Raw genomic sequence first — 72,089 nt, 5'->3', positions numbered from 1 at the left:
TTTATGCATACAAGAACTGGGGTGTAGGCCAGAAGTGGGGGGGGGTGAGAGGACTCACCAGAGACAGAGTGGGAAGCAGAACAGGCAGATCTACTGAAATACACTGCTGAGGGGAGCAGCAAGTGAGACAGGAGAGGTCTGCTGGGCCATGTGGATTATCTCACTGGCCAGGGATAGAACTCATGCCACAGTGGCTGGTGAGAACTTGATAGCGCAGAGACTTTAACCCCTATGCAACCAGGAAGGCCCCAAAATGATATTCTTGAACTTTGGATCTGATAGTCTTAGGGTCAGATTCTGACTCTGTCATTTCATAAGTGTGATTTTTATTTATTTATTATTTTTTTTGTGTGTGGGACCCTCGCCAGTGGCCGGGGAACGAACCAGCGCTGCAGAGGCTGGCGGGCAGCCTCACAGCCCAGCGCGCTCAACCACTGCGCCACCAGGGGAGGCCCTCATAAGTGTGATCTTGATTAAGTCTTTTTTTTAATCTCACTTTTCTCATAAAATGGGGATCGTGGGGGCTCCCTGGTAGCCTAGGGGTTAAGTCTCAGCGCTATCATCCCATACAGGCAGAGTTCAATCCCAGGCCAAGCAGCTAACCCACACATGGCACAGCGGACCTCTCCTGTCTTCCTGTGCTTCTCTAGCAGTGTATCTCAGTAAATCCACCTGCTCTGCTCCCCACTCTCTCTGGTGAATGCTCTCACCACTCACACCTCTGGTGTACACCCCCGTTCTTACACACACACACACACACACACACACACAATCTTTTAAAAAACAGCCACTTTAAAAAACTTGGTATCATTATAGAAAGATTTACTATGATAATCTATAATGGTGACCATTATTACTTTACAGTTTTGCCTATTTTTATAGTGATCATATTTTCATGAAGCTACCTTTTTCTAGGATATATACCAATTGTTGTCACTTTTCATATTTAAAAATGAAGTTGCTGAGACCACTATTCCTTCTATCTGTTTGAGCTAGGTATCATTTTTGTGTTCTCACAACTTAACAAATGTGAAACAATTTACTCTATAGTGCCACTTGGTAAATCACTTCTTCACTTTCAGGATATTTTTCAGTCTTGTGGATGAGAGGGCTTGACAATAGTCATTAAAGATATGATAGCACTTTCAAAAGAACAAGGACATGTGCCCTATGTCTTTGCTGAGCTCTGGTCTGTGTGGACTTATTTCAACATTTTTCTAGATATCCATTGAGAATTCACTAAAGAAAATCACTGTCTGCTTAGATTAGGCTGATTAGGCAAATACCTAATTTTGAGCTTATAGAGATCACCTCAGTTATACTATCTGGTTAATGGGAAGATTTGATAAGGAGGATGGACTTGAAGTCTACTGATTAGAGTTTGCTGCTTGGTGACCTTAGCTAAGTCCCTTGAATCTCAGATTGTAAGAATTTAGTGACAATGTTATATGTCTATTTAGCTTACCCAAATTAAACCAAATATCACTTTAAAAGTATGAGAGAGAGAGAGACTGTTGAAATGTGATACTGCCTTAAATTTCATTCCATTCAGTGGTAATGAGACACGGGGAAATATGAAGGGTAGCATGAAGTTGCTGTTTCCACAGTCTCAGTTCTTTACAGTGTGAGAATTGTGCTGCAGAAAGTGGAATGGGATTTGGTGTTTTTAAATATACCACCCTTATTTTTTTTCCATGACTCCTAAACACAAGCCAACTATTACATCTAGAGTTGCACCAAAGAAGCATCTACTTGTTCCAACATTGGAGGAAAAGTCGGCTATTAAATTAATGCAAAGATGGTTTGCTTTTTTAAGAACTTTTTTTTTTATACAAGCACTGGGTACAGTCAGAAGCGCAGGAGGGTGAGAGAATTCACCAGAGCCAGAGTGGGGAACAGAACAGGCAGACTGATGAAATACACTGCTGAGGGGAGCAGTGGGCATGGCAGGAGAGGTCTGTGCACCATGTGGAACCCTCATTGGTAGCCGGGAGTGAACCGGTGCTGCAGAGGCTGCGGACAGCTTCGCAGCCCAGCGCTCAACCGCTGCGCCACCAGGGGAGACCCTAAGAACTTTTTTTTTTTTTTTAAAGATTTTTTTATTTGCTTATACAAGAACTGGGGTACAGGTCAGAGGTGCAGGAGGGTGAGAGAATTCACCAGAGACAGAGCAGGGAGCAGAACAACTGAAGACACTGCTGAGGGGAGCAGTGGGCGAGGCAGGAGAAGTCTGCCATGCCATGTGGGTTTTTCCCTGGCTAGCTGGGAATCGAACCCGCGCTGCAGAGGCTGCAGACAGCTTCACAGAGCAGCGCTCAACCCGCTGCTCTATGGGGAGGCCCCCTGCTTCTATCTTATAAGGGCAAAGTTAAAGGATTTCATGAATAATTTTTGTTATATTTGATTCTTTACCTTATGTTACGTAGAATCTAACTTGTATACAAAATGCAATTTTTACTGTAATATCTGACTTACCAGGGTTGTACTGGAAATCATATGAGATAATATATGTTAAAGTGCTTTGCAAAGTTCACCATGCAATAAAATGTAAAATGTTTCTATCCTCTAGACAAGACTTGACCAGGAATCTAAATGGTTTTATTCTGTGTTTTTACCCAGAAGGTGAATCATTGCTGGGTATAGAATAACAGCCATGACAATGGTAGTAAAGTAGGAGCTGAAATGGTTAAGTGACCACTTACCACAGGTCAGGAAATATGGTTAGTGCTTTAAGTGAATTATCCCAATTAGATACTGCTTTCAGAGTTCTTTTTAGATTTCTATCCTTCAAGATGTAGCAGGGGGTATCTCAGTTTCAGATATGGCATGTCCATTTTGAGAAGCCTCCAGATTACTTGTGTGTGTGTATGCAGTATTTTTCTTCTTATGTGGCTATATTTAATAACTAAGAAGTGCTAATGAGAAAATACTTACTTCCTACTCAATACATTTCCATGAAGAGGAATTTTCATTAGAGAACATGTGAGGCTTTCCTGCTTCCTCCTCCTTCCCCTGAGGGAGGAAGGATGACTTCTCTGGTGAGTTTAGAAGAACTGGGCATTTGAATCAATCACATTTGCACATTTTTTGCCTTTCCTGCTCATGGAGAGGATGAAGTTGCTAACCCACATGGCACAGGAGACCTCTCCTGTCTCTACCACTGCTCCCCTCAGCAATGTATTTCAGTGGGTCTGCCTGTTCTGCTCCCCACTTCTGTGTCTGGTGAATCCTCTCACCTCCCCTGCACCTCTGGCTTACACCCCAGTTCTTGTATGCATAAATAAATAAATCTTAAAAAAAATGCACTGTATTTGTGACTGAATTCTGAACGTGGTTATAGTGCTCCCAATGATTGTGTAGGTAAGTCTGACTTAACAATTATTAGTAATCCATTTGGTTGCACCCTGTTTCATTTAGCTTTCTTTGACTCCTATATCTACTTCTCAGCTGTTGATAAATTTAAGTGGGAAAGAGCAGTGTTATAAATTAGTTACTTAAATCCAACAAGGGGCAGTATACATAAATGGTTAAAAGCACAGGAGTGGAAATTCAAATTCTGGCACCATCTTTTACCAGCTGTTATTACCTTGAGTACCTTAAACTCTGCCTTAGTTACTTATCTGTAGAACAAAAACAGTATCTAACTTTATAGAGCTGGTGAGATGATTAAATGAGTTAATACATGTAAAGTGTTTAGAATAGTCCTGGCTATATAATAAGCATTCGCCACTACTTTGCATTCAACTTCTAGCTCCTTCTTAACAATTGTTGATTTACTGATTACCTGTGTGGTGCTTCCTACTAACTCATTTTTTTGTGCTAAATATACTAATTTAGCCTTTTTTGCCCCTTTGCTCAACTTACCACAGTCTGCAGAAGTGGGACTCCACAAGGTCTTCCACTGTGATCACTATTTCAGAGTCTGTCCTATACAATTTAGCAATTAAATGTGTGCTGTCAAATGTGATGGTGGTGCTGGATAGAGTAGAATTTTTTTAAAGACAGATACAACTGAGTGGCTCTTCATAGAGTACAGAAGTGTTGCAGTAATATTTGGTGGAGAAAGTCCAACATTTTATTATGGAAAATTTCATACATAAAAGTTGCAACACCTGTACAACAATAACACCTGCAAATACTGCAACAAACACCTGTACAATTACTATTTCACTATGACTTACTGGTGCATTTCAAAGTAGAGTAATGTAACATTTTTTAAAAGATTTATTTATTTATGCATACAAGAGCTGGGGTATAGGCCAGAGATGTGGGCGGGGTGTGTGTACGAGAGGATTCACCAGAGACAGAGCGGGGAACAGAAGAGGCAAACTGACTGAAATACACTGCTGAGGGGAGCAGCAGGCGAGAAAGGAGAGGTCTGCTGCACCATGTGGGTAGCTCCCTGGCTGGCCAGGGATTGAACTCGTGCTGCAGAGGCTGTGGATTGCTTCATAGAGAGGTGCTTAACCCCTCGCACCACCAGGGAGGCCCCTGTAGTAATATTTTGAAAGGTTAATTTATGATTATTTTCTTGGCATTTCCTGCAAGTCCTTCTATTTCTTCTTGGAGAAGCATGGGACACAGTGAACAGGATCGGAGTCTGACTACCTGGGCTTGAAATCCAGCCTTGCCACCTGCTTTAACCTTGCTGTTAGCTAGTGTTCTCATCTGTAGCAAAGGAATAATACTAACACCTACCTCCTGAAGTTGTTGCACATGTGAAGTGTCCACAACATGGCCTGGCCAGCAAACACTTATGGAGTACTCAATTGTGTTAGGTAATTTATACATATTCACTCATTTAATTCTGACAAAAACCCCCACAACATAGTACAATTATTACAAAATGTAATGCATATTAGATATTATTTGTAATAAGAGATAATCACAGACAAAAAGTTTCTGCTCAGTTTTGAGTTTTAAAACAGACATTTTGAAGTTCATAACAAAAAATACTTTGGTAAGGAAGGTTTTCTTGTAAAAACTGAGCTCTTTGCCTGTCAAAAGTTCAAACTTATGGGGGAAAATTTATCCTATTAACACCTGATTTTGGAACAACAGATGGGTCTTGCCCAACCAAATTATGGCCTTTGCGGGGAGGGATGAGGATGAGGAGCAACCAGGGAGATGCTGATGAGGATTTCTGGAACCTGCCCTACATGGTGAATTCCCAGCATTGAGGAAAATGTCCTTTGAATGGAATTGGAGATTTGAAAGTAAGAATTATGTTTCCTATGAATCTTTCTGGGCTCTTGCAATGCAATCTTTTTTATGTTTTCCACACCCCTTTTTCCAATTCAAATTAGGACTTGTCACTCACTACCTAGAAAAGAGAGACCATAAGAAATAAAAGTAAGTTAAAAATTTGGCTTTTGAGCACCAAAACTTAAATGAACCAGAATGAAAAACTTCTTTGGCTGAATACAGTTGTTTCTGCTTCCAGAGTCCATTTTAAGGATTAGAAGAGAGGCTCAGTGGCAGGTAAACTGGGACAGTTCGGTCACTGTTCTTATCTTCTGTTTCCATTTATACTTGATATTTACAAAATTTATTAAAGTTGTTAGGGCATATTGAGGACTCTAATTCTAATAATAATATTAGCAATATTTATACTTGTTGGCAACATCAGTGTTCCCACTATATATGACATAAGTAGATGACTGAAACACCCAACGTTTTTAGGAGGAATGCTTCATTTCTGCTTGCTGATTTAATCTGGCTACACTTTTCAGTTGCTTCTATTTTTAATTCAAAATGTTTGCTTTTTAATTTAAAATGATTGTTCTAAGCACTTTACATGAATAAGTTGTAAAAAATAATTCATATATACTTCTTTCCAATTGTTTTTGTATAACCATGCTTATCACAGAAAATTGGAAATAATTGTGATATATATAAGCAGTATGAAGTTGTCATTAATATCACATGCTCGGGAGTCACATTATTTGGGATGAATTCTAGCCTTGCCCCATACTAACTGTGTGATATTGGACAGGTTCCATTTCTTCATCTGCAAAATGGGAGTTGAAATTATAAATACACTTTCCTGGCTGGGAGGGTAAAATTAATTAATACATGTGAGGTACTAGCACATACTAGACACTCAAGAATTGTTAGGTGATTTGCAAGTCCTTTTGGTGTACTAATGGAAACTTAAGAGTTTATCTGCAATTCATCTTTTTCACAATTAATAATTCACTAAGAGTTCAGAAGGAAGATGAAAATGTTTTCCGAGATGACACATTGTTTTCCCCCTACTTTTTAAAAGTTTTTTTAAAAAATATTTATCTACTTATGCATAAAAGAACTGGGGTGTAGGCCAGCGGTGCAGGGGGGTGAGAGGATTCACCAGAGTTAGAGTGGGGAGCAGAACAGGCAGATTTACTGAAATGCACTGCTGAGGGGAGCAGTGGGCAAGACAGGAGAGGTCTCTTGCGCCATGTGGGTCAGCAACCTGGCCAGTGGCTACCCATAGCTTCATAGTGCTGAGACTTAAGCCCATGTGCCACCAGAGAGGCCCTGTTTTCTCCCTAACTTTTATTCTTGGATTTTGTTGTGGGTTTTATTGTGTCATGTGTCTCCCCTGCCCCAAAATTCCTATGTTGAAATCCCAAATCCCTCCCTATCATGTAACTATTCTTGGAAATAGGGAATTTAGGAGATAAAGTTAGACTGCAGCAGTAACCTTATAAGAAGGGGAACACAGAGATATCACTGCACCCCCACCCCATGCACTGAGGTCATTAGAAGACACAGAAAGAAGCTGGTCAACTACAAGCCAGGACAAAGGTTCTCACCAGGATCTAGAACTACCAGCCTCCAGGGCTGTGAGAAAATCAATTTCTGTTGTTTAAGTTACCCGGTTTGTAGTATTTTGTTATAGCAATTTTAGCAAATGAGGACCGATAGTTAATAAGTATTGAAAACTGAGGAAAGCTCATAAGACTTGAATTTAATGACCAAATTCTCTAACCCCATCCTGTTCTACACAAAAGTGCCAAATAACCAAGCAGAATGATGAAGTAAGACCTGGCTTCTTAGCCCAGCCCTTGCTTTCATCAACTGAGTGATTCTCATCACAAAATGAGGTGTAATCCAGGCCTCCCTTGTGGCGCAAGGGGTTAAAACACAACCTATGAAGCTATTCACAGCCACTGCAGCACAAGTTTGATGCCCGGCCAGGGAGCTACTGACATGGTGCAGCAGATCTCTCCTGACATTTCAGTCAATCTGCCTGTTCTGTTCCCCACTCTGTCTCTGGTGAATCCTCCTAACCGCCATACCTCTGGCCTATACCCCAGTTCTTGTATGCATAAATAAAATCTTTTAAAAAAATGAGGTGTAATCCTAAGTCTCTGAATCACATATAATGTTATAAGCCAATGCTCCTTCAATAAACATGAAATAAAAGGAAGTATGGGGGGTTGATAATCATGTTTTATATAGCTGGATAGATTCCAAATTTGAATTAACAGCAAGGTTGAGATGAAGATAGAGTAGAAACCAAGAAATTAAAAGACAGAGTATTTGGAGCCAGAGGTAACTACCATGGGAATAAACTGCTCTGTCTTTTCAAAGATGATGGGAAGGGCATTGGATTTTCCATGGGAGGTAGAATGGAAGTTTGAGTCCATTTTACTAGGCCTTAAGAAACAAGAAGACCTTGGCTGCCATCTGAGTTGTGAAGAGGTTTTGAATGGATGCTTTCTCACTCATCTTCTACCTCTTGGATCCTATACCTTAATGACTATGAGGATAAGGAAAGGAGCAAAAAGGGACAATTAGGGTTAATTTATGCCCTATGCCTATTTGGTCTCCAAATTCCCCTTCATTTCTAGAAACTGCAGGAATCAATCCTCCTCTTATCTATCTAACTATATCTATCTATCCATCCATCCATCCATCCATCCAACTATCTATCTATCTATCTATCTATCTATCTAGATTTCTTTACCTGCCCTTGGTATTCAACTGATTGGGCTCTCTTGTCTGCCATCCCCCCACATAGCCTTGGCCCTGTAGGCCACTAGCCCTTTTACTAGAGTAAAAGGGTCACTACATCTCTCCTCTACACTTATGGGGTATGTTTTAGATTAGGGTTATACTTCTCCTGTGGGCTCTTGAATCTTCCAGATTTGCCACTCATTGCCATATGCCTTTGAGAAGATAAATACTCTATGCTGTAGGCCATCTTATTTTTTTTTTTAATCTAAGATAGGGATACATAAAATTTTCACCTTGTATGGTTGTTAAAAGGATTAGATTAGATGATACTTATAAACACCCTTCAAATTTTAAGTACCTGGGGAACAGGAGCCATATATTTTTTTGTTCTAATGCCTAGCATTTATTAAGTGCTCAGTGTTTTTTCAGTGAATAAAAATGGTTTAGCTTTTTGTCTAGAACATAGTACATACTCAAGGAAAGAATGCTCCAGGTACTATATTCTCTGGTAGTCTTCAGTTGTTTTTGCCCACAAACCATCTATTTGGTCATTTTCTGGTAGCAAAATATCAGTTTTCCTTTGTAAAACTGCTTCCTTATCCTCAGTTCTGCGATTCTGTTGGGACTTGACCCCATGTCTCTGCTCTACAAACTGGTATATGGCCCAGGCCTGGCCCAATTTAGTCCATTGAGAATCAGGCCAGGTCTTTTTCTGGATCTAATATGTGAGAGATACTCTCTTTCCATCAGGGTTGCCAAGTTGGTAAAAGGTAAACAAGAAGCTGAAGCCTCTGGTGGCCATCTTGTTCCATGTGGGAAGAATCTGCCCAGGAATAAAGCCAAGAGATGGCAGGAAATGTATTCCTTATCATATCTGTTAGCATTTGGACCCACAGTATTTGTCTTTGAGGTGCTTATATATATTAAATAGAAAGAGGACAGCATAGGTGTGTGTGTGTGTTTGGGGGCGGTTTGTCAGACTGCCATGGAAACACCAAGGCAGGATACCTAATCAGAACTTTGGTAAGCAGAGGTAGACAAGGGAAGATTTCTGGGCAAGCAGGGATGGACAGCGAAGAAGAAATCAAAATGATGAGTATGATTCTGCCAGGTGAATGAGAGTGATGTAGAGAATTGGTAAATATGAGATAGGGTAGAAAAGATGAAGAGTGTGGGAAGGGAAAACAATTGTTCATGGATAAAATAGTAGGGCGCTTTCATGGAATTTAATGAAACCATACAAAGCATTTTCTCAAACGCAATCTCTTTAATTCAACATCTTAAATCTTGCACAATGAAAACAATGTTCCAGTTATAATGTGTTTACCTACAAGTAAATAAAAATGTGATTAATAGTGACTTAAGTGATTCAGACATTAAATTATCTAGTGATAGGTGATCCAAGGCTGGTGCTGTGATTCTATAATGTCAACAAGAATCTGGACTCTTCCCTTCTTTATGTTTCAGCATCCTCTGCTTCTCAGCTTTTGGTCATTATGCATTATTACCTTTGATAGATTAAAATAACACCCCTCTCCTGCAAGATATTCACATTCTAATACCTAGCACCTATGAATATATTACCTTCTATGACAAAGGGGACTTTGTAGTTGTGATTTATTTACGTATCTTGAGATGGGGAGAGCATCCTGGCTTATCTGGGTGAATCCAATATAATCACAAGAGACCTTTTATAAGAGGAGGTAGGGGAGTTGGAGAAGGAAAGGTGTCAATAGAAGCAGAGGTCAGAGCGACAGAGACATTTGAAGGTATTATACTGCTGGTTTTGAAGATGGAGGAAAGGGCCATGAGCCAAGGAATGCAGTTGGCCTTTAAAAGCTGGACAAGTTCTGACCTCCAGAAACTGTAATATGATAAATTTAGTGGGGTTTTTTGTCATTTAACTTGTTATAATTTAGCAAGAGAAAATTTGCATATCACACATGGTTGCAAGATAACTATTAGAGCTCCAGTTTGACTTTTACATTTAATGCAGGAAGGAGAAGATCCAACTCATGCCTCATTCGATAGCTTATAGCACCAAGACTTTAACCCCTGCTCCACCAGGGAGGGCCTATTTTTTAAAAAATTGTTTTTTAAAGATTTATTTATGCATATAAGAACTGGGGTACAGGCCAGAGGTGTAGGGGGTTAAAGGAGTCACCAGAGATGGGGTGGGGAACTGAACAGGCAGACTGACTGAAATACACTGCTGAAGGGAGCAAGACAGGAGAGGTCAGCTATGTGCCATGAGGGTTAGCTCCCTGGTGGGGGATCAAACTCGTGCTGCAGTGGCTGCCCACAGCTTCATAGTGCTGCGACTTAAGCCCTTGCACCACCCTATTTTTTTTAATTTTTAAAAGAAACCTAGTTGGAATGTATCTGTGGAATAAATAACTTACTAAGTCACAAGTTAACATAGTTAAAATTGCTTTATAACATGTTCAAATGGGTCTAGATGATTTTCTTTATGGAATGTTTTTAAGACAGAAGGTATTGTCAAGTATATTCAAACTTATTGATCCCATTTGAAATTTGGAAGTACTCTAACACCCTTGCTTAGTCTTTATTTAGTATACTCTTGGTTATTAATTGGGTGGTTAATGAATTTTAAATCAATTCAGCAAATGTATATTGTGAAATTACCTTTGAAAATATTGTACTGAAAATTGTAAAGAACATAGAAAAGAATAATGCATATACACTCTCTTCTTAGGGAGCATGGCACCAGGAGGAATGAATTAGATGCTATAAAGGAGTTATTAGTAAAGTGGATGGAGTATATAGAAGAAAAATTATAGTAATGCTAATTGGGCAGAGTGGAAAAGGCTGTATCACTATTTATGGCAGAGAAGAAGAGGAACTAAAAGAGATTTTCTATGGAGTGGTTAATAGGATTTCCTCACAGAAAGTTAAAGTTGGGAACTTAAAACTCTTCAATGCTTAGGATGTATGTCTGGGCTATTGGGAACCCTCAGAACAGATAGTCTTCCTTCCACCCCAGCAGGGGATCTTTTTCAGTACATGTAGTTCTGAATTGATCAATCCCTTTAATTACTATCTGCATGGATTCCTGGATTAGATGGTAAGTCTATCAAACAATTAAAATGAAAGGTTTGGTCAAGTGAGCAAAGGTGGGGCCTCCCAGGTGGCGCAGCGGTTGAGCGCTAGGTTGCAAAGCTGCCCGCAGCCTCTGCAGCACCAGTTTGATCCCTGGCCCCCAAAGGGCGAGAGTCCCACATGGTGCACAGACCTCTCCTGCTGCCCGCTGCTCCCCTTGTTATAAGGCAGGGAGAGGGGCAGCCCAAACCCCGCAAACCTGCCTATTCTATATAGGGTTCTGCCATCCACCGCATTAACACAAAACATGAGACTTTAATGGGAAGGAACTTTAACACAATTAGGAAACAATACAGGAAAGGCAAAGAATCTAGTTTCTAAATCAAGCAACCAAAGTTACCCCTCTCCTCGTGGGTAAAACTCCATCCAAATGGGATTGGCCCAGAGCAAGGCCCCAAAGCCTGCCACAAGTCTAAAGCGTCTTCCAGTGGGGATCCACAGGAAAGGGTCAGAAACAACCAGACAAGCCCGGAAGAAAAGAGCAAAATCAGAATCAAGATAAAAGCCACCATTGTCACCTCCCCTCTGGTCTCTCAGCCACATCTATGTCACCCAGTCCACAACCAAAAGGCAAGCTCAGTTTCTTCATATATCTCTTGGCCCATGTGCCTCCTCCAGGTCTCCTTCTCGATCTCCATCCTGCTTCCTTCCTTCCTCAGTCTCCTCTGCAGCCTCTTCTCTTCCTGCTCAGCTCCACCCTCCATTTGGGTGGGTCAGGGAACCTAGAACCTCCCACTTTCCTGGGGACCACCCTGTTACACCCTCAGCAGTGTACCTCGGTCCTTCTGCCTATTCTGCTCCCTGCTCTGGCTCTGGTGAATTCTCTCACCCTCCCACGCTTCTAACTGTGTTATAGGGCAGCCCCGATACAAAACGGGGTGCCTGACTGTGGGTCCTCACCTGTGCGCTTAAAAGGACTTATCAATGCTCTACTGTAGGCACACGCGAAAGGTTAATAAAAGGTTTATTTACAAGGGAAGGGCAAATGAGGAAATGTACAACTCAGGGAGAAAAGTGGGAGACAAAGTTTTAAATGCATCCTACTCGATCCACCAATTGGAATCCCAAATGGCGCTCTGAGAGCTGGCCGCGAGCCAGGAGCTGTGAAGCCAGTAGGCGAGGGACAGAGCGAGAGAGCCCAAGGCCCACGTGTTTGGTTTTTATACCCAACCTGGCTGCTTAACTCCACCCTCAGGTCCCTGCCACCTTCCCTTTGGTGGTGATGGGATATGTCTTTCCCAATGTCCTGATGCCTTTGGTCTGGAGTCGGGGTGGGGTCCACAAAGCCTGTATGGGATTAGCTCAGAACATCTTTTTCCCCCTAACAACTGTACCCGGTGCTTGTACAAATAAATTTAAAAAATCTTTAAAAAAAAAAAAAAAGTGAGCAAAGGTGGGTAGTAGCCCTTTTAACAGAATTGCCCTTTACCAAACTTACTTCTTTTGGAGTTTGCTAACATAGTGCAATAGATTATAAACACTGCACTCTGGTGAGATACAGGAAAATAATGTCTGAACTTACATAAGGCAGCTTTAATTTTTAAATTAAAGATTTACTTCATGTTCATTCATTGACGTTTTCTTTTCTCTTCAAAAATTGCCTAAATAAAGAGGTAATGAGTTAGGCAGAAGTTTCTTAAAACCCAAGAACAAACGCTGGTTTGCCCAAGGGGCTGTGGAATGAATGGTAAAATATACATTCAATTTATTAGAACATAAGCCTATAGGGGCCTCCCTAGTGTCACAAGGGGTTAAGACGCAGCCTATGAAACTGTCCGCAGACTCTGCAGCACGAGTTCTATCCTCAGCAGGCCAGGGAGCTACCCACATGGCACAGCAGACCTCTCGTGTTTTGCCCACCCACCCCTCAGCAGTGTATTTCAGTCAGTCCCCCTGCTCTGTTCCCCACTCTGTCTCTGGTGAATCCTCTCACCCCCCACACCTCTGGCCTGTACCCCAGTTCTTGTATGCATGAATAAATAAATCTTTTTAAAAAGAGAGAGAACATAAGCCTATAAACTACTGTTTTCAGAACCTCGAACCCCTAAGAACAAGTTGAATTCATTTGAGGATTGAATTTTAATCTGCTCTTGTTGCTTTTTAGGGGTAGGGGTTTAGATAAGACTTGAGATCTCATTTCAGGAGTGTCTATATTATTTTCCAACATTTGGTCACCTTATAATACTCAGGTGCTAATGAACACAGTGTATATCATTGGATAAATATTAACACTATTTTTCTTGAGGTACAAAACATATTCTTGGGACTCTTACTGAGTTATGTTTTACTAGTCCTAAAATATTTAGAGTTATATACTTAAAAGATACAGAGCATAGGTATTACAACCACAGAAAGTATTTTAGTCAGTGAATGTTCAATGTAGCAGGTAGAGATGAACTTAACACGTCTTGTAGACTGAACTGGGAACAGACTCTTCAGCCATAAAATGCACTTAACAGTCTATTTAATAGTGGTGAGGACCTTGAAAATGCAATATCCATGCTAATCTCGCCTTTTTCTAAATCACAGATGAAAAATAGGTCAGTTAGGTAGAGCCTTCTCTTTCTATTTAAAGTGACATTTAATCTGTTTAAACAACTACCAAAACTTTATTAATTCAATGTAATATAAGCATACTGAGAAAGCAGAGAACCTTACTAAGAACACAAGGTTTTGATATGGATGATGATCCAAAATTTGACATGGATATCTTAGATCTCAGGACTCAGTAAAAGCTCTACTTGGGGCTTTTGATCAAATCAGTAACACCAAGGAAGGACCAGAAAAAAAGCAACCCAGGATGTAATTAAACCTCACACTGTGAAATGGCTTAAAGGAATTGAGGATTTTACAAAAGGTAAGAGGAGAAAATTGGAAAAGGAGCCTCCAGAGAAAGGTTTTACATTTTCCTGATGCCTCTAGGGAAAATTCATTTGGGAAGAGATATGCATACAGACAGAAAGCTTCCAGCAGGGAAAAACCTTGGAGTCAAATTAGGATTTGATATAACTAGAACAGCTTTGGTAAATTTCTTTAAAATATATATATATATATATTTATTTATTTATACAAGCACTGGGTACAGTCAGAGGCACGGGAGGGTGAGAGAATTCAACAGAGCCAGAATGGAGAGTAGAACAGGCAGAGTGACGAAGTACACTGCTGAGGGGAGCAGAGGGCGGCAGGAGAGGTCTGCACACCATGTGGGACCCTCGCCCATCAGCCGGGGATGAACTGGTGCTGCAGACACTGCCGGCAGCTTCGCAACCCAGCGCTCAACCCCTGCACCACCAGGAGGCCCGGTACATTTCTTTTTAACCACAGTGTTCTGTAGGTGTCTTCAGAGAGGGGCTCATAGGGTATCTGATAAATCCTAATGACGTTTCATTAGGGTATGTTTTGAAGAGTGACTGTTGACACTTCTCCACTCCTCATTTATTTGAATAGGACTAAGCACTTTCTGCCTCCACCCTTGCATTCAGCCCAAATATAAACATAGGATAATGCAATAGTTTCATCTTTCTCAAGAAAAATTAATAAAGAACAAACACTATAGTATTTGAAAAGTAAGCACAATGGCACTCCAAGGGGTTTTGAAATTAAAAAAACATCTCCTATCATATTTTCTTGGGTTGCATATTTGGGTGCTATGATTGAAGGAAGAAGATACTTTACAGAACAGTGAAAAAAAATCTTGGAAGAGAAAGAGCACTTGGAGGTCATTTCTCCTGCTTACCCGACTACTGTGGATTCAATAACAGTTTGGTTCTATTCAGTTCAACCCTTATTCCAGAAAACTAACTCCATCAATTATAGAAAATAACTTTTTATAGATAGAGTTATTTCCAAACCTGTCTTCACTGCATATCCAGGAAGGATTATGTTCCTTCATGTCATCAAAGAACCTAGATTCTTTCCTCCAGTTTATGAGAATCATTCAGGTGATATGTAGTAGCTACTATTACTGGGCACATGTGGTATCTCATTTAGATTTTTAAATCCATGTTCCTAGAGGCAGAACTCTACTATTGACAATATCTGCTATCTCCTCATTAAAATCAAACACGAAACCCTCTATAAAACAAAATGATGCTAAAAAATTACACTCTACACATTTTGTGTCCCACTGCTCTTTTTTAGTTTGACAATCTTTCAAAAATATTGATGAGCAAGAGCAAAACATCAAGTGGGAAGCAAAGGCTTTATTTTGTGCCTTACCTCGTTTCCTGGTAAGGACTTTCATTCTTTCTATGAATAAAAATGTATTTAAAAACCTGACTTTAAATCTTGATGTATTTACTATAAATTTTACAAGTTGGAACTTTGTACCATCTTGATTTATATGATTTTAAAATGGAGCTCTTATCATTTCCCCCAGGAAGACGTTTGGATTTGAATAGTTCTTACTGGCAAGTTGCCTCCTTTACATTTAACCCAAAATCTCATTTTCAAAGACTGGTTTAGACAAGTACCATGATAACTGTAGCCAGTGGATCTGTGTGCCACATAATAGAGTGTGACAATCCACTCAGTTGTGAAAGATGCCAAAGATAAAGTAATAAAGCAACATTTGTGTTACCACATTGGCTTTACAAATCGACTTAAACACTGACCTAACAGTGTTACTCATTATTAGAAATTATAGATGGTCATAATTCTCTAAACTATTTTGGGCTAAGCTATATCATATATCATATATTTAAATTTAAATTCAAAATCCTGGCTGAGAGAGATGTAGATTTGTGACACTCCTTGGAGATTTGGGGACCATGAACCAATGAATACATTATATTGCTACAGTAAAGAACTCTTTTTATCTGTAAAGACCAGCATCATTCCAATGGTTTAAATAATTAAAAAAGTTATAAAATTTCATGATTTCATAGTATTTACACTTCTACAGCAAATTGTATCTGTGAATTTTTATAGATTTATATTTCTAGTGCTTTATATCTAGATATAAAGATATTAAAATATGAATGTATGCACTTAGAATTATCCCTAGATTCTGTTACAACATCATTGTGTGGACCATGTGGACAGAATATGTATGTATGGTTCATATAAAAAATTATGTGTATTATTACATATGTATTCAATACATGTACAACACAACTATGTATTCAATACATAGTTGAAAATATGCATTTATGTGAGAATAATATTCCAAGTGACACCTGAAATTGACAGTAAAAAATAATGATTTATATTCTGCTGGGCTCCATAGAACACTGGTTTATAAACTGAAGACTAAGTTACTGGGCCTCCCAGGTGGCGCAAGGGGTTAAAATGCAACCTATAAAGCTCTCCACAGCCGCTGCAGCATGAGTTCAATCCCTGGCCAGGGAGAAACCCAACATGGCGCAGCAGACCTCTCCTGACTCATTCGCTGCTTCCTTCAGCAGTGTATTTCAGTCAGTCTGCTGTTCTGTTCCCAATTCTGTCTCTGGTGAATCCTCTCACCGCCACACCTCTGGCCTGTACCCCAGATCTTGTATGCATAAATAGATAAATCTTAAAAAAAAAACAACAAAATACAGAGTGGTTTGCTAGTGTTTCCTCCATATATATATATATATATATATATATATATTTTTTTTTTTTTTTTTTGTGGGACCCTTGCCAATGGATCGAATTGGCGCTGCAGAGGCTGCAGGCAGCCTCGCAACCCAGTGCTCAACCACTGTGCCACCAGGGGAGGCCCTGTTTCCTCCATTTTTGACATTTTCTTTTTAAATTTTTCATTCATTCATTCATTCATTTTGCATATTTAAAAAAAAATTCCCACCACCGTCTGAAATACCCCTTTAATGCTTTCTTCCTTCTCTTCCCTCTTAACCTCAGAAATTTCTTTTTATATGTATTTTGCTTTGTTGATTCAGTCACAGTGTAAATATCCTATATTTGTCTTTGTCTTTGTCAATCTCACTTGCTTTACTGGAGACAATTTCCTTGAACTCCTTCCATTTTGTTGTAAGTGGCAACATTTCATCTTTCCTTATAGCTGAGTAGTATTCCTTTGGATAAATATACCACATTTTCATGATCCAATCCTTTAGGTTGTTTCCCTGCCCCAGCTACTATAAATAATACTGCAATAAACAGTGTAGAGCATAAAATATTTTGGGTGGATGGTTTTAAATTCTTTGGATAGATACCTAAGAGTGGGATTACTGTGTCACATGGTATTTTCATTTTTAGATTAGGTTTTTTTTTTCTTTTTAGTTTTTAAAGATAAGTACAGATCACTTTCCATTAGTTTACATCCCACCAATAGTGTAGTAGAGTTCCTCTTTGTCTATATTCTCTGCAGTACTTGTTGTTGGGGGTCTTTTTAATATATGCCTTTCTTTTAGGTGTGAGATGACCTGCATTTTCCCTTTTAAAAGCAATGATGACCATTTTTTCATATATCTATTGGCCTTCTGTATATCTTCTTTGTGTGACTGTCTGTTTAGTCCCACTTCCTATTTATTAATTGGGTTTTATTTTTATTGCTAAATTGTACAGTTGTTTTTTTTTTAAAGATTATTTTATTTATGCATACAAGAGCTGGGGTGTAGGCCAGAGGTGGGGGGTGTGAGGGTGGGGGTGAGGAACAAGGTGGTGAGAGGATTCACCAGAGACAGAGTGAGGGGCAGAACGGGCAGAACTGAAATATGCTGCTGAGGGGAGCAGCGTGCAAGACAGGAGAGGTCTGCTGAGTCATATGGGTCATCTCCCTGGCTAGAGATTGAACACATGCTGCAATGGCTGCCCCTAAAAATTTATTTTTATTTATTTATCCATACAAGAACTGGGGTGTAGGCCAGAGGTGTGAGGGGGGTAAGAGGATTCACCAGAGCCAGAGTGGTGAGCAGAACAGGTGGATCTACTGAAATATACTGGTGAGGGAAGTAGCTGGCAAGACCAGAGAGGTCTGCTGTCATATGTGGGTTAGCTCCCAGGCAGGGGATCCACTGAGATTTAACCCCTTGTACCACCACTTGTTTCATTTCTTTTACACATCTGGCACGCCACCAAAACTGGTACATTCTCCCTGATCTGTTTTTTTGCATTCCACTATTACCATCAGATCCTTGTTTAATTATGCTTGGATTACTATGGGTTCTACTTCTTTCTTTGATTCAGCTTATCCATTATTATCACTTGACATTTTCTTTAGTAAACCCACATGACGCAGCAGACCTCTCCTGCCTCGCCCGCTGCTCCCTTCAGCAGTGTATTTTAGTAGATCTGCCTGTTTTGGTCCCCACTCTGTCTCTGGTGAATCCTCTCACTTCCTGTACCTCTGGCCTGTACTCCAGTTCTTGTATGCATAAATAAATAAATCTTTAAAAAAAATTTCTCTATTACTGTACAAGTGACTCTCAGCTATTTAATGACCCCTTGATAATTGAATTCCAAACACAGCCAGGTATTCAACACTCTCCACAGTTATTTCTTTCTGGTTCTTCACCTAGTGTAGTGGCAGGAATGGGCACAGTGCAGGTTTTCTATGATCCGAGCAGACAGGGTAAGGAGAAGAGTGTCCTGGAGCCCTCAGCCCTCGGTGGCTTTTGCAGGCTTTTACTGGGATTTTACTGGGTACACAGCAGGCAGGGGTGCCCGTGGGGGGGGGGCGGGAGGCTGGCAGGCCTCCCAGCCCCCAGCAAGTCTTCACTCTGGGCTCTCCTGGCGTTCTCTTGTGGCCTTGTTCTCTGCTCTTTGCTCTACTGGCATCCCCATGATGCTGCCCTTATAAGCCCAGTCTCTCAGCACAGGTGTATCCACTTACGCATGTCCACACCCTACTCCAGGAGCCCGCCATCAGGCATGCACTCAGGACCACAAGGATCCATCATCAATCCTAATGGCGGGAGGACAGAAAAGCCTGATACTTTTTCACTTACCCTATACCCAGCATCTAAACTAGAGGAAATGTTCTGCAATTTTCAGCTGCTACATTTTTGACTTGAATAATTTCCTTTGTCTAGATTCCTACTCCCATCCTCTTGGCTCATGAAAGCCTAGGCTTTCCTTCAAAGCTCAACTAACTTTGATAGGGAAAGCATTTCCTGATAGTTCTAAGTCTATCGTGGACTTTCTTTGAATTCCTACAGCACTTAATATGTATAAACCAGTAACCTGACATGTAGCATGTGCTCCCTTTTATTGCTTTCTATCCCTTAATGCATGAAAGTATCTTTCCAGTGAGAATTAAATCTCTTGAGGGCATTGAGATATTTCCAGCACTGGTGGTCTTTGGAACGTAATAGAAAATTTTATTTTATTTTATTTTATTTTTTTTAAATAGAGGCATGCTTTATTTATTTGTTTGCTGGCTTGTTTGTTTTGTTTATACATGCACTGGGTACAGTCAGAAGCGCGGGAGGGTGAGAGAATTCACCAGAGCCAGAGCGGGGAGCAGAGCAGGCAGAAGGACCGAAGTACACTGCTGAGGGGAGCAGCGGGCGGCAGGAGAGTTCTGCACGCCATGTGGGACCCTCCTCTGGTGGCCGGGGAGCAGCCAGGGATCGAACCGGCGCTGCAGAGGCCGCGGGCAGCTTCGCAACCCAGCGCTCAACCGCTGCGCCACCGGGGAGGCCCTAGAAAATTTTAGATGTGGAAGTTGACCTAGTCCCTCTCCCTTAATTCACAGGTGAAACCACCAAGATCCAAAAACTCATTGAAATCTAACTAGTATAAAGCCATAGCCCAATATCTGCTGATGGCAGAGATTTTAAGTTAGAGGGGTTGACTTATACAAAAAGACAGGATTCAGTAATGGGGAATGAAGACATTTTCTGAACAAAAGAGTGGAATGTAATTATTTTTGACAAGTTTCAGAATAGGTGATCTAAGCTGTACGATGAGAAACAGGTGATGGCTACTCATAAGCAGGGCTGTTCTTTTTTTTTTTTTTAAGATTTATTTATTTATGCATACAAGAGCTGGGATATAGGGTATAGGCCAGAGGGGTGCGCGCGCACGAGAGAGAGAGAGAGAGAGAGAGAGAGAGAGAGAGAGAGAGAGAGAGAGAGAGAGAGAATTCACCAGACTGGGGAACAGAACAGGCAGACTGACTGAAACACACTGCTGAGGGGAGCAGCGGGTGAGACAGGAGAGGTCTGCCGCGCCATGTGGGTTGCTCCCGGCCGGCCGGGGATCGAACTCGTGCTGCCGAGGCTGCGGATAGCTTAACCCCTTGCGCCAGCTTAACCCCTTGCGCCACCATGGAGGCCCCAGGACTGTTGAACATGACCCACAGGTTCTTGAAAACGGTGGGAGGCTGACTATTTCTTAGATGAAGTGACTTCCCAGACTTTGTGCATTCTAACCAGCCTGGCGTTGAAGACGTGAAGAGGCTGGCTTCTGGCTCTGTGAGGGCATAGGACGTACTGCCCTGTGGTACTAGCCAAGGGCTCGCCATTCAGTGAAGCAAGCCAGGTCGCGCCCCTGACTGGAATTCGTGGCCTAAGTAGCCGCTCAGGCCTTGGCCACGGTCCTAGGAAAGACGAGCAAGGGGCTTTCCACCTGCCCCAAACCTAACCCGAGACCGGAGGCCTCTCGGGTTCCTTTCGCTTGTGCCCGCCTCTCAAACCAGCTGCCACCTCTCCGCGCCTTTGCCCCGCCCCTCCCCAGGCCCCTCCCCTCACGCTCGACGGGCTCGCTCCCGCGCCGGGCGCGCTAACGTGCGCGAGCACGCGGAGGCGGAAGTCCGCAGGGGTACGCTGTCGCGGGGGCGCGCGCGCAGGCGCATTCGTGGCACTTGTGGCAGGCGCGAATCCCAATCTTCGGCGGGCGGCCGGGTAAGAGGCCGGCTTCCCTGGGGGTGCTGGCGAGCGCGGCCGTTGTCGGGAGGGGCTGGGGGCGCGACACCCGCCGCGAACCTGCGCACAAGCTGGTGCCGGGGCTCGGGTCGCCGCTCCGCTCGGGGATTTTGTGCGCGGCCGCCAGCCCAGCCCGCAGGCTCGCTGGGGGCGGCGAGGAGCGGACGCGGGGATGGCGGTGGGATCCCTCGGCTGCAGCGGCCCCGAGCCCTGGGGCCTGCGATCCTGAGGGTCGGGCCCCATGGAGAAAGCAGGTGCCCTTTTCTCAGCTCAGCCTTGCTCACCTGGGATTGGTGGCGCTCCGAGAGGCTCGTGTCCACTCCGGGGGACGGGCCTTTCCCATTAAAAGGAACAAATTCGGCCTTGGGGAATGGGCGCCTGTCTGGTCGAGATGCCACCCTGTAAGCAAAGCAGGACGGAAAACTGGCAACTTCGTGGCTTGTGGACGGATTAGAAAGTTACGGTACTGGCTTTGCAGATGGAAAAAGCAGTAGACTCCCTTTGTACTGTCAAGAAGACATCTGTTAAAAGTCTTACACAGTATCTTTAACCACAAAGGACTCAAGGAATTAGATACCCCCCTCTTCACACTGATGAAGATCTCCAGTCAGCAAATACTTCAGGAGTACTTGATTTCGGCCAACGTTGTTCTAAGTGTATAGGAACAGAGCAACGATAAGACAGGAGGGGAGCCCTGCTTGCATGGAGTCTGTATTCTAGTTGGCAAATAGTTGTAGTAATTTATTTTTAAACTTTTTAGACTTGGCGTATAACATGTACAGGAAAAGACTACACAAACCATAAACTGTAACTTGTTGGTTTATCATAAACGCATACCTTAGGCCACCATTCAAATCGAGAAACGTTTTCTCAGAAGACCTCCCTATGGACTTTTCCTTATCATCAGTTTCCTCTTTTCTCCCCAAAGGTAACCTCTTTCCTGATTTCTAACATCATAGATTAATTTTACCAATTTATGAGCCTTTCATAAATGGAAGAACACATGTTCTGTGTTCTTTGATCTTCTTTCACATATGATTATGTGTTCTTTGATGTCGAGCTTTTTTTTTTTTTTTAACTGAAAATTGCATTTGTGAGGCCGCTCCATGTTGCGTGAAGAGAATTAGAAAGAAAATCAAAGAAGGTAGTGGTACAAATAGTAAGAGGTGGAAACTTTAGTAGGGTGATCAGGGATGATTTTTTTTTTTAATTTTTATATTCCCCTTACAATTGCAGCCCCCTGATTTTGACCCCCATCCCTCCTTTCCCCGCACCCCCAAAGTGTGTCTCTTTCATAGTTGTTTGTTGATTTTGATTTTTTTCTTTCTTATAGTTATTCCTTTTCCTGGTCCCTTATTTAGGTTTTCTAGATTCCTGCTATGAGTGAGACCATCCGGTATTTTTCTTTTTCTTTCTGGCTTATTTCACTGAGCATGATCCCTTCCACTCCATCCATGTTGCTGCAAATTGCATGTGTTTATCTTTTTTGAATGCTGAGTAATATTCCATGGTGTATATGTACCACATCTTCTTGATCCAGTCATCTATTTTGGGGCATTTGGGTTGTTTCCAAAGCTTAGCTATTGTAAATAGTGCTGCTATAAACATAGGGGTGCGGGTGCTCTTTGGAATTAATGTTTCTGTGTCCTTTGGGTAAATACCTTGGAGTGGAATTGCTGGATCATATGGAAGCTCTATCTTGATCTTCTTGAGGAGAAGAGAGATTACACAAATGCCAGTGAGCTGGGTTAAGAGCATTCCAAGCAGAAGGAATAGAGAGGAACAGAGGTACAGGGGAACCTGATAGATCCTATGAACAGAGCGAACACTTTGTAGGAAAGTGGAAGGAGATAAAATTAGGCAGACAGTGGTCAGATGTTAGAATGTCTTATGGTGAGGGTATTTGGGTTTTACTCTAAAGTATAATAGCTCTTGGAAAAGATATTTTTGGTATGCTTCAGTTGCTAACTGAACCACTTGTGAAGGATGGGAAGGTCTACAAAAATGGCAATTGTTGCGTCGGGCAACACCACACTGACAAAGACATGGGAGTTGTGGAGCAGGCTACTCAAGGCAGGATGCTGCTGAGAGCAAGATCCTGGCCGTTTTTATTGATAGAATAATCATAGAGCATCAGCTATGTGCGTTAGGACAAGGAGAAAAGGATGGGTGAAACTCAGGAATGTTATCTAGGGCTTGGGGTACATGATTCTGCTGACCATGTTATCAGCTTGATGACCAAGTGTTGTAATCAGAACTAGACCTCAGACCCCCGGCCAGGGTCCTAATCTTATCAACACAGCATTCCACTGATCAGCTTCTGGGGTCCCTTGTCATACATCAATCCTTGGCCCCCTGGGCATTCCTGGTCATACTTCATGATGTATGAGTCGTGAGTAAGTTTATCCATCTGTCCTCACCCCCCCCAGCCCCCCTTCCCCCTCCGCGTTCCTGGTCATACCTCTTGATCCACACCCTTCCCAGAGTGATCAAGCTTTTTGCTCTTGATTGATATGAAAGGTACCTTGTAAGTTTGGCTCATGTTACTGTGACTGGACAGTTCTGACCTTTGTGTAGGAATGCAGAACTGCAGGTAACCATAATGGTGGTTGAACAAGCCTCTTAAGTCTAGCAGACCCACAGGCAATACTGCTCAACCATTGGGAAGTAGGGGATACAAAATATTGGCATACCAAATCTTTTGTAGTATCAGGATTTTTGTTAATTCAGACACATAATATGCTTCCAAAATCAGATTTAGAAGACACTTTAGAAATTAGTCATCTATTTCATGCACTCATTTTTGTCAAGATGCTCAACTTCTACTTGAAACTGTTAAGGAGAGTTCATTTTTGGACAACGCTAATTGTTAGAAAAGCTTTCCTAATGTGTAATCAAAATACCTGTAATGCTGGTCCTCAGCTCTGGATTCATCATATGGAACTGGTAGTTATCCTCTGTTATTGTTGTCTTCTATTTAGTACTCATGCAGTTAATTTGTTGGGTTTTTTCACATTTAAGTGCATGACTTGAATTTAGTTGAATTTATTCCTGTCATGATTTCTGGAGTAAAGATTTGGTCTGTTATAGATGCTGTCCAAATCTTTTTTGATATGATTCTTTCATCTATTTGTTATCCCACCACGATGCTCTTTGCTGACTTGATCAGCATGATATAAGTTAAATATTATGTTCTCTATAACTTCGTTGTGATTATTATTACTGGTGGTGTTATTTTGTTACTTCAGATTCCTAGAGAAGTACTTAAATCTGATTATGTGGAAGTAGAATATTAACTTGGTCATAATAGTGATTTAAATTTCTGAGGTAAGTTGTATTTTAGAATCCAGGATTTAACATTTGTATAATCATTTTAAACGTTAGAAAATATATGCTGTTTTCAGAAAATAGAGTGTTATATTGCAATTCTGGGACTTATAGTACAGTATGTTGATAAAAGGAATTTTTTGAGAATTTGAATAGTATATAATAGCCTCTATAACCTTTGTCAAATTCAGAGTCAACACCAGAAAGTGATTTAATTTTAATTTTTTCCTTTAAATTTGCCTGTGTGATAGATGTTCCACTGAATAGTAAAATGATCAAAGTGGATGCAGTAGGAAGAAGGAAAAAGAAAGGGGCTTTATATAATCAATATTTGAATAATATACTTAGCCTTCATAAGTGCTTTGAGTCATTCTGTTTGATTGAGACTCTAGACTTCATTAGTTCTAGAGTTTTTGCTATTTTAAATAAGGTAATTTTTGTCCATTAGGTGAAGTGAGCCAAAATTTCCCTAAAATTTTCAATTGATTTATTAATTATACTTTTCTGAATTCTGTGGTTAAAATGATCCACAATTTTTCAAAGAAAATAGGAAAATTTCTATTTGTTTTTTACTTTTAAATCCCTAACCTATGGGAAAAAGTGAAACATATGAGTTGCTAATTGCTTCTTACTGCTTTAGTATTTGGGCTATTCTTATAGATTTTTTTTTTTAAAGATTTATTTATTTATACATATAAGAACTGGGGTACAGGCCAGAGGCGTGGGGGTTGGGAGGATCCACCAGATACAGAGTGGGGAACAGAACAGGCAGATTGACTGAAATACACTGCTGAGGGGGCAGCAGGCCAGTCAGGAGAGGTCTGCTGCGCCATGTGGGTTGCTCCCTGGTCAGGAATCGAACTACTGCTGCAGAGGCTGTAGATTGCTTCATAGATTGCGTCTTAACCCCTTGCGCCACCAGGGAGGCCCTATTCTTATACATTCTTGGAAGAGTTCATTCTCAAAGAAGGAAGGTTGATATGGTTAGTGCAAGTATATTTTGGGAAAAAATGAAGTAAAAACAAACTACAAAAATTACTTCAGTGGAAGACTTTCTGAAACTCAATACAAATTCCTCATTCTCTCTGTACCAAAGATAAATCACCCCTTTGTTTACTTTTGTGGTCTAATTTTTCTACCTGTAGGAGAATATGCTCTTGCATTATCTACATATGTCTGTTGTCTCTTGTGAGGCCAAATCTTTACTATATCTTTAGTCTATTAAGTCCCATATAAAAGGGAGAGCTACCTTTTGAGGTCTGTTTACCAACTAGAAGACTAGGAATAAAGTAATAAAACTATTCCCTCTCCTCTTTATCTCCCCCCACTCCCTGCTCCCCAAATCTCCATCTTTCTATTTGGTTTAATGTTACTAAACGTTGGTATGTTTTTTGTGTTTTGTTTTTTTTTCCTCCAGACTCTCTCTTCAAAGACATAAACATCAATATATTCAACTGCTCAGAAAAGAAGTATCACTTAAAATCATCTCAAACTTAATTTCAGAGGATTGAGAACAGTTTTCTGGTCAAGAAAAGAAGTGACTGATTGCATGTTGAAAGTATTCTGACCCAGCTCCTGTTTTTTTCCCCCTCCCTAAATTTGAAGAACTATGGAGAAATGGTACTTGATGACAGTTGTGGTCTTAATAGGACTAGCAGTACGGTGGACAGTTTCTCTTAATTCTTATTCAGGTAACAAATTTTTGCTGTTAAAAATGTAGACAAATCCTCCTTTGAATAGGTGTTTTTTTCCTTTTGTGATAGTTTACAGTTTTCTGACTGGGATGGAACAATTTCATACTCTTGGTGTGGTCAAGAAAATGCATTTAAACATCTAGTTGTAATAAAAAGAATATGTTTAAGAGTTAACTGGGCTTGTAAGAAAACTAAAATGTATTCTAACCAGGAAGATTACAAATTGAGAAATGATTATGTAGTAGGCATTGAAGACAGAAGTGAACTAGTACTAGAAGGGGAGCATAGAACCAACGGATGCTTTTTTGATGTTTGGGGTAGAGAAGGGGTGTTACTGGATTGAAAGGAAGAGGCCAGTGGAGAAGAATAAGATTGGGCATGATCTGAGAGAAAGGGAGGGAGAATTAATGGAGTGTGGTCCTGACTGGGGTTAGGATTAATTTTAACTTTAAGGTGTCTTTTGAAGAACAGGAATTTTTGATTTAAAAATGGTGGAATTTATCAATCATTTTTCTTTATGATTTGTGCTTTTTATATCTTAGAGTTGATTTTTGTGTATAGCATGCGAGCTAGGGATCCATTGAAATTTTTTCCCACATGGATAATTGTCTCAGCTCATTTATTGAAACAGACTATCGCTTCTCAGGTTTTCATACATACAGTTGTCTGTTTCTGACTCTCCATTCTGATATATTGGTTCAAACTACTGTGTATTATCACTATAGTTTCATAATAAGTTTTGATATTTTGTGAGGCAATTTCTCCCACCTAATAGTTCTGCTTTAGGAATGTTTTAGTTTTTCTTGACTTTGTTATGTCATTTTGTAGGCAGAATTCTAAAACGGCCCTCCAAAGATATCTGCCTCAATCTCTAGAATCTGTGAAATTGAGATCTCCCTTGGGAGTCATTATGTTATGTAATACAGCATGGGCAATTTTAAGATAGGGAGATTGAGTTGGATTATCCAGGTATGCCCAATGTAATCCCATGAGTCCATAAAAGAAGAGAATTTTGCATAAGGGGATTCCAGAGATTTAGGGCATAAGGACTTGATGCTGTTGCTAGCTTTACATTGAGGGGCCATTTTGGAATGAATGCAAGTGGTCTTTAGTTGCAGAAAGTAACCCCAGCTGACAGGAAGCAAGGAAATAGGAACCTCAGCTCTGCAGATATAAGGAATTGAATTGTGCTGATAGTTTGAAATGGCTTGGTAGTGAATTCTTCCCCCAGACCTCCCAATAGAAGTCCAGACTGGGGCCTCCCTCGTGGCGCAAGAGGTTAAGACACAGCACTAAGAAGCTATCTGCAGCCACTATAGCATGAGTTTGATCCCTGGCCATGGAGGTGACCCACATGGCGCAGCAGACCTCTCCTGACTTGCCTGCTGCTCCCCTTAGCAGTGTATTTCAGTCGATTTGCCTGTTCTGTTCCCCATGCTATCTCTGGTGAATCCTCTCACCCCCTTCACTTCTGACCTGTACCCAGTTCTTGTGTGCATAAATCAATAAATCTTTTTTTTTAAAAAAAGTCCAGACTGACTGATAGCTTATTTTAGCCTTGTGAGACCCTAAGTATAGAACCAAGGTAAGCCCACCCAAACTTCTGACCTACAGAACTATGAGACAATAAAAGAATATTGTTTTAAGCTGCTGAATGTATCATTGTTATGCAGTGATATATATACACAGATATGTCTTTTGTAAAAATCAGATTGTCAAATAAAAAAATCAGATTGTCAAAATCCTATGAAATGCTTGTTGGAATTTTTATTTGGTTTCTAGTCATCTGTACCATTGGTTAATTTGGGGGAAATTGGCAATCACTACCATACCAGGACTTCTAATTAATTAAAATGGCATGGTTCTCCATTTATTTAGAGTCTTCTTTAATGTCTTTCAACAAAATTTAATAATTTTCTGCAAAAATTTTGTTTTAGATATATTCATAGGTATTTTCTCTATATATAAAATTTTCTATCATAGATGGTATCTTTTTAAATATTGCTTTTGTAAATTCTTGTGATTTTATTTTTGGTCATATTTCTAAATCTTAAAATTCTAATAAATTTATGTGAAGGATCTTTTGAATTCTCTGTTACAAAGGAAATAATCTGTGAACTATGACAGTTTTATTTCTCCTTTTCTACTAATACTAGCACTTATTTCTTTTTTATTGCTAGGACCTTGTTACAGTTTTGAATAGAAGTAGTGATTCAGGCATTTTTATCTTATTTTTAATTTTAATGTATGTTTTAAAACATTTAGTATGTTTTTCTTGTTTCTAGCTTTGAACCAACCTTGTCCTAGAATAATCCAATTTGTTTGTAATATGCTATAGACTCAAATAGTTTTACTAGAAAATTCTACCAAGAATGTAAAGAAAAAGCAGTAATTCCCATGTTACATACTAATCCAAATTTTAGGAAAAGAGACTATATTCCCTAATTCATTTTCTATCATATCCTACATTGCAAATCTGATGAAGGCATTTTAAGAAAGTATAATTTGCAAACCAATCTAACTCATGAGCACAGAAGACTAAGGTCATGAAGTAAACACTAGTAAGAGAAATCTAGCGATATGCTTAGAAGAAAAGAACATGTAAATGGCATGTCAGCACCTACCATTGATTGAAGGGAAACAGATAGAGGAGCCTGAGGTGCTTCACACAGGCCAGATGAGACTGTGCTGGGGACTGACTGTCCCTACCCCACCCTTCAGGATAGGTAGTCACTTTGTGAAGCACCAAGAGTGTACAGAGAGCAGGGTCTCCGATCTGGAACCCCAGAGAGGAGGGATATTGGTGCCACAAACATGAACCAGCCATCTCTGCCCCCAGCACATCTGTACCGGCCCCTGGATCACTTCAGGCCTTTCCCCTGCTCTGCTGACTCAGCAGCTGCCAAAAACAATTCTCAGTACCCAATAGGCCAGCAAAAGCCAGAAAACTAAAATGTCATGAAATAAAACTGCAGCATCACCTGCAGCAAAAGTGAAAGTAGAAATTCACAATTCCTCTTTAATAGATCCAAAGTGGTACTCAAGTTTTCAGAGCATGTCACTACATTTTAACCAAGGGAGGTTATTTTGTCTTAATTTTTTTTTCCAAAGCTGTATTGGCTGTTTAGAAAGAGAAAGTTATAGATCCTTTTTTTGCAAAATACAAGTTATTGTTACAGTATGACTGTGTCCTATTTAATACCCATTGCTGTTTGTAATGTTTCTCCTTACTCACTGGGAACATGTGAAAGGGAGATTTTATTCTGCAAAATTTTAGCTGAATTCTCTTCTCTTAGAATGTTTAAAATTTCAGCATGAGGGAATTAGTTTGTATTATTATCAAGAAAACTACCAGTTTTTGAAATTCCAACATAAACCTGAATAGTTCAACAATTTACAAAATGGACATAAGTGGTACTTAATTTCATTTTCTGGGAATGAGACAAAATTGACCCTCTGTAAATATACATTAGTATGTTTTCTTTATATAAGTCTTATTCTCATGTAAATGAGTTTGTAGAATTAATTACCATGGAAGGAATCCTTTTTGCCCTTCCCAAGTGAAGCTCCCTTAGGTACAGTTGGGTTGTCCTTCTGGGTTGCTTTAAGGGCACTTTAGCAGTTTTAAAAACTTAAGTACTAATTTCATAGCCAGTGTCAGCTGAATTTATTGAAGTAGGTCAGACTCTGGATAGAAACTTGTTTCTCAACTCTAAAGAGAGTCATTACCCATTCTTCTATTTGTTAGAGAATGGTAATAAATTTTTCCACATTGACCACTCATCTAGAGGAATTTTAGAAAATCTAGATAGTTGGAGTTTTCAGGTATAAGAAACTATTTAAAATCCTCTCTGACTTTTATTATTCCTGTGGTCCAAAAATAAACAAATAAAAAGAAACACAAAAAATAAGTCATTGTCCCTCAAAAGAAGCTGTAGACAATGGTTGTGTATTTCTTAAAATAGAAACATTCTCTCCTTCTGGCTACCCTCTTCCCACCTCCAAATACATAAAAAAGTTAATTCATTAAGAAATTACTTTCCTTTTATTCTTTCTATGGTAGGTTGTTTTCTCATTTGGTTACTTAAGCCACTAGTGTAGGTATGCACTATAAGGCTAGCAATATATTTTCCAATTCTGGAAAATCACATTCTCTGTCCATAGAACTAAAATTCTCACTTGGGTAGCAATTAGGAAATAGTAGAGTCATGTGGTAAAAAATACACTGAAAATGCAAGTATTGTGAGAAGTCAGTAATTAATGATCAATGTGTTGTTTTTAAAAAAGATTTATTGATTTATGTATACAAGAACGGGGGTACAGGCCAGAGGTGGGGGTGGTGGTGAGAGGATTCACCAGAGACAGAGTAGAGAACAGAACAGGCAGACTGACTGAAATACACTGCTGAGGGGAGTAGCAGGTGAGATAGGAGAGGTCTGCTGTGTCCTGTGGGTAGCTCCCTGGCCACTAGGGCTCGATCTTATGTTGCAGAGGCTGCAGATAGCTTCACAGTGCTGTGCTTAACCTCTTGTACTACCAGGGAGGCCCGATCAATATGTTTTTAATTGATAAGGAATGGTTTCATGGAGAATTTGGCGTCTGGAAGGTTAGATGGGAATTGATAGAAGAGATGTATGAATAGGAAGTAAGCAACATAAACAAAGAAGCTTGGAGTTTCAGACAGTAACTTAAAGATGTTTTGGGGCAACAGTCAATATAGGGACATCATGTTAAATTAGCCTTGGTGTAATCAATTGCTCTCAAACCACAAATTGCATAATATTGCACATCTAGTAAGTGGAAAATCAGGGTCTCCAAAATTCAAATGTTTTTAACTTAAAATTCTTGCTATACCAAGACAAGTCCTTGCTGAGAGTCTACTAGGCAACGCACATCCTGAAAATACAAAATGAAAGAGACAGAAGGGTGTATTTATGTGTATGTGTGTGAGTGTACATGTGTATTGTGGGTAATTCTTTGTGACAATCATTCAGTGTGTATTTTTTTTGGAGATGTTAACCTGTTTTTCCCTTTATTAGCTCAGAGTAGGAGTAACCTCCTTGGATAGAGATCCAAGCATTAAGGATATTGGTATAATACAGCCATTACGTGGAAAAAAGAATGTTCTAATGTAGTGTTCCAAAGCTGGAGAAAATCTTAATTGAATTTCAGTGAGTGATAATATGTCACTCTCCAGTGTGGGATACATCTTCCAAATGAATGAATAAGTATATTTGTCTTTATTTGATTTTTGCTTGCTGGTTTACATACCTGTCCCTCTTTGGGACTTAACAAAATTTTGTAGTTCATTGTTAGTTAAATAGTTACTATTTATGAAATGGAATTAACCTTTTTGCCATTTAAAGTACAGATTTAAGGTTTATGGCCTAATTAACCGAGTTATGAAGCAATGCAGAGGAGAAGCTAAGTGCATAGATTTTGGAGTCAGGCTGCCTGGGTTCAAATATACATTTTGTTACTGATTACCTGACTTCACTAATGTCTTTGTAACATAAACTCTGTTTTTGGTTCCATACTTGACTATAAGTTACTTAATTTATAAAAGCATTTTGTGAAATACAGATAATTGTCATTCTTGTCTTAGGAGACTTAATGGACAGTATAAATACATACAAAATAAAAAAGTGGCTATCTTATTAATGAATTAATTAATACCTAATTAAGATTAATAACTAGTGTTAACCTTTATTGAGTTTTACACTGTGCAGGTACTATATCAGGTATTTTATTTCAGTTGTCTTATTTATTCCAGTAGTCCTCTAGGTAGGAAGTATGATCCTGTATTTACTATACTAAGGCTTAAAGAGGTTAAGTAATTTGCCCAGCTACTCACTATGCTAGAAGTGCTCATATTCTGACCTCAGCTTACTTACTCTTTTTGCGACTTCTGTGTTCTTTTCTTTAACCTACACTGTCTGTATAATTTAGAGAAATTAAATGTCCATGATATACGAAAATAGTTTGTTATTTTGTTCTTTTTACCTTTCATGTTAGGTGCTGGAAAACCCCCTATGTTTGGTGATTATGAAGCTCAGAGACACTGGCAAGAAATTACTTTTAATTTACCAATCAAACAATGGTATGGATAATTTTTAACTTGATTTTATTATTTATTATATCAGCTAATACAGATTATTTGAAGATATTTATTAATAAAAGGAAAATAGGTCATTTCCTTTATTTTGTACATCATCTTCCTCTATACTGATGTTTCATATATTACCTTGCTGATTGTGAGCCCATCTTTGAAATTTCACTCTCTTGAAAGTTATCCATAAATATCCAGTTAGCAGCTGGAATTTGAGGACAGAGCACTGTATGCCTTTATAACTCTGCTGGACACAAACAGTGGAGGTTTATGGGCTAACAGTATTTCTTCCAGAGGTTTTTTAGAGTTCCATTGTTAGGAATGTATGAGATGTGGTAAAGACTGTAAGTGCTAGTCTGACTGCCTGAGTTCAGATCTTGGCTTTACTATTTACCAGCTGTGTCACCTTTGGTCAGTTATTTAACTTTCTCTGCCACAATCTTAGCCCTTATAGAATGGAAATAATAGAATACATAGTTTCCTGGGGTGTTGTGAGAACTGAGTAAAATGGTACATGGAAAGCATTTAGACTAGAGCCTGTCTTGCCCACTGCTCCCCTCAGCAGTGTATTTCAGTAGATCTGCCTGTTCTGCTCCCCTCTCTGTCTCTGGTGAATCCTCTCACCCCCTACACCTCTGGCCTACACTCCAGCTTTTGCATGCATAAATAAGTTAAAAAAAAAATTCTACCTCTTCCGGGAAGAGGTAGATATTGGATATTTCTCTATCCAATATCTTTGGTTTTTTTGGTATTGATTTTTTACTTTCTAGAATTTTTATTTTGCTATTTCTTTAATTTGTTAGACTATCAGAAGCAAATTGTTTTTGTTGTTGTATAAGCATTAGTCAGCAATTAAGGTCTGCTAATAATAGAATAACAATAAGTTTCTGTTTGCCTGGGACAGTCTTGATTTTCATCTATTGTTATGGTTCAATTATTGATAGCTTCCTTTTTCATTGTCTGGACTAAGAGTAACTTGGTTTAGACAATAAGTTATTAGTTGCTCAATTCAATTTTTTTAAAAAGATTTATTTATTCATATAAGAGCTGGGGTACAGGCCAGAGATGGAGGGAGGTGAGAGGATTTACCAGAGACAGAGTGGGGAACAGAACAAGCAGACTGACTGAAAATCACTGCTGAGGGGAACAGCAGGCAAGCCAGGAGAGGTCTACTGCACCATCTGGATTGCTCCCTGGCCAGGGATCGAACTCGTGCTGCAGAGGCTGCGGATTGCTTCATAGTGTGGTGCTTAACCCCTTGCGCCACCAGGGAGGCCCTCAATTCAATTTTTAATTGTGAGTTTAAAAAAATTAAGCAAAGAGGGAAAAGACAAGAAAGTTTAGGTGTGGCATATTTTTTTCATTTTAATTAGATGAGATGTTAGATTATGTCTGTTTCTGAATATTGATTAATGTAATGGTACTTTTTTTTTTTTAGGTATTTTAACAGCAGTGATAATAATTTACAGTATTGGGGATTGGATTATCCACCTCTTACAGCTTATCATAGTCTCTTATGTGCATATGTGTAAGTTTTTCTTCCTTAATGTAAATATTTACGTCCTTAGCATATATAGTAAAACAACAGTGTGATTGGCTTTATGGAATAACGTGATAGATTCGTTGTAGGTAACTACTATTATGTTATTTGGTTTATATACTCTTAGATATTATTCCTTTTTAATCAGGATGTAAGAAAGTTAAGCATCAGAGTTTAAACTTTTCCATAATTTTTTGGCCTTCTTTTGAAGTAGAGAAATTACCAATTATGCATGAGCTAGTGAGGAATGTATCTAATATTCTTATTGTCCATGGAAAGCTTTTTTTGGAATGGTCCAGAGTAAATGAAAAAAATAGATCAGATGGTATTTTGAATAACCTGTCAAATAGAAACTAGAATTACTATTTTGTTTCACTTATAATTTAAGATTAGGATGGAATTCCTTCTCCTTTTAATTAAATGAAATTATTTATAGAAGATAAGGAACTTGTATTTGGTGGAGACCCATTTCTTTGTCCTCTGTAGTGTTATTTCATTTCAGGTTTGAAGTGTGTCAAATTTGAGGAATTTTTCAGTGTCTTTGAGCTCATTTAATTATTTCACCCTTAGCTATTTCATATTTCGTGGAAATTAGCTTCCTAGGTTAAAAATAGATCTCCAAACTTCATGATTATCAGTTAACACTTTGCAGTGTTCAGGGTAATCAACTATGAGTGAAAGCTTAATTTATCTTTAAAAATTATCTTTAATTTTATGCAATATGATTTATAGAAGTTTATGCTTAGTTGTCTGTTGAAGTCTTATGATAATGTCTTATGATTGAAAACAGTATAAATTATAAAGCATGATCCATTGTTTTTAGCATATTGTTCTTTACAAAGTGTGTATATAATAAATAATTATGACTCATCAATTGTTTTTTATACTGAAAGAATTGTAAAGGCATGACTTTTAATAACATGTAACATAGTTTTGTTGGAAGATGAACAAAGCAGACCCTGTCTGATAGCTTGTCAGTTTTACATGATTAAATAAAGAGTAAAACTTAAGTGTTGACTTTATCACTTTATAAGAATAACAGCCCTTCTGAAAACAAATTCATACATTCTTATTGCTAAAATGATAGAGAATAAAGTGCGTGTATATATGCTTTGCTGTACAGGGCAAAGTTTATAAATCCAGACTGGATTGCTCTCCACATATCACGTGGATATGAGAGTCAGGCACATAAGCTCTTCATGCGTACAACAGGTAAGAGAACAACAGGTATTGTGTATAAAGTTTGATTTTAGAACATTTGTACGAACTGATGAATGGTACTGGCTTTTTGTCAGAATTTGTTGTTTTTACTATTCATCCAGTCCTGGAATCTCATGCCCAAGAGATTATCTTGCATGTCTTTTTCTACATTCTCTTTTCTCTAACCACTTCCCTCTGCCTTACCACTGCCCATAATACTTTAATCCTCTTTGAATTGCATATCCACTACATGGTTATTATTTGGCTTTTAAACCAATCCCTGTATCTGCAGGGAACTCAAAAACTTTAGAGTCGTTTTATTTTATTTTCCAAGAGCCCCATCATAAAATATTTTCTTGTTATATTGAACCTCTACCAGTCATTTTTAAACTATTTTTTAAAATAAAGGTAATGTTGGTTTATAACACTATATATGACTGAGAAATATAGGATCTCGCCTTTTCAGGTATATGTTACCACACCACACCCACCACCAAGGCACAGGTTCTGTTTCTTTGGGTGCGTAGAGTCAGTCCGATCCTTTATATACCTAACACTTCTTCTCCAGGTTTTAGATACTTTAGCTGTTTCTTAGATAATCAGTTTGTTCAATGTGATTATGATTTTGAGGGCTCTGATTCTGCTCCTTTGATTATGTCTGGGGGGGCCTTCCTGGTGGTGCAAGGGGTTATGTCTCAGCACTAGGAAGTAATTTGCAGCCACTGCAGCATGAGTTCAATTCCTGGCCAGGGAGCTAACCCACATGACACAGCAGACCTCTCCTGTCTTGCCTGCTGCTCCCCTCAGCAGTGTATTTCAGTCAATCTGCCCATCCTGTTCCCCACTCTGTCTCTGCGTGAATCCTTTCACCTTTGCACCTCTGGCCTGTACCACAGTTCTTGTATGCATAAATAAATAAATCTTTAAAAAAACAACAAAAAAATGTGGCATCGGGCCTCCCTGGTGGCGCAGCGGTTGCGCGCTGGGTTGCGAAGCTGCCCACAGCCTCTGCAGTGCCGGTTCGATCCCTGGCTGCTCCCCGGCCACCGGAGGAGGGTCCCACATGGCGCGCAGACCTCTCCTGCCTCCCGCTGCTCCCCTCAGCAGTGTACTTCAGTCCTTCTGCCTGCTCTGCTCCCCACTCTGGCTCTGGTGAATTCTCTCACCCTCCCGTGCTTCTGACTGTACCCAGTGCTTGTATAAATTAAAAAAAAAAAATATGTGGCATCTGGAGCTAAAAATAGACTACATGTATCCAACACTGATAGTTTACTATCATTTACCTTATTCTGGACACATACTTACATACAAGGAAACAATGTGCTCTTTGGACAGGTGTATTGTACTGTTGAAGAACTTAATGCATTTATTTTTTGTTCTAAAAGGACTGAACCTTAAATTTTAATTGCCTTTATTTATCTATCTATCTATCTATTTATTTATTTTTTCTCAGCTTCTTGGGCCTCTGTGGTGGCTTATATGCATCAGTTAGCAAAAGTTTGTGTGCTTTTATAGATATTAACATTTAAAAAAGATTATTCTATGCATCACCATATTTGAGGTATTCTTCATACCAGAAAACTTGGAGTACACAGATATTGAGAAGAAAAATGTTGTCTTCCCTTGCTTTTGAGAATTGTAATCTTTAAGTACAAGCCAGAATAAAGATAGTAAATTTTTATTTTACTAGAGTCTAGAAATTTAGATATAACTCTGTAGTACTATGTTAATTGAAATTAGGCGTATGTGAAGGGAATGGGAAGGACATGATGTGTACAGGAGTTAAATAGAGCAGGTAGGAAACTTGTGTTAGAATTCCCACTCATAGGGCCTCCCCTGGTGGCTCAGTGGTTGAACACTGGGCTGCGAAGCTACCCACAGCCTCTGCAGTGCTGGTTCGATCCCTGGCCGCTGGTGAGGGTCCCACATGACACGCAGACCTCTCCTGCTACGCCTGCTGCTCCCCTCAGCAGTGTATTTTGTCAGTCTGCCTGTTCTGTTCCCCGCTCTGACTCTGGTGAATTCTCTCACCCTCCCGCGCTTCTGACTGTACCCAGTGCTTGTATAAATAAATAAATAAATCTTTAAAAAAAAAAAAAAAGAATTCCCCACTCAGAGTTTCAGGTAGGGGCAGTTAATATGTTATTGTGGATCCTGATGGATTTAGACTTAAAACTATTTGCTTATTTTTCAGTTTTAATTGCTGATTTGCTGATTTATATACCTGCAGTGGTATTGTACTGTTGTTGTTTAAAAGATATCTCAACTAAGAAAAAGGTAAGTTTTAGCAGCCTGACATTTCCTCTCTGAAATGTTAGCTTTAGTTATGAAGTATAGAGTTAAAGAAGTTAGGCTTTTGGGAATAAGTATCTTCTGGCAACTAATTTTCATTTACAAAACATCAGCTTATATTAGGATAACATTAATGTCTAACTGTAGTATTAAGATGCACTTTTAAGGTGAATTTTAGAAGTTCTGTACTGCTGAATTATACAGCATACTGAATTTGCTTAACTGGTAAATCTGAATTTTGATTGCTAATTTTTACATTTAGGATGTAAAGGCATTTTGAAAACTTGCTATATAGTCTCATGTTCATAGCACATACTCTTGTTCATTTTATATAGGTTAATCATTAGGTTAACTTTTCTGGTTTGAATAACTGAGTGCATCCTTTGACAAATACTTTTTAGTGACTCTCTTCCTCTTTACTGAAGTATCTTAAATCACCTTCATGAAAACTTCGGTGTCTAAAGCTTGTTAAATGAAAATGGAATATTTTGATAAATAGAAGGCAAGAGGGGAACATTTGCTGTTGTGTTAAAGGAAACCATACTTTTTACCCTGTTTGATTTGAACAACAGATTATTTTCTTATTTCCCAATATTTTTCTTTACAGATTACCAATGCATTATGCATATTGCTGTATCCAGGCCTTATTCTTATTGACTATGGACATTTTCAGTATCCTTTACTAATTTTGAGATAAAATTAGATGCGTATTTTGAAATCTAGGCCAACTTATATATTACATAGTAATGTCTAATTTGCTGGGGTCTTGCTTATATAAACTTTTTTTTTTTATACTGATATAGAGAATCTCTTTACCACGTTTTTACTTGAAGGTAAAGTACACATTTATTAAAAATAGAACTACTTGGAAAGAAATGTGTGTGACCACACTATAGTTAGGCATTTTTTCTTTTTTTTTTTTAATTTTATTTATTTATTTATTTTTTTATAGAGGCATGTTTTATTTATTTATTTGTTTGTTTCTTTGTTTATACATGCACTGGGTACAGTCAGAAGCGTGGGAGGGTGAGAGAATTCACCAGAGCCAGAGCAGGGAGCAGAGCAGGCAGAAGGACCAAAGTACACCGCTGAGGGGAGCAGCGGGCGGCAGGAGAGGTCTGCGCGCCATGTGGAACCCTCCTCCGGTGGCCGGGGAGCAGCCGGGGATCGAACCGGCGCCACAGAGGTCGCCGGCAGCTTCGCAACCCAGCGCTCAACCGCTGCGCCACCGGGGAGGCCCTAGTTAGGCATTTTCATTGCTTCCATATCTTGGGTATTGTAATTAATACTGTAGTGAACATATGTAGGTACATATACCTTTTTGAATTAGTGTTTTCATATTCTTCAATACATATCCAGAAATGGAATAGCTGAATTGTGGTAGTTTTGTTAATGTTTTTGAGGCTTCCTGTACTGTTACCCATAGTTGTTGTACCAATATTTACATTCCCACCAGCAGCATTTGAGGGTTTCTTTTTTTTCTGCATCCTTGCCAAGCATATTTTAAATTTCAATTTTGTCTCCCATCCTTCCCGTTCCACACATACATACATACATACATACATACATACATATATACATATATACATACTGTCCCTGAATTATTTCCATTCTTCTAGTCCATCTTTTTTCCCTTTTTATTTTGGTCCTTTGTCTGTCATAGGTTTTTTTTCTTTTGCATATGAAAATTTCTTGTGATTCTTTTCAATTCTTTTTTTAATATTTACAATATACATAATTAAAAAATTTTTAAATTTCTTTTTTGATTTTTTAAAATTTTTGTCATAGGTTTTCCTTAAATGTTTGTTTGATCCTAGTGGATCTATTCTTTAAGAACAAGGTAAAAGAAAGAGACGCGTGAACTCATTATATATTTGGTCCAGTGTAGGGTAAGTGGGCCATGAGCAGGCCCGTATACTGTGGGATACTTAAATGTCTGGAACATGGAGGGGTTTGCTTTATACAGGAATGATGTGGGATTTGACTTCCTTATCTAGGGATTTTCAGTAAATCCTCTTGTTCTCTTTTCCACATATAACTCAATTTTTTCAATCTACTTGGTTGTTCCCAGTGTTCTCCAGGGGCTTATTAGGTGGGTTTGCTCCTTGCTTGCCTGAGTTTCCTCTATGAATTCTCTAAGCTATGGCTTCTTCCATCCCTTTCTATTTGCAACCACTTCTCTGTCCTCTTCTGTCTTCCAAAAATGTGTTGAAATCTTTTCCTACTGTAACCCATCTTTATCTTTATGGCTGTAAATTTATTCTTTTCTAATTCTCTATTATTTGAAGGGGGTCTTGGAAAGGAGAGGAGATAAGCATAACTGGGCTCACCATTTTGAGCTGAAAATATATTTGTGATGTTTTAAATAACAGCATTAACCAAGCACATATATTTATATTAATTTGATGCATATTATTGAGGAAGTATTATGATCAGTAATACTTTTTCCCCTATGGTTGGAGCACAGTTTTATTCTTCAAACTTTAGCATTTTGTTATAGTATTATCATAAAGTAGTCTAGTAGAAATAAGCTGTATGTCAGTTATTCAGTACTAATTTTTAAACTTAATTAAATCAGTTGCTTTGTTTAGCAGTAGATTTAATATATTTGAGGCCATTGTATATAATTTCAAATTTCTTTATCACTTCAATACTTTTAATTTCTATTTAGAAGTAACTTTTATTAGATATATTATCTTACGTAACATAAGAAATATATGCTATAAAATGCAGGATCTTTCTCTTATAATTACTGAGAAACTTTCCTTAACACCGGAACATATATAATTCTGTGAGTCTTGGCTTTGCTTTGTGGGGTGTTCTTGGAGTGTCTTGTGACTGGGATCTGCTAGGGTCACTAGCATTTTGCTTAGCTGTAAATTATAAGCAGATGGAACTTTACCATTCCTTGCCATTTTTTTGCTTTTTACTTGGCAAGTGTTTTAAAAAAGGCATCAAAGGAAAGGGGTAAGTGGCTTTTATTTTTTAATTTTTTAATTTTAATTTTATTTTTTTTAATGTGATTAGCTAGACTTGCTTCTCTCTCTCTTTTTTTTTTTAAGATTTATTTATTTATTTATACATGCACTGGGTACAGTCAGAAGCGTGGGAGGGTGAGAGAATTCACCAGAGCCAGAGCGGGGAGCAGAGCAGGCAGAAGGACCGAAGTACACTGCTGAGGGGAGCAGCGGGCGGCAGAAGAGGTCTGCGCGCCATGTGGGACCCTCCTCCAGTGGCCGGGGAGCAGCTGGGGATCGAACCGGCGCTGCAGAGGCTGCGGGCAGCTTTGCAACCCAGCGCTCAACCGCTGCGCCACCGGGAGACCCTAAGTGGCTTTAAACAACAAAATTCAAAAAATTACTTCAGAGAATTTACTTGGCATACTTTAGCAGGAAGAAAGTAGTCTTACACTTTTCATTTTGGTCATTTCTTATTAATGTGTTGGTTATGGGGTAAGGGGAAAAGAGATTAAGACATGTTCCATATTATTTTAAATCTTCCCAACTGAGGAAATATTTTGATCCATGTACACTTACTGGAGGTAATATGGGTTTATTTGTTAGAACATTGCCATAAGAGTTCATCTGTTTAGAGCATATTACATTATATATTTACTAGAGATACAGCCCATTTTGATGTGTTTCTTTATAGCTGCATGATAACGGAGTCTATATTAAATATTAATTAGGATGGTGATAGTTTTTTTGTTGGAGGAGTGCTCATCTCAATGGTTGTGAATTTCTTGAAACTTTTTTGAGTAGACTCCCATCAAAAACCTATAATGGTAGCATTATTTATCATTACCATAATTTGCATTTGTTATATTTAGTAAGACTCATTGATTTCTCAATCATTAACCTCTCTCTTTCTTACTGGTCACTTTTGTTTTGTTCTAGGTTGGTACTGTTAATCAAGTTAGTGTGTACTGTTGTGGCTTCCTTCATTCTCTGCTGGCTGCCATTCTTTACAGAAAGGGAACAAAGCCTGCAGGTTCTAAGAAGACTCTTCCCAGTTGATCGTGGGTTATTTGAGGCATGTTAAAAAACTTTCCTTTCACTCCTTTCTGTTATAGTACCTTTCCAGTGACCTTTGGGATTTCATGTAGAAGATATGCAAGGAACGGTCACTATAGCTGCTCTTCTCTCATAGTCATTCCTTGCCAGTTATTCAGTCCAATGTATAACCTCTCACTCAGCTGGCATTTTCTAGTGCATTACAAGAGTGGGTAATATTTATGCCAATGTGAGATCTATAATTCAATTGTATATTTTTCTAATGAAATAGAGTCCATAATAAAAGACAGCATGAGCATTTGCAGCTACAAAGGTAACAGCTCTGTAGTTAGTTGTATTCTCATTTTGTCTAAAGAAATTAAAAACTAATAATCATGTTTGCTTCAAAGAGCTTATCATTCTTATGTAATATATAACCTTTATCTGTAGTAATTTTTAATGAGAATCTTTCATTTCATTTCATTTCATTTAATGCTAGCTTAATCACTCTTGTTAAGTTTTTATTACATGGATAATTTGGTGATTTAGATAGTAATTAAATTAAACAAACCAGTTTTTGAAACAAGGCCCTTTAATAAAGTTAGAGACAACATATTTATAGATAATTTACTTTTGAATAAACATTTTTTTTAAAAATAGAAAAGCATACATATCCTTCTAATTTTTGACTATATAAATTGCTATAGAAAATCTTTCAATGAATCTACGAGAAGTTGGAAGCAGCATTTTGAAAGAGACAATGAAAGAAAGAATTTGGAATTGTGAAAAGAGCAGGAATGCGTGACTGTGTGTCAGTGGGATGATGGTGGTGATGACACTGATAATCATAAATAATAACAGTTACTATCACCATCACTTATTTATTGCAAAGAAAAATTTAATTCTCCATGTAAGCTGCCTAGTTATTTGTCTTACCTTCTATTTTAGGGATAGTATTTATCACAAAATTATAAAAAGTGTCATACATGTTTTAATGGTGCTGCTGGTCACCTCCATTCACTTGTTGTCTTCAAAATCTGAAGAGCATTTTCTTTGTCGAACAGGGAGGTAGGATGGTACAGTTGTCGGTGAGTCACTGTTGATGCTGTGCCTGAGGAGCTGTGAATCAAGCAGTTGTGTAGAGAATGGGTTTACAAGCAGAGCTGTAATTATAAATTTAATTGAATGAAAGTGACCCTAGTGCAACTGTTAATATCCTTAAACTTCTTGATTTATTAGCAATTAATTCTTGTCATTGCTAGTAGCTGGTGGCTTGTTCTAAATAATCTCAGGTATGTGATTAAATGGGCCAAATGTGTGTTCTACAAATTAGGAAAAAAATTTCTTATAAAAATCTCCAAAGATGAATAACTTTAGTACTTAGGAGTAGTGTGCTGCTTTTTGAAAAATTTAAGTATTTCTTGGGACTGTTTAGATTATGGTTGTTTAGTGATTTAGATTAACTCCCATTGGGAAAAATGAAAAATGCTTGAGAGAGAGATATTATGTGTTTATTCTTTGGAGTGTTTAATCAACTTTGTTATAAAATTTGAACAAAAACTTCATATATTTCAAAAATTTATTTGTTTAGGGGCTATGAACTGTACTTTGTGGAATGTAGTATTTTAATACATTATAGCAGAGTATAAAACAAATATCTTTTCTTTAGGATAAAGTAGCTAATATCTGGTGTAGCGTCAGTATCTTTCTGAAGATCAAGGATATTTTGCCACATCACATCCAGATAATAATCAGGTAAGAGATACAAAGTAGTGTTTCATAAACTACTGTCTAACCTAAATAAGGGACCAGGAAGAAGAATTACTATAAGAAAGAAAAAATCAAAATCAACAAACAACTATAAACCAGAGACACACCATGGGGGGCGGGAAAAGGAGGAAATGAGGTCAAAATAAGGGGGGTGCAATTGTATGGGGAATATAAAAATAAAAAATAAAAAAATAATAAAACAAGCAAAATAAAAAAATGAACAACAATGTAATAAAATATAAACATTTAATCAATAAAAAATTAAAAAAAAGTGTTTTGTTAATATCTCATTTGTCAGGTATCATTACGATACGACATGTTCATCTTTAGTGAATTTTCCATATAACATAAACCTGTCCTTCTGTTCAACAAAATTCTTTCATTAGGAGTATTTTATATAAAAGTCTCTTTGGATTGTTAGCTACTTCTCTCCATCTTAAACAGAATGTCTGCTAAGCATGATTTAACATTTTCTTGAAGAGCCATGGTTTTCAGTGGTATATCAGGGTTCATATAGGGAAGTAGACTAAGGGCAGTCACTCTATGTGTGTGTTTATGTGTGTGCAGGGCTGGGGGAGAGGGGAGAGAGAGTTTGAGAATTTATTATGAGGAATTGGCTTATAAAGTTGTGGCAGCTGGCTAAGCAAATTGAAGTCCACATGGCACACATTTGGGAAGGGATATCTAAGGGAAAGAAGAGTGATTCAGACCCAGCTGCTGTTTGGGGTCCTTACACTTTGGCAAGGCCTAAAGACTTTCAATTGATTAAGCCTGGCCTGCCCAAGACAAACCCCTTTCATTAGCTTAAAATTGACTGAATAGGGACTTTATTACATCTGCAAAATCTTCACAGTAGCACCAAGATTAGTGTTTGGATAACTGAGAGGTGTGTGGGGCTACAAAATGGGCACTGCCTTCCTCTGTCCTCTCTGACTTTTTTGAGAAAATCCCTTGTAGCCTCTTGTAACAGGCAGTATACTAGAGAGAATTCAGGGAATGTGTTCAGCTTAGCCAACACTACACCACAAAGCCACAAGAGGGAAGCTGACTTATTGTATTGCATTATAATACTTGTTCTCAGGGCTTTCAAAGGCTGCTTGACCATGGCACTAAATGGTTCAGGCTGCTCAACCTGTTGAGTTCTTTTTCCTCCCAACCCACCAGCCATATTAGTAAAGGCTTTTGCAGCCTTCTGTCCCCTTTTAAACTTTTATTTTCTGGTTTACTCTGGTCTGGAAATCAGAAAGTCAACCTTTGTAATGAGGGTAGGACAGTTTTTCATGTGAGTAAAGTTTATGACTCTTTTGTGTCAGAAATACAGCATTATCTCTTTTTCCCTGCTTATGTGATCTTATTAGAGTATTTGGTAATTGTGTTTTAGCTATCTGTCTTTGTATTTTTTCTACATGTGATACTAAATACTAGAATAACATAAGCAACATTTAGTACTATAATGTTTTGTCTTCTGTATTATATAATCATATATATTAACATTTTTTTGGTCTTCATTTTAAATTTCAAAAATAAAATAAACTTTATTTTAAAATCAGTATAAATTGATAAGTAATGGGATCCTTACATTTAAAAAATTATTTCTTTGTTTTAGCTGTGTAACTCTATAACAAAAACAAATGTTTTATTTTGATTAATTTTTTAGCTTTTGTTTTACATTTTTGAGCCTGCTTCCTGCATGTGTAAAATTAACACTTCAGCCTTCTCTCAAAGGATTCAAATTTACTCTGGTAAGTTTTTTATTAGTTTAGATATTTAATTCTTGCTGAAATTGATCTTTAAAAAATACAGATAATTATTATCTTGGTCAGAAAGGGATATATTGGATTGTGAACTAGACATTCATTTATTTGGTGAACATTTATTGAGTGTCTAGCAACACAGGCCCTCGGCTCAGCAATCAGGGTCTTTCCGTTTAAATGAACAACTATTTAATTTCTCCTTTGTATTATATTCCTAATGAGGGAATACAAAGAAGTGGCAATAAACATATACTTAGGTAATGAAGCTGTAAAGTGATGGTATTAAGTTTTGTCAGGTACAAGTTGAAGTGGGAGATGGTGTTATTATCTGGTGGTTCAGATTTTACCCAGTCTCTTGCAGCAAGTGCGATTGGAGCCAAATTTTGCAAACTGGTCAAGATTTGGAATAAGAGGTTATGTAGCAGATAAGAAATCAAGACAAGAGCTTGGAGGTGCAGAAGTGGGAAAGAATGGGGAATTCTTTGGAAATAGCTTATAAACAGTGAACTTTATGTGAGTGTTATGTGTGTATGTGTTGAGATTAGGCTATAATGAGTGGTGAGAGTCAAAAAGGTTCAAATTGAACAAGACCTTGAAGATTGGATTGAAAAAGTTGGACTTTAATTTGTGTTTAAGATGAGCCAAAAAAGATTTTTGAGATGGGAAGGTGACAGTTCTCTGTTTTAGGAAGATACCTTGTGTCAGTTTGGAGATGGATCAGGTATATTTCCTATAGCTTAGGGCTTTGCTGTGTTTACAAATTCTTCCTGGTTCTATTTCTGTGGTATTTAAATTTTTGTTTCTGTGTACCTTGTCTATAAAATGACATTTAAAAAATTCCTTTAGAACTCTCCTGCATTGCTGGTGGGAGTGCAAAATGGTCCAACCACTACGGAAGCTGTGTGGAGATTTCTTGACCTACTAAACATAGAGCTTCCATATGATCCAGCAATTCTACTCCTAGGTATTTACCCAAAGGACACAGAAACATCAATTCCAAAGAGCACCTGCACCCCTATGTTTATAGCAGCACTATTTACAATAGCTAAACTTTGGAAACAACCCAAATGCCCCAAAATAGATGACTGGATCAAGAAGATGTGGTACATATACACCATGGAATATTACTCAGCATTCAAAAAAGATAAACACATGCAATTTGCAACAACATGAATGGAGCTGGAAGGGATCATGCTCAGCGAAACAAGCCAGAAAGAAAAAGAAAAATACCGGATGGTCTCACTCATAGCAGGAATCTAGAAAACTTAAATAAGGGACCAGGAAAAAGAATAACTATAAGAAAGAAAATATCAAAATCAACAAACAACTATGAACCATAGATATTCTATGGGGGTGGGGGGCGGGGAAAGGAGGGCTTGGGGTCAAAATAAGGGGGTTGTAATTGTATGGGGAATATAAAGAATAAAATTTAAATAAAATGTAAAAAAAAAATTCCTTTAAAATATCAGAAAATTTGGGCCGTCCCAGTGGTGCAGTGGGTTGAGCGCCATGCTATGAAGCTGTCCACAGCCTCTGCATCATGGGTTCGTTTCCCAGCCTTTCAGGGAGATACCCACGTGGCTTGGCAGACCTCTCCTGTCTTGCCCGCTTCTCCCCTTAGAAGTATATTCAGTCTATCTGCCTATTCTGCTCCCCGCACTGTCTCTGGTGAATTCTCCTACCCTCCCGTGCCTCTGGCCTATACCCCAGTTCTTGTATAAAATTAAAAAAAAAATCAGAAAATTTAGTTTATGAAAACAGTAAGCTTCAGTGGACTTATAAGAGCATTTTAGAAATTAGGACTTCAGTTCTGGGACTGCCATTTATTTACTGTACATCCTAAACACAAGCCAAAATAGAACATCATGGTGAAATGTCTCAAAAATATATTGGTATCATAATGCAAAAAGAATAGTTTTTCTTTTTTAGACACTCAGTAAGTTTTTCTTTGCATATTCCTTTTTATTCTTTTATTGACTATTTCTGTTGTTTTGATCTGAATAAACTCTTAGTATCCTAAGTCATCTGTGATTAATTAATGGGTCATTGTATGTTTAGAACCAGGGGACATGGCTAGTAATGCTCTGATATAGCAAGAGACCTAACTTGAAATATTTGCAAGCTTATGTTTTTTTTTTTTTAATTATTTTTAGGAAAGAGCTTATAAATAAAGGTATATTTCAAAGATAGTGGAATTTTAGAGTTGGGTAACTGTAGCAGGATTAGAAATGATTACTTTTAGGATTGTAAGTCAGAAAAAAATTCTTTGTCTTAATTTCCTAATTTTAATGTTTGTTCAATACGGTTGTTTAAAAATCTAAAAAAAGCTTATATTAAGGGCTTTTAAAATTTTATTTTGTTGCTATTTTGAATTTGTTTTAAATACTTCTTATAGTTTTAAAGGCATTTTCCATTATAATTGTTATAAAGTGTTTTTTTTTTTTTTAAAGATCCATCCACTTATGCGTACAAGAGCTGGGGTACAGGCCAGAGATGTGTGGGGTGACAGGATTCACCAGAGTCCGAGTGGGGAACAGGCAGACTGACTGAAATACACTGCTGAGGGGAACAGGAGGTGAGACAGGAAAGGTCTGCTGAGCCATGTGGGTTACTCCCTGGAAGGCTGGGGATCGAACTTGTGCTGCAGAGGCTGCGGATTGCTTCATAGTGCAGTGTTTAACCTCTTGCACCACCAGGGAGGCCCTGTTATGAATTTCCTTCCCATCAAAGTTGAGTTATTTCTCAATATATGTCTATAATTGAGTAATAATGAGTATGAATACTGATATATCTATAGCAGCAAAGTGAATTACATTTAATTTATTTGAATAGTATTTAATCTTGGTGGGCTGTGGCTAAGGGACACTGCTTTAGACTGAGTAAGGAAAGTCTTTCTAGGGAAGTGATATTTGAGGCTGGAACTGAATGGTCAAGTAGAAGGAGCCAATCACAAGATGATTTGGCTTGAATTGATTAAAAAAAAAAAGCAGGTTCTTCCTTGAAGCAGGAACACATTTGGCATAAAGGTCTCAGATTGAAGTAGCTGGTGTGAAGTAAAAGAGTGAGACAGATACAGACTGGAAGTCAGGCAGCACCCAGATTGTATAGGACTTTGGATTTTATTCTAAGTCTAGTGGGAAGCTATGGGAGGATTTTAAGTAGGGGAATTTATTGATCTGACATAGTGACTGAATGGAGTACAGTAGATTGTAAGGAGAAAAAAGTGTTACTAGCTGAGGTAGTTGCAGTAGTCAAAAGAGCAAGATGGGTGTGGGTTGAACCCCACTCTTTTGCCACCATGGCAGAGGGGAATGAAGAGAAGTGGGTGGGTATTGTAATTAGGAGGTGGTGTTGGTGGGGTTTGCTGATGGATTTGGATGTATAGTATGTACAAGATAGTAATTCAGGTTTTTTGCTGGACCAACTAGATTGGATGTGTATGGATATATAGAGGTCTACTATGTAAAAAGTGAACTTCTGAAAGTAGATTTAAATAATTTTTAAAGACTTATTTACTTATACATACTAGAACTGGGGTATAGGCCAGAGGTGTGTGTGTGGGGGGGTGGAGGGGTGAGAGGATTCACCAGAGACAGAGTGGGGAGCAGAACAGCCAGATCTACTGAAATACACTGCTGAGGAGAGCAGTGGGCGAGACAGGAGAGGTCTGCTGCGCCATATGGGTTACCTCCCTGGCCTGCCAGGGGTCAAACTCAGTGTTGCAGTGGCTGGAGATAGCTTGATAGCGCTGTGTTTTTAACCCCTGCACTACCAGGGAGGCTCCTGAGGTAACTAATTTTTAATTGAGAACATCGAATAGCAAATAATTACTTTATACAATATTTAATATATTTTAATGAAATGCACACTTTAAAAACTAAAATACATGTTTTTCCAGTTTTAGATTTTGAGCTTCTTACCCTACAGACTTTTTAAATTGTCAAAGATCCCCAAAGAGGGTGAAGGTGTGATTGATTGTGGTGTCCTAAGTATTTATAGTTTTGTTTAATAATAACTGAATCTCTGTAAACTTGTTTTAGATGGTAAAATATACCTTTATAACTACTGCTTTTTAAAAAATATTTTGCTTGTTAAAGATTAGAATAAAATACTATGCGTATTAGTGTGTCTGTATTTTCTTTCTAGATAAAAGCTACATTAAACTGTTAAATTGTTGTTATACAAGTTGTTATAGTTCATTTTCCTCCTTTTTTCCTTAAAGGTGTGCTGTGCACTCTCATTCTTTCTGTTTTCTTTCCAAGTACATGAAAAGTCCATTCTGTTAGTATCATTGTAAGTAAAAATGTTTCAAACATATTTTATTTATTTTGATCATTATATGTTTACAATATAGAAATTATTGCTTATATGTAGCTACCCAAGTACAAAACAAGCTACATAAATATAATTGCATAAAATGATCTCATGAAATCATAATTTTCCCAGAGTAATGATCTTTTACAACTTTCTTTATAAAATAGTATATTTTAACTGAAAAAGTTTCACAGAATTATTACAGATATTTCTCTTTGTTTCTTCCTATATGTCTTCTATGTGCTGATAAAAAGTAGATTTCCCACAGAGACTTTGCTCAGGTGATAGGTATATATATTTTAAAGATTTATTTATTTATGCATACAAGAGCTGGGGTACAGGCCAGCGGTGTGGGGGATGAGAGAATTCACCAGAGACAGAGTAGGGAGTAGAACAGGCAGATCTACTGAAATACACTGCTGAGGGGAGCAGCGGGCAGGATAGGTCTGCTGTGCCATGTGGGTCAGCTCCCTGGCCAGGGAATAAACTAGTGCTGCAGTGGCTGCAGATAGTTTGATGGCGCTTAGACTTTAACCCCTGCACCACCAGGGAGGCCCCAGTGTTGCCTCTTTCTACATTTTTCTTCTTTTATTTCACTGTTATCAACTTCTTCCCTTTATGACTCTTCTTGGCCTCTTCTGTCTTCTCTTCAGTGACAGATGATGATCCTTTCTATAATAACTTTAGTTTTTAACTTAGCTGAGTGATATGTAACATAGAGGATCATAAAAAAGTCTAAAAACCACTATATTAGTAATTCATTCGTATTTGCTAACTGGGAGGAACTATATAAAAGCATTCTTTCTTAAATGTTCAGATCTGTCTATCTTATGTTTTTCTTAAGCTACTGTTTGTGAGACAGAAATGTTCCATTAATGGCATACTGGAAGAAACAGTTTTTCAGTTATTTTGAGGAGTTGACACCTTCCTATGTCTTAACTAATTTAGTCTGGATTCATAATTATTTAGAAATGAATCTATAGTCTATGTTTTTTTGTTAACTGTCCCAAAAGTCAGATAGGTAAAATGTGTTTATATTTTTTATGAGTCAAAATGATATTCTCTAAGATTAAAATACCTTTTTCTCTATCATTTTAGACCAGTATGCTTAGTTTTAAGTGAAATTCCTTTTATGTCTACTTGGTTTCTACTTGTGTCAACATTTAGGTGAGTTCAATCAATTTTCATAAAATACTTTCAGTATAATTCTTATAAATGCATTTAAGACTTTTTTACTAAGCGATTATGGTTTGAACTGTCAATTCTCTTTTGATGTTTTTTCTGTTTTCCTTTACAGTATGCTACCTCTTTTATTGAAGGATGAACTCCTAATGCCCTCAATTGTGACAGTGATGGCATTTTTTATAGCTTGTACAACTTCTTTTTCAATATTTGAAAAGATTTCTGAGGAAGAATTACAGTTGAAATCCTTTTCCATTTCTGTTAGGAAATATCTTCCATGGTTTACATTTCTTCCCAGAATTATACAACATTTGGTAAGTTGTTCAGTTTTTAAGGGATGGTTCTTATTAGCACAATTAAAAATATTTTAATATCATTTTACTTTTATAGTTCTTTTGAGACATAATTTATATATATTCACACATTTAAAGTTTTGGTTTTATGTACAGAGTTGTACCACCGTCACCACAATATCATTTTAGCTTATTTCCATCACTTCAGAAAGAAACCGTTTACACATTCCACCCTCACCTCTACCCCCAACATTGGACAGCAACTCATCAATCTATATAATTTCTGTCTATATAGCTTTAGCTGGCTGGACATTTCATATACATGGGATATATTAGTCTACTAGGTTAGGTAAGAACTAAAATTGTAAAAATCCTAGAAGAAAACATAGGAGTTCTTATCTGTAGGTTGTTGATTCATTTTGGGTTAATTTTTGTGTGTGATGTGAGGTAGGAGTCCCGCTTTATTATGTCATTCTAGTGACAATGAAGACATTGGCACCTCTGTTGAAAATCAGTTGATAAGTGTAAGGGTTTATTTCTGAACTTTAGTTCTGTTCTATTAATCTGTCCTTTTATCTGTACCACACACGTCTTGATTACTGTGGCTTTGTGGTTAGTTTTAAATTGAAAATGTGAGTCATCTAACTTGTTTTTCACAATTATTTGATTATTTTATGTCCCTTGCATTTCCACTTTAGCTGTATCAGCTTGTCATTTTCTCCAAAAACTAAGCAGAGATTTTGACAGGGATCTCTTTAAATCTCTGTATCAACTTGAGAATTATTTTACCAAGCTTTCGTCTTCCAGGCCCACAAACATAGATATTCTTTAGTGTCCTTCAACAATTTTCTGTAGTTTCAGTCTTTTAAGTCTAACACTTATTTTGTTAAATATGGTGGTTTTGTTAAATTTATTTCTAAGTATTTTATTCTTTATGATGTTTTTATAAATGGAATTCTTAATTTCATAACATTCATTGCTATTGTATGCAGGTATTTGATCTGTTTATATTGATCATGTTTTATGTACTATAAGTTTTTAGTGGATTCCTTATGATTTTCTATATGTAAGATCATGTCATCTGCAAATCATGATAGCTTCTTCCTTTCTAATCTGAATGCCTTTTATTTTTTTTTTCCTTACCTAGTTATCCTGGCAAGAACCTTCAGTACAATGTCAAATACAATTAACAAGAGTGAATATATATTTTTCCTGATATTGGGGGAAATCTTCTAGTCTTTTACTATTAACTCTGATATTCATTGTGGGTTTTTTTTTTTAATAAGTGACTTTATTTGGTTCAGGAGTTCTGTTCTGAGTTTATTGAATGTTTTAATCAAGTAAAGGTGCTGGATTTTGTCAAATGCTTTTCCTATGTCTAATGATATGGTCATGTTTTTTTACCTTAGACATCTTTTTTTTTCATTTTTTAAAAATTTTATATATTTTTAATATCATTTATCATTTTTGCACAATGTATGCATTTTCATCTGGTTATAGTCCCCATACAATTCCCACACCCCTTTTTCCCTTAGATTTATTTATTTATGCATACAAAAACTGGGATACAGGCCATAGGTATGGGGGTGAGGGGATTCACCAGAGACGAGTGGGGAACAGAACAGGCAGATTGACCGAAACACACTGCTGAGGGGAGCAGTGGGTGAGTCAGGAGAGGTCTGCTGCGCCATGTGGATTATTCCCTGGCTGACCGGGGATCGAACTTGTGCTGCAGAGGCTGTGGATAGCTTCATAGGTTGTGTTTTAACCCCTTGTACCACCAGGAAGGCCCTAGTTTTCTTTTCTTTTATGTCTTTGTCTGGTTTTGGTATCAGGGTGATACCTGCCTCATGGAATGATTTGGGAAATATTCTTTTCAAGTTTTTGAAAGTTAATGAAAGATTGGTATTGGGCGTCCCTGGTGGTGCAAGGGAATAGGCAACGCACTATGAAGCAATCCACAGCCTCTGCAGTGCGAGTTTGACCCCTGGCCAGCCAGGGAGAAACCCACATGGCGAGGCAGACCTCTCCTGTCTCGCCCGCTGCTCCCCTCAGCAGTGTATTTCAGTCAATCTGCCTGTTCTGTTCCCTGCTTTGTCTCTGGTGGATCCTCTCACCCCCTGCATCTCTGGACTGTACCCCAGCTCCTGTATGCATAAATAAATAAATCTTTTTTAAAAAAAGAAAGATTGGTATTAATTCTATAAACATTTGTTATAATTTATCAGGGAAGGCATCTTTGCCTGGGCTTTTCTTTAAAAGACCCTTTTATTTATTTTTTGATTAAACTTTTTTATTTTCTTACCTCTTTGTACAGTATTTGACTTCTTCCCACAGGTGTAGTACCCATAAATCTCCTATTGTCACATCACCCACAGACCATCACCATAGTCCCTTGTGCTCATCCCTCCTTTTTTTTTTTAATATTCCCCATACAACTGCAACCCCGATTTTGACCCCAGTCCCTCCCCCCCCCCCCACAAGAGTGTCTCTGGTTCATAGTTGTTTGTTGATTTTGATTTTTTTCTTTCTTATAGTTATTCTTTTTCCTGGTCCATATTTAGGTCTTCTAGATTCCTGCTATGAGTGAGACCATCCGGTATTTTTCTTTTTCTTTCTGGCTTGTTTCGCTGAGCATGATCCCTTCCAGCTCCATCCATATTGTTGCAAATTGCATGTGTTTATCTTTTTTGAATGCTGAGTAATATTCCATGGTGTATATGTACCACATCTTCTTGATCCAGTCATCTATTTTTGGGCATTTGGGTTGTTTCCAAAGCTTAGCTATTGTAAATAGTGCTGCTATAAACATAGGGGTGCAGGTGCTCTTTAGAATTGATGTTTCTGTGTCCTTTGGGTAAATACCTAGGAGTGGAATTGCTCGATCATATGGAAGCTCTATCTTCAGTAGGTTGAGGAATCTCCACACAGCTTTCCACAGTGGTTGGACTAGTTTGCACTCCCACCAGCAGTGCAGGAGAGTTCCTTTTTTTCCACATCCTCGCCAACATTTGTTGTTGCTAGTTTTTTTATGTGCCATTCTCATTGGTGTGAGATGGTATCTCATTGTAGTTTTGATTTACATTTCCCTGATTGCAAGTAACATTGAACATTTTTTCATATACCTGGTGGCCATTTGTATTTCCTCTTCGGAGAAGTTTCTTTTTAGTTCTTCTGCCCATTTTTTGACTGGATTATTTTCTTTGTTTTTGTTGAGTCTCATCAGCTCTTTGTAGATTTTTGTGATCAGTCCTTTATCAGTAGTGTTGGGTGCAAAAATGTTATCCCAGTCGGTAGGATTTCTCTTTGTTTTGGTTATTGTCTCTTTTGCTGTGCAGAAGCTCTTTAATTTGATGTAGTCCCAGCTGTTGATCTTTGCCTTTACTATGACTGCTTTGGGTGATGCATCTGTAAAGATGTTTTTGAGGTGCATGTCATGTAGTGTTTCACCTATATTTCCTTCTATAGATTTTATGGTTTCAGGTCTTATGTCTAGTTCTTTAATCCATTTTGAGTTGGTTTTTGTGCATGGTGTGAGGTAGTAGTCCAGCTTCATTCTTTTGCATGTAGCGACCCAGTTTTCCCAGCACCATTTATTGAACAAACTTTCCTTGCTCCAATGCATATTCTTTGCTCCTTTGTCAAAGATTAGTTGACCATAAATCTGTGGGTTTATTTCTGGGTTTTCTGTTCAGTTCCGTTGATCCATGTGTCTGTTCTGGTTCCAATACCACGCAGTTTTAATTATTATGGCTTTGTAGTATGGTTTGAAATCTGTCATCCCTCCTGTTTTGACTCCTCTTCCTCCCTTTCTGCTTTATGTAAAAGGCCCTGTTAAAATTATTATTATAATAAAATTAATTATTATTAATGGGACTTTAAAATTTAGTTCAGTATCTTTAGTTGTTTAGGTCTATTCAGACTTTATTTCTTTTTTTTTTTTGTGGGACCCTTGCCGGTGGCCAGGGACCAAACTGGTGCTGCAGAGTTTGCAGGCAGCCTCGCAACCCAGCGCTCAACCGCTGCGCCACCAGGGGAGGCCCCAGACTTTATTTCTTTATTTTTTTTTTTTAAAGATTTATTTATTTATTTATTTATTTATTTATACAAGCACTGGGTGCAGTCAGAAGCGCAGGAGGGTGAGAGAATTCACCAGAGCCAGAGCGGGGAGCAGAGCAGGCAGAAGGACCGAAGTACACTGCTGAGGGGAGCAGCGGGCGGCAGGAGAGGTCTGCGTGCCATATGGGACCCTCCTCCAGTGGCCGGGGAGCAGCTGGGGATCGAACTGGCACTGGAGAGGCTGTGGGCAGCTTCGCAACCCAGCGCTCAACCGCTGCGCCACCGTGGAGGCCAGACTTTATTTCTTGAGACAGTTTCAGTGGTGTGTCTTTCTAAGAATTTGTCCATTCCATCTATATCTGATTTGTTGGCATAGAGTTGTTCATAGTATTCACTTGTCATATTTTTTATTTTTATTTGTGGTACAGAGCGATATCCTCTTTTCATTCCTGATTTTAGGAATTTGTACCTTCTCTCTTTTTTTCCTTGGTTTCATTGGTCTTTTAACAACTAACTTTTGGTCATTGATTTTCTGTTTTTCTATTTTCATTGACTGTGGGTCTAATATTATTATATCCACTTTCATCCTTGTTTTGGCTTTGCTTTATTATTTTTTTACCTAGTAGTGTTTTAAGTTCAAATTTATAAATTACCCCTGTGCCATTTTTCAGCAATATCTTTAAGTATTTCTACCTGTTTTTGTGATATAATTCTAGTGTTTTTGGAGAACATACTTTCAGTATTTTCAAATGTACTATGTTAATATCATTCACTTATGAAGGTATTTTTGCTAGAAATAAAATGACTGTCTTTTTCTTTCAGCAGTTTGAATGTTCTGCCAAAACACTACCTTATGGCTTCTTTGTTTTTGATGAGGTGTCAGCTAGTAATTTTACTGAGCATATATTGTGCTGTAATTTGTTATTTATGCTTACTAGATATCCAGATGTAGCTACTAAGAGGTCCTTGGATATACGATTCTGGAATTTAGGTTAGAGATTCAGGCTCAAGACAGTAATTTGAATCTTCAGCATATACAGTGAACTGGTCTAGAAAACTACTACAAGTTACTAAAAGGGCAGTAATTATTTTTACTGCTCATTTTGGCATTTAATAAAATGTGACTTTGGGAATATTTATTTTTTTAATAATGAGAAACTGTATTCTTTAATTTGGAAATTGGACCAGGGAGAGCCTCATTTGTGGGGTAGGCAAGGAAGTTATATGATTCTACTAAGAAAATAAGAGGGAAATGTCACAATGGGTCTTTATCATATATTCCTGTCTGCATCTAAACATCACAATCTAGCCCAGATTCTTATTTCATATAACAGCAAAACTCATTTGCCAAGGTTCAGGTGTGTTTTAGAATAAACTTGGCAATGTTCACTCCAAGTTTTGCTGTCTCTTACTCTATGACTATACCTGTGCACAGCACATATGGGGTCAGATACATAATGGTTTCTGATATTTTCCTGAGGCATTCCTTAGAAAAATAGCAGGGATTTGCTATGATGATGTCCAAACTGTGTGCAGCATTTTTTTTTTTCAGGTAAATCCAATGAATTATTATAATCATAGACGAACTCTTCTTTGTATATGGCAAATGTTCTGTCACATTCAAAAATATATATAGTCTTCTCTATGCAGTTGTTTCTGGTAAAGCTGGGGGCGCTCACACATGCATTTCTGCCACCTTCTCTGGAAGCTACAATTGCTTCCTTTGCAAGTTGCAGAGCAACTTCCTGACTGTACCAAAACTAGCTCAACTTCCAGTTCTCTTCTGAGTCTGGTGTTATAGTTCTCATTCCATCTGATTTGATTTGTTGCTTCTGCTCAGCATAAAGTTCCTGGTGAGCTGCTAGGGTGTGGCCAGAAAGCTGGGGCATATTATTGTCTTCAAAGTCACTCATTTCCTAAATTGTCTATAACCAGCCATGTGTGCATAGTCACTCTGACAAACCTGACTTTGTGATTTTATGTAACTAGTTCACGCATTCCCCTAATTAAACTTAAAACTCTTTGAGGCCAGATGACTGTATTTTCTTTCATATTCCCCACTGTGCTTCACTGTAGCTTTAGCTCATTGAAAATGTTCAGTGAATATGAAATGTATTTTCCATTTGCCATGGAAAACTTTTTCATAGATGCGTTCTTCGATTAGCTTAGATTTTCTTTATATCTTATAAAGACGTAGGATTCTGGAGGATGTCTTGAGTTTATCCCTAACTAGCAATATTATCTGTTCTAGATACCTTTCTTCATTGACTTTCTTTAGTGGCTGATTTGAATCAGGTTCTCAGACTTTGGCAATACATACGTGGTAATCACTTGACAAGTTAAGGCCTACACCAGAAACTCTAATTGGTTTGAAGTATGGCCTTGGCATTGAGAGTCTTAAAACCCCCCAGATGATTCTAATATGCAGCCTAGGTTGAGAGCCACCAGAGGGAGAGATTGGACTCCTGAACCTCAACCTTTAAGTCGGCTCATTAACAGCTATAAATCAATGTCACTAGTACATTTACATTTTCTCTTTTATAAATTCAGTAATACTTTTTTTCTCCACCTCCTTCTAGTTTCTTATCTCAATAATCACTATGGTGCTTCTGACACTGATGACTGTCACAGTGGATCCTCCTCAAAAATTACCGGACTTATTTTCTGTGTTGGTATGTTTTGTATCCTGCTTGCACTTCCTGTTCTTCTTGGTATACTTTAACATTGTAATCATGTGGGATTCCAAAAATAGAAGAAATCAGAAGAAAAGCAGGTAGCTATATCCCCAAACAAATGTGAAAATGTTAACAGTACTGAAAGTTTTTATGAACTTTTTGCTATGTATAAATCATCATTTTGAGATTAATGAAATTATAGGAAATGTTGATAAATCACTGATGTTTACACAAAAAAAATTATTTAGGGACCAAAGCCCAATGGAGGCTTTTGTTTTCTGATAATTGTGTGGCCAAGACATACTTTGTTTTATTAATATAATTATTCAAGTGGGAAAATAAGAGAAAAATTCCCGAAATCCTCATGTTTACTTAGGAAATGTATTCTATGACTTGTTGTCTTGAAAAAAAGTCTGCAAATAAAGTGAAGTAATATACTAGCCACTCTTTAAAGGAAATCACTAATTTTGGTATTCAAATTTAGTTTTCCTTACATTTTAGAATGCAAGAAATGTGTAATTCATTGTTTAGAAATTATATCTCAGGGATTGAATTTGTAATAATCTTTTTAACTACTGTGAGGAATGTAAAATGCTTGAGATTTGAACATGCCTTATTATATGTGCAAATTTGAAAATTTTTTTAACAAGGTGGCGGTATTAAACCATGTTATTATTTATTTCAAAGAATGTTGATTTACTTAATTGCAATTAAACAATGATTTTTTTTTCAATTTAAATCTAAGTGGTTTGGAAAAAAAAATCTAAGTGGTTTGGTGAAATCTTTTTAATTACTTATAACCACTAGGTTTTAAGCTTCCAGGGTCATTCTTTAGTTAAATGACCATAAAAAGGATTTCATACTTCTGGTTTTTTTGTTGTTGTTGTTATGACATGGTTCAAGGTTATCACTGCCATGAGCATTAATTCATACTATGTTTCATGTTAACTTGGCCTTGTTCATACTGTATTACTCTTTTATTAGCAAAAAGCCTCTCTTTAGTATTCAATTAGTAAAACTAATGTATTATACCATGTTGTAGTTTCTCATGTAAAGATTTTTTTTAGTCTCTGATAAAAATAAAATAATTTGCCCATCAACCTGTATTTTTAATGAATATGTTTCTTTCATAAGATAGCCATTAAAATATATTAACTAAATGGTAGTTTTATTTTAAATAAGCTACAATGCAAGCCAAATACATACACAGATAAAGAAAAAAAAATGGTTCTAGACATGAACAGCCACAGGCTGATGGAAGAAGGTATATCTAAGTCTGATAGAGGAAGTAGGTTTAGACAAAGCAAAAATCAAGAAGTATTTCATTCTCAAAGCAAATGTGCATAAAGACTCAAAGGGCAGGTCAGCTGAGAAAAGCAGCCTTGAATGGCTGCCGAATCAGCAGGAACATTGCTGTCCATGGTCACCATCTGTAATCACTGTGCCCAAATGTCAGCATCTTGGCTGCCTGGTATAGTCTTATTTATTTATTTTTTTTGTAATAGTATACTTGTGTTTTAACACAGGATATTATTTTAAGTCAATGATGAGGAAGTTTTAACTTCTAAATAATTGGAATAGAGAAGCATAACTTGAAAACAAAAATATTTTATAGACATTAGTACAATAGAATGCACCCATATTCCAGCTCTTACAGGCAAACTTTGCAAACAAAACATTTTCCAGATGATTTACTCGAACCACATTGAGTTAAATCATAGCTTTTATGTAAACTTGTAAATCTATTTGGAACTTAGAGCGATTAGGTTTCAAAATACTCAAGATGTCCAGTGATGAGTTAAGATCACAGAAGTAGTCAATTCCAGACTACTTCTCTCAAACTCAGGATACTAGGAATGTCTTAACATAAAGATTTAGGTCATGTAACACTATTAAAGACTTTTCACTTTCTTCACTAATATACCTATCAAATAGCTTCTCACATATTTTCAAGTTTAGAGGGAAGAATGTTTCTGAGAAATGCAGTTTTCTCCGCTGCCAATAAACTTAGGTCTGCTTCTTAAAATGAAGAGAATAGGGTGTATCAAATGTATCACATAAGAAGCATACAAAAGTCATTTTCCTTTGAGGCCTTAAGGAGGGGAGAAAAATCCCCGATGTAGCATTCTGTCCAAATGATAAACCATAACTAAGTGAGTGAAACATTTACAAAAGTCAAGGCAGCCAAAGGAGCATCTCTGTTCAATAGAAAAAGTAGTAGAGATGGATAGGATGTAACTGAATAATGGTTGGAGTAAGACGATGGTTTTAAGTCTCAATTGGTTTCTCCTGTTATGTTCATTGGAAGATCAGGGCCAAGTGTATCTCGCCAGCCCCTCCTTCTGTGCTTCCCTCCTTCCCCCCATATAAACATTAGTTTTGTGTGTGGATCTTCCTGCATTGTCCTTCATGTGGCCTCCAAGGGTGATAAAGCGAGAGTCATCTGATCTACAATGAAGAGACTGGGAAATGATTCTTAGCCGACCCAGCTGTTCTGAAAGGCAAAAGCTTAGTATACCAAGAGGTCAAACATACAGTAACTGATTTAATAGCATTAAGCACATACCTACATAACTTGGATTACATATGAAACCAACTTACTTCTTAACCCTTTGTTTCCTACTAATGTAGATTTCTTTATATATTTTGTCATATCCTAAGCTTAGTTTTCAAAATGCTAGGACACTAAGGAATTATGCTTTTTGGTATATTTTAGGTAACATCCACTGTAAGGACTATCACAGTGTTCTTTTTTTTTTTTTTCCAAAGATTTATTTATTTGTTTGTTTGTTTGTTTATTTATTTATACAAGCACTGGGTACAGTCAGAAGCGCAGGAGGGTGAGAGAATTCACCAGAGCCAGAGCAGGCAGAAGGACCGAAGTACACTGCTGAGGGGAGCAGCGGGCGGCAGGAGAGGTCTGCGCGCCATGCGGGACCCTCCTCCAGTGACTGGGAGCAGCTGGGAATTGAACCGGCACTGCAGAGGCTGCGGGCAGCTTCGCAACCCAGCGCTCAACCGCTGCGCCACCGGGGAGGCCCTATCACAGTGTTCTTAATATTTATCAAATAGATTAGATTATCTTAAAAATCTTAAAAAGTACCAATAAAATCATTAGTGAAGGCAATTAGGCTTGATAATTTGGTTGTTGCTTAGTATCTGTCATTTAAATATTGAAGCATTTAAATAGTTTTTTGTGAATGATTCATTTTTGTATCAAGGGGTAACTGAAATTTTTCTAATGAAAAACTAGTTATCTTCAACTTTAATTTGTTAAATTTTTATACAGTATTTTTATTTTCATGATACACAGAATTAGATGACATGATAATCTTTTTTTTTTTTAAAGATTTATTTATTTATGCATACAAGAGCTGGGTACAGGCCAGAGGTGTGGAAGGTGAGAGGATTCACCAGAGACAGAGTCAGGAACAGAACAGGCAGACTGACAGAAATACACTGCTGAGGGGAACAGCAGGCAAGACAGGAGAGGTCTGCCTCGCCATGTGGGCTTCTCCCTGGCCGGCCGGGAATCAAACTCGTGCTGCAGAGGCTGTGGATTGCTTCATAATGTGGTGCTTAACCTCTTGTGCCACCAGGGAGGCCCGGTAATCTAATTTTGTCAAGACTTAAGGCAAGTACTTAAGTATGGGACAGCATTTACCTCCCTGTGGAAATAATAAAAAATAAAAATGTAGAAATGTTTAAATAATGTGTTATCAAATTATAACACATATTATGATTCCCTTTTTGCCTTTGTTTTGTGATAGCACAAATGATGATATAAACAGCATAGAAAAGTAGCAATGAATGCTTCAAAATAATTGGAGGGGATCACATACTGCCCCAAATGTAAGGTCTTTTCTTTAGGTCCAGTAGTCTGCATAGTTCAGTTTAAAAACAACTTCATGTTTAAAGGTACTAAAAAATGGGTTCCAATATTTTATAAACAGAGATATGAAAATTTTAAAACAAAATATTTTTTCTCTATGAACATAGGAATAAGTAGATATAAAAACCCATCTCTGAGGGCCTCCCTGGTGGCGCAGTGGTTGAGCGCTGGGTTGCGAAGCTGCCTGTGGCCTCTGCGGCGCCGATTCGATCCCCGGCTGCTCCCCGGCCACTGGAGGAGGGTCCCACATGGCGCGCAGACCTCTCCTGCCGCCCGCTGCTCCCCTCAGCAGTGTACTTCGGTCCTTCTGCCTGCTCTGCTCCCTGCTCTGGCTCTGGTGAATTCTCTCACCCTCCCACGCTTCTGACTGTACCCAGTGCATGTATAAACAAAACAAACAAACAAACAAACAAATAAATAAATAAACATGCCTCTATTAAAAAAAAAAAACCCATCTCTGAAACAGTTGCTCTTTTCAATAAGAATCTAACACATCTGAGGCTTTAAGTGGGAAACTGGTACCTAATTACACTCACTACTAGATTTAGTCTGAGTTTTAAAATATATACCTCTACCAGAGGTGCCATTATCAGAAATGCTTTATTAATAAGTACAGATACTACGAGTATATAGAAGTGTACATGATACAGAATATTTAAGTCAAGATTCTCTTCTACATGTTCGCTTACATTACAGGGTCAAGAAGAAATGTATTATTTACATTGAGATTATCTACTGGTGTGTGTAGAAAGTTTAAATTAGCTGCAAGAAATTTTATCTAGACATGCACCTGCCTAGTGCTATGAGCTGGTATTTACTGGGCAGATTAATTACAAACATTTCTTCTGTTCCCTTAAATATGATCAGGCAGATGCAGAAGTTGGTGTTCATAGTGAATGCATTTCTTCTAAATGCCTGTGGGATATAAAAGATGATTATTAAATCAAGAATTAGTTTTCAAATTAATATGCATCTCATATGTGACTTAGGAAATGATTTAAACACTGTCTACTATTTACTTTGGTACCTAGTTTAGACTGATGATTTCTCAATTGCTTAATTTTGAGGTTTTTTTTTTAAAGATTTATTTATTTATACAAGAACTGGGGTACAGACCAGATGTGCGCAAGGGTGAGAGGATTCACCAGAGACAGAGCGGGGAGCAGAACTAACAGACTAACTGAAATACATTGCTGAGGGGAGCAGCGGGCAAGACAGGAGAGGTCTGCCGTGCCATGTGGGATTCTCACCGGCCAGCCGGGATCGAACCCGTGCTGCAGAGGCTGCGGACAGCTTCACAGTGCAGTGCTCAACCCACTGTGCCACCAGGGAGGCCCTTAATTTTGAGTCTTAAGTGAGATTCATCTTCAGAAAAAAATTGTCAATATGAATACTCTTACATTCAGACTATGAAGATGGCTCTTGAGAGACATCTGAGAAAGTTCTAAAACTCCAAAATGACTTACTGAAACCACCAAATCTACATGCCTTTTGTCTATAAGCCTCAGGGCCTTTTAGCAGGTGTTTTCTCCAACAGCTGCCCCCTCCTCCCCCCGCCGGCCAAAAAGACAGTATTTGTGGACATTCCTATTCAGATTATATCCCTATGGGGACTCCTAGTGGTGGTATAAGTTCTTGTCTGTTTGGCCCTTTTGTGAGAGAAAGCCTCTGAAGAAAGCAGTCACTCACTAGCACTGCTGGCACATATTCCCATAGGGCATGTGAACCATTCACTCCTTAAATACCTCTTCCTTGCTTACATCAGCAGCTGTGCAGAAGTAACGACACCCCGTATCTTTACCCATTCTCCAGAATCCACCCACCTAGAAGACAGTTTGCCAACCTGACAACCAACTTGCCAAGCCTTGTTTGAGTCTGGTCTGAATTCCTGTGGCTTTTAAACACTCTTAATACCCTGATAGGTTATCAGAACTAATGATAATACTATAAAGGAAAGGAAGACTATAATTTATTAAACAGTTACTATGGGGGGGTACTAATTAAGCTAATAATTTTGTACAATCCCACAAGGTAAATATTATCAGTCCCATTTTAGGGGAACTAAGTCCTGGTTTGCGATCACACAGCTAAGTAGGTAGTAGAGTTAGTGTTGGATATCTAATCTAAATTTTAGCAAAGAATTTTCAACTGACCATGGCTATTAAAACTGTTGAGAAAGACTGATGTCAAATTTAGGGTCCAGCAAAAATATTTTGATCTGTGTGAATGTCATAGCACAAGAGTAGGGAGTGGCGGCATGTTTGTTATTTCTGCACTGCTATATTGGTTCTAGAGATGAATGTCTCATAATACAAATGAAAATAATTTAGATTCAGTGATGTAGTTCATAAGCAGTATATATTGACAGGATCCATTCTTGATATGGCAATTATATTTTTTATAAAACATATTTTGTATTGTTACTTATCTAATCTTCATTGATCCACTTCTGAATTGTCTGAACTTACTAGCATGGTGATCCTGTCAGTGACGTGACCTGAATCTACCTTTCCACCATTCTGTTACTCTGCCTTTTTTGCTCAAGTTGTTCTCTGCAAAGGTCTCCACAGACTGTCAAAATTACCCATTTTTCAATTCCTGCTTCCTAGAAAAGTATAGTTTCCATTCTAGGGTCTAAGTGGCACTTAATCCAATATAATATAGAGAATAACTGCAACTTTAAAATCATGAAACTTTAAAAATGACCTAATCACTCCATCCTGAGGTAATCTATGTCTGCTGTGTATTCCTATATTACTGCTTATTCTTTACTGATTCTTGTTTATACTATATAAATCTTGTGTCCTTAACTTGATAACTAGGTTACAAAAGGTTGGCATTATGCACAGTGCTTTGTTTATACTAAGCTTCATACTTTTATTTACCAAATGATTTATCCAAATTGTATCTAGATAAAGTATCACTGTACCCCCTGCAGTATCCCTGTTAACATTAGGGAAGATAGCGAAGATCATTCTTTTACTTCTCCTAAACACCTTTATTGGACTTAGTACTACTTGTGGCCTATGGATTGCTGTCTCCCTTTTAGCTCTCTTATTTTCACATCATTTTATAAAGGTTTTTTGCTTTGTAAAGCAAATGAATTTGTATGGGGTAGTTCCTACCTCCTCACACACTAAATAACACAGTACGGGAGACATAATCCCTGAAGTGTGAGAGAGAGTAGGAATTGGTGTGCAAAAAGGAAGTTGGCCAAAGTGGTATCCAGGAGTACTATGCCTATTAGAAGTTTCTAGGGCATAAAGTCAGGGAGTGTAATACCCTCCTTTAGTCAGTTGGGTAACTATGATAAATGCACAAAAGAAAACCAATGAAAGGATGTGGAAGAGAGAGATCTGAGGAAGCCTAGCATAAGATGAATCACAAGCAGGTTTTGAAAGATTGGTGATATTTTGAGGATGGAAGAAAAGATATGCCATGCAAAGAAGAGAAGAACAGAGGTAAGGGGAAAAGAAAGGCACTTTCTAAGCCATGTGTCTAGAGAATGGTAAGTAACCTGGAGTGACTGAAGTACAAGGAAAAACAGGAAAGGTAAGCTGTGGTCATATAAGAGAGTTCTAAACATCACTATGAATTGGGATTTTACTTTGAATATGGTGAAATAATACTTTTTAAAGCAGTAGCAGGACAGGTTATGGGGGCAAGAGACCAAAAATAAGAGACACGGGTTATAAAGGGAATGATGATAATCTAGATGAGAAGTAATAAAGGGATAAAATAGTGCAGATGATATGGAAAGGAGAAGTAAACTTTTTCAGAAGTGATATGGTGGAAGTTGATGTGAAGGGCAAAAAAAAGAGAATTGAGATTTTGAACCATATCATTGGAATGAATGCAATTTCCAGAAAGGTAAATGAAGAAAAATTTTGGGGGAAAATTATGAGTTCAACATATTGGGGGACATTGTATACCAAATGAGATTGTGGATATCAGCTGAGGGAGAAGGCTCATAAATAGATAAGAACTAAAGTCAAAGGAATGGAAGAGATCATGAAGTGCCCAAAGTAAGAAGAAAACACAGTCAAAAAGAACCCAGGGAAATGCCTCAATGGTAAAGTCAGGTTTTATTTCACTGTCATTTTTTTCTGTTGCTCTCCAATAAAAAGGAAGTTGACAATTCCTTCCTTAACCTTAATCCTTTCAAGTTTTCTGAAAGTACTACTCAGAGACTTAAAAGAACACCGTTAACTTGTGAAGCTCTTTAGTAAGAACCCACGAACACAAAACTATTCCCAATATTTTAAGTTCCCCAAAGGCCATTGAGACTGCCATTTACTAAAGGTGTATATTGATTTGCCAAATGTATAACAATATATATTTATGACCACCATCTTATAGTTCTGAAATTTTATGTTTAATCCTAGAATTAACCGTTTAATCCTAGAATGAATAAATGTGTCTATGTGTATACATTTTATATCTTAACTATTTAATAGGACATCTGACCAGCAATGAAACCTGAAATTCATAGTTCACTACTGTGTATTGGACAGGCTCTAGCACCAAACTACTCGGGTTAGTATCCTGGCTTGGTCTCTTGGGTGATTCTGTGACAAAGTACATGACCCCTTTGTGTTACAGTTTCCTCATCTATAAAATAATTAGTTGTTGTGAAAGTTAAGTGGGAAATGTATGAAGTACTTACAATAGTGCCTGGCACACAGAAAGTGCTATAGATGTTATTGTAATAAGCTATTATTTGTTGTATAACAACAGAATGGACATTTTAATGAATGAGAATGAGATAATTTTCTATTTAAAAAGTCTTGCAAATTTATCTAATTTCTGTATAAATATTTCACAAAGATGCTAATTTATTAGGAAGTCAATATTAATCCCATGAAGTAGTTTCCAAAGAAATGTATTTTCAGGATAGAATAGAATTTTCATTTTGTATTGTTTTCTAAGAGATAGTAAGCAACATCTGGTCAGCTTTAAAGAGTCTTAATATTAATGCCACTAAGTCTGGGGTAATGCTAGTTCTTAATGTGAACCTTTAGTTACAGGTTCACTAAATAATAATAACACATATTAACTTGTATTCCTTCAAGCTAATACATTATAATAAGCTATTTATAAAAATATTTTAACATACTTCTGAATTCATAGGAATTGCTTTGAAGGTCCAACTAAGTAATACATAAATTATTTAATCAATTTAGCACATTTCCAACTTCATAGATTTGCTTTATCTTGTTTAGAGAGAAGTGCCCTACGATTCTATAACCCACCAGTCAGTATCTAGTTAGCTATTTATACTACAGGTGTTCAATTTATACTCACTTAAAAATATGTCTTTTAAAGCTAGCCTGGTCAGGTGGGTTAGTGTCCTTTTTCTTTTAAAATTTTTTTAATAAAGATTTATTTATTTATGCATATAGGAGTTGGGGTACAGGCCAGAGATGCAGGGTGGGGGAGGGTGAGAGGATCACCAGGGACGAGTGGGGAACAGAACAGGCAGACTGACTGAAATACACTGCTGAGGGGAGCAGCAGGCAAGACAGGAGAGGTCTGCTTTGCCTAATGGGTTGCTCCCTGGCTGGCCAGGGATCAAACTCCTGCTGCAGAAACAGCAGATTGCTTCATAGTGCGGTGCTTAACCCCTTGCGCCACCAGGGAGGCCCTAGTGTTCTTTTTCAATAAGTGTATAATTCAGATCTTGTCAGGTTGCTCTTCTATTGTCTATAAGAATATATTAAATATGGGGCCTCCCTGGTGGCGCAGGCAGTTGAGCACAGCGCTATGGAGCTGTCCGCAGCCTCAGCAGTGCAGGTTCAATCCCCGCCAGCCTTGGAGCAACCCACATGGCGAGCAGACCTCTCCTGTCTTGCCTGCTGCTCCCCTCAGCAGTGTATTTCATCAGTCTGCCTGTTCTGCTCCCCACTCTGTCTCTGGTGAATCCTCTCACCCTCCCATGCATCTGGCCTATACCCCAGTTCTTGTATAAATAAATCTTAAAAAAAGAATATATTAAATATGATTTCAATGAAAACTCTAAAGCTCATGTCCCTATTTTTCTTACAGATAAACAGTACCAAATCTGATAGTGTAAGTAAAATTTCCAACTGAACAAAACAGTGAAATTTAACAAAGCTAGACTTAATTAGAAAGGTGAAACAGTACCTTAGTTTAAGATGGCTTTGAGGAATTCATAGCTGTCAAGATGACATAATTCTACATGAAAGAAAAAAGAATATTTTCAGAAAACAGCTCAGAGTAAGCTGTCATAGTATGAGACCAAATAATTGTTGAATCAAAAGGAAATTAAAATTAAAATAAATAACACCAATATAATGTTTTATTTTACATTATAAATAACATCTTTGGGGTACAAATTCTCTTTTTAACATTATACTGGGTTGCCTTATTCTGATTCAGAATGTATATTTAAAAATGTAGAATAAAAACCACACAGGAATTTATAATTATAGTGTGCTATGCTTTAATATAATTACTTGTCCTTTGTGCTAGATTCTATAATCCTGAGGGCAGGACTATGTCAGACTTGCTCATTAGTGTATTTGGAATATTAGAACATTGCCTGGTTCAAGGTCAAATTCAATAAATAGTAAGTGAATGAGGCAAATAAGGAGATAGAAATTTATAGTATTTGAATATATTTAGATAATTCCTTTAAGAAATTTTTAAAATAGCCACTTGTTTTCATTCATTTGCTGAATGTGCATTATGGATCTTCTATCCAGGGTTTGTACTAGATTCTGGGGCTACAGTATAGAAAGACTGTTTGCTTGCCAAGGAGGGGTCCAGAAAGAGCCCTGAAACTAAATAATTGCAATACACCACCATATTATAAGATACATTCATAAACATTCAGGCAAGTGTTGCAGAAGCCTAGGAGATAAAGCAATTTAGCTTTACCGAGGCAAATTGGGGATTATTTCACAGAGGATATGACATCTGAAACTGATCTTATCGAATGAGCAGGTATTTGCTAGACAGAGAAGAAAGAAAAAGAAATCCAGAGAGAGTGAAGCAGTAGACAGGTCTGGAATTCTGAGAGATTCTAGAAGGCTGAAGCATATGGTGTGTAAAGTATGAGTTAAAATAACTACTTGCCTCCTAGCTGAGGTGCTGAAGGAAAATCATCTTATTTACTTATTATACAAGTTCTACTTGTAACTACAATTAGTTATATAATATTAAAAAATATCTGCTTTATTATTATATGTATGTACTTAACATATATAAACCACTTACATAGAGGGTTTATCTATCTCTATTTTGAGGGTTTTTTTCTGATTACTTTAAGAGTTAAATGGAAAAAAAATGTTCACCTGTCAGGTGGCGCAAAACCAATTTCTACTTAATGTGCCAGAATATTTTTTCTCCACCTCAAGAACAGTTAGTCTTCAGTCTATTCATTACTGTCTTTTTATAGTATTTTTATTTAATAAAACCTATTAAGACTACCATACAAATCTCTTTACTTATGCTTTTATCTTTTAACTGATCAATTTTTATATTGCTGACATCCCTTCTTCACCATTTGCTCATTTAAAAATTCATAGTATGTGAGATATGTCTCTGGAGAAAATGTCTATAAAATTTGTTACAGCTGGCAAATGTGTATGAGTCAGTGATAGCACATGACTAAATGCTTCACAGAAAATAAAATTTGTTTCTGTAGTAAGCAGAACTGTTTAAATGTTATTTATTTTTATGTTTCAAAGAAAATATATTGTGAAGTGCTGCATTGATTTAATACGCAACAATGTCTGTGTACATGCTGTAGAAGGAAAATTTATGAAACCTTTGCACAACTCCTTTAATTGAATTTTCCAAATCTCTCACCACACACAAATAATCAATATCTTCTGCAGAGAAAACCAGTCAGAATTATTACAGTCTTTCGTTTCAATTTTGTTGTCATCAGCACATACAGAGCACCTGGATATTTGTAATGTCTGATAGCAAGTTATTTATACCCTTTAAACCTATAATTGCTATTAAGTACAAATCTATGGTTTAATTTTTTTTACTGATTTAAACGATAAAAATTATCATTTCTAGTGAAGTATAAAGATATTTAAATCATAGAAGATTGAAATAAACCGTTTTTTCCCCTTAAATTCTAGCCAAATTTCAAGTAAGCAGTTGAAATGTATCTCCCGGTGATGACTAATGTAGAACAAGAGCATTAACATTATTAAAAAGAAAAGTATGACCCACATAGCACAGCATAAATGACAGCTGCATCCTTATGAAGACTTAAGGAGAAAAAGTTGTCTACTAATACATGTTTGTGTCACTAAAACTAATATCTTAATTTTCAATCTCCAGATAAACCAAGAGTATTAAAGTATAAGAGGGAGTTGTTTCCCTTAAAACTCATCATGTTTAAACTTCACCCTCACTGTTTTAAAAACTGAAGTATTTATTTGAAAAAACACTCTGTTCAATGTTAAGATATAACAGAAAAAAACCCCAGTGTTCTAGGAGGAAAATTATTTACCTAATAGGATGAATTTTTTTCAACATAGAGTGGGATAAAGAACAATGTATTTTTAAGTTAAAAAATACTTCAGTGGGAAAAAAAATACTTCAGTGGGTGGTTAGAATGAAAAGATAATATCAAACTATTTGACAGTCTTAGAACAGGAGGAATTTAAAATTTATCTTGTAGTGTAGTCCAAAAATTTGAAAACTTTAAAACCATTAACTAAGATGAAGTTTACAATCTAAGAACATAGTAAGTTGGTTAAAGAAATCAGAAACATTATAGTTTGTGCTTTTCTTTTTAAGGTCAGAGCTAGAAATTCCAAAATATTTTGTATGATAAACAGTTGAAACAATTAACCTTTTTGAACAATGTAAAGTTCAGATGGCTACATTTCATTTAAAATATGCATACTACAACCTACACAATTATTCTCAAAAGAGATAATATGTTTTGGACTAAAGCTAAATGTCTCGATTTCTTGTCTTGGCAACTGCTCTACAATTTGCTTACATTCTTTTCAAAAACATTTTGTTTACTGGAAGTTCTAGTCACAGACAAACAATGATGGCATTTTCTAATTCTTCATAAAAAATGAAAATAGTAAGTACTACATAATGCCGTCTATTGACTCACGAATATTTGTTTCAAGTTGTTTTAAGTAGAGGTTGATTACGTAAAGTAAATAATTTCATGCTTTACCATGTGATGATAATGTGACATTCCATCTGTATCAACTCATTGAATGGTCATATGTTTTAAATTTACAGCATAACAAATTAAAAATAATAATGAAAATTCACATTCAAATCTAACAGAAGAAGAACCTTTCATATCGTTATTTTCCTAATAGTCATAAAGCCAATATTATTAAGGAAAGTGAAGTTAGGCTTACATCCTAAATAACTGGAAAAAGAAGCCTTTCTTTGTTTAAGAAATTTGTATTTAGCAAAAGACATCCTCTTCTATCCATAAGCCCTATGAAGAAATTTTCTGATTTAAAGGTCCATTTCTTCTGAAAATCTTGAAAACCTCAGTATACATTTTCATGTCATTGTACATATTTTAAATTTCTCTTGAATGAATTCTATAAAATCTTAGTAATGTGCATCAGATGTCTATTTAAAACTTAGCAATTATACTCCCATTTAGAAAAAAAAACTGCAAATGAGATTAAACAAGCTAGCACTGAAGTGAAAAACCAAAGTACTGATTTGAAGGGGCAATGAATGACAGCACAAAAGTTGGATCTTTGCTGGTCTAGTCTCTTTTTAAGTATCCTAGAAAAATTTTACAAGAATCTGAAGAGAAAAAAAATCTGGGGGATAAGTCTTTTGACACTGAAACAAGTAATTTGTTTACTCTCATTTTCATAATTATTTAATAAATCCAAAATTTAAAGGGCTGAATTTTATATTATTTGATTTCTAGCTATACAATTTCTAATATTATGAAAATTCCCAAAACACTTTAAAATTTAAACAACTCTGGGCAATAGATTAGTAAAAGAAAAACAGTAATAAAGAAAATTCTATAAAAAACTAAAGGTTAGGTTCCCAAATAAGGAACATGTAAAGCATATTAATTTGAGATGTCAAAAAATTTAGCAAAGTCCTCTTAAAATGAATGTATGTATACAATGGAAAATTAGTAACTTAGTAAAACAATTTACATATGTATGCACATGTGTTGGTATACATCATCTTTATCAAACAGACAAACAAAAACAAACCATCAATAAATAAATAAATATATATAAAGAACCAGAGAAAGAGGAGGGGAAAGCGCTTTGTTTTTATATAACAAAGTTATATAAAAATATATAACAAACTCAAATTATAAAGAAAATAAGCTTCAATCTGATTTTCAGACATTACTTTTAAGAATTAGTTGAGAAGCTAATGAATTCTTTAATACCTAAGGAATATAAAGAGCTAATACAGGTCTTGCCAAGAAACAGAAATAGAAAATGACACTCTAAAATATATATTATCTATTATATGTAACATGACAGATTATATATTAATGCCACATGTCATATATTAATAGATATATATTTTGTGTACCATAACTCAGTTTTCATTTAAACCACAAGGGATAATCAATGCTTATTATAAATTTTGAAACAATTTAATAATATAATTTCCTCTATACATGAATAAACGCTGAGTTCTAAGGGAAAACCTGGTAATGGGTACATTGGTTTTAATGTTTACAATACTACAAAGTAGTTTTAAGGCTTATCATGTGCAAACATACAAATAACTGGTATAACTGGATAACTAAAAGGGGATAATTACTTCAACACATGGAATATAGCCTTTTAGTGTCTTAATATTTTGGGAAGGAAATTATACTTTTGAAAAATATACCCATTAATCATCAGCATTGATAATTCACTTATTCTATAATTTTCTCTTCCTCATTTCTCAAAACTTGTCAAATGCCAACTATATCTGATTATAATTAATTCTATAAAATTACATGTTTTTTAAATATCACACTATTGGCATAGAAAATATAGAAGAAAGACTTCTTTTAGTCAAGAGATAAACATTCTAATTTCCCATTATGATCCTCTAAAACTTGTCAAGTTAGAGAAACTGAAACTTAGTCATACAGTCTATCCAAGTCATATAGC

At 37.4% G+C, this 72,089-nt stretch overlaps 1 protein-coding gene and 1 pseudogene across 2 annotated transcripts; one reads left to right on the top strand and one right to left on the bottom strand.

Moving 5' to 3' along the window:
- Positions 1-25,812: 25,812 nt before the first annotated feature.
- Positions 25,813-57,179, top strand: ALG6 (ALG6 alpha-1,3-glucosyltransferase; the record flags this gene model as incomplete). The annotated part of the gene is made up of 14 exons (XM_084242362.1): positions 25,813-25,894; positions 31,913-31,997; positions 33,445-33,534; positions 34,670-34,758; positions 36,941-37,023; positions 37,646-37,710; positions 39,820-40,005; positions 40,935-41,070; positions 42,700-42,785; positions 44,458-44,542; positions 48,777-48,847; positions 49,967-50,035; positions 50,166-50,364; positions 56,982-57,179. The coding sequence occupies 14 exons, from the start codon at positions 25,813-25,815 to the stop codon at positions 57,177-57,179; spliced, it is 1,524 nt and encodes a 507-aa protein (XP_084098488.1).
- On the bottom strand, positions 55,811-56,315 carry LOC311177744 (EEF1A lysine methyltransferase 1-like; annotated as a pseudogene). Its single transcript has one exon. The product of its transcript is annotated as an EEF1A lysine methyltransferase 1-like (transcript).
- Positions 57,180-72,089: the final 14,910 nt, after the last annotated feature.

The sequence above is a fragment of the Talpa europaea genome (genome assembly GCF_964194135.1).
Source record: "Talpa europaea genome assembly, chromosome: 9".
In the NCBI taxonomy this organism is placed as follows: domain Eukaryota; kingdom Metazoa; phylum Chordata; class Mammalia; order Eulipotyphla; family Talpidae; genus Talpa; species Talpa europaea.
Note: the sequence above shows the minus strand (reverse complement) of the source record. Positions and strands in the feature narration are given on the sequence as shown.